This window comes from Callospermophilus lateralis, chromosome 6, assembly GCF_048772815.1.
Source record: "Callospermophilus lateralis isolate mCalLat2 chromosome 6, mCalLat2.hap1, whole genome shotgun sequence".
In the NCBI taxonomy this organism is placed as follows: domain Eukaryota; kingdom Metazoa; phylum Chordata; class Mammalia; order Rodentia; family Sciuridae; genus Callospermophilus; species Callospermophilus lateralis.
Window position 1 is genome coordinate 110,844,915 of NC_135310.1, and position 69,496 is coordinate 110,914,410.

The window sequence follows — 69,496 nt, forward strand, 5'->3', positions numbered from 1 at the left end:
TGAATAAACTCCATTGTGTATCTATACCACATTTTCTTTATCCGTTCATCTGTTGATGGGCACCTAGACTGGTTCCATAGTTTGGCCATTGTGAACTGTGCTACTATAAACATGGGTATGCATGTGTCACTGTAGTATGATGACATTATTTATTTTTAATTTTTTTTGGTGGTGCTGGAGATCAAACCCAGGGCCTTGTGCAAGCAGTCTACCAACTGAGCTAATATCAGCCCAGTATGATGATTTTAATTCTCTTCCTTTTTTTTTTTTTGTACCAGGGATTGAACCCAGGGGTGCTTTACCACTGAGCCACATCCACAGTGACCTACCTTATTCAATTTTTAAAATTTTTATTAGTTGTTGATGGACCTTTATTTCTTTATTTATATGCAGTGCTGAGAACCAAATCCAGTGCCTCACACATGCTAGACAAGTGCTCTATCACTGAGCCACAACCCCAGCCCCTCCAAGCCCCCTTTTTATATTATATTTAAAGACAGGCTGTCACTGAGTTTGCTTAGGGTCTTGATAAACTGCTGGTGCTGGCTTTGAACTCACGATCCTCCTGCCTCAGCCTCTTAAGCTGCTGGGATCACAGGCATGCGCCACTTTGCCCAGTGATTCTTTTTTTTATAGTTCTGGAGATTTAAGGGGTGTGGATGGGCGCTCTACCACCAAACTAGTAAGTCCCCAGCAGTTTTTACTCTTTATTTTGAATGAGGGTCTCCCTAAGTTGCCTTAGCTGGTCTTAAACTTGTGATCCTCCTGCCTCAGCATCTCCCTGTGGCCCACCTCCTGGCTGGGTTCATAGGTGTGCACCACTGCGTCTGGCTTGAGTTGGGTCTTCTGACTAGAGGGTGGGAAGGGGGCTGCTCAGGGAGGGCTCAGACATCTCTGGGGACATGGGGCTGCAGGGGGGATTCCACTCTGACATGCTCAGGAGGGCCTCCTCCAGTGTGGAGCTTATGGCTTTGTCTCCTGACTGCTGTCCTGTTTGTGGGACTCTGGGGACAATCAGAGGGGCTGGCATTGTCTCTCCTGCCTCTGAGACCCCTGAAGTCTGTCCCCTTTCCCTAGTGGAGAAACGGAGACTCCAGACGAGAAGCCCCTTGTCCTGGCTCCCACAGGGACCTGGAGCAGGCCCTCTGGCTGAACAGAGGGTGAAGTGAGGGTCCAGCCCATGCCACTGGGGCACAGCACAGATCAGACAGAGTTTTTCTTTCTGTTTTATTTTAAAGGAAAAAAAAAAAAAAAACAGTGCAAAAACCCATTTTCCAGTGTCAGCCATGCCCACCCCCACCCCCAGGTCACCCCGGCTCAGGGCCTGGCTCCTCCTCTAGCTCGGTACCCCTCCCCTCTCATGCATCCCTTAGGGGCTGGAGGTTCCATATCCCTGGGGGAATTAAGGGGAGGAGAGAACTGGGGGGGCAGCCCTGATCTGCCTGCCCCCCCAGGTCTCCAGCCATGGCACCAGGTACCCCTCTTGGCTCTCATTAACCCTTTCCTGTCCACACTACTGGGGGTACTGATCGGGGGAACTCCCTCCACACCCCTCTTTGCCCCGGGGCCGGCTCGGGGCTCTCCTCACTGAGGTTGGGGGACTCCCTCCCTCCCTCCATGGTGGGGGGAGAGTATGGAATTCCCAGGTTTAAATACCTTAATGAAAGCAGGGGATGGGGGAGGAAGGGGCTTTAGATCTAATAAATTATTAGCGTTTTAGTGTCCGTGGGGGCAGGGTGGGCAGGGCGGTCGGCCTCCAGGGCCCCCCCTCCCCTTACTGGTGAACTTCATTCTCTATGAGGCTGTCCTCACAAGACTGGAAATCTGTGTCCGTGAGGCCATCAGGTGGCATCAGCAGCTCCTCATCTTGGGACGAGGATGATGGGGGCTCGTCCCCCGAGCTCCCGGGAGCCCCGTCCCCGTCCCCGTCCCCCTCTGAGTCCTGCAGCACCTGAGCGATGTATTTCTGAGGGGAGGAGTAGGGGTTCGGGTGAACAGCTGCTCTCAAGGGCTGGGGGGGGCGGAATGAGAGTCATGGGGGCTGTGGGGACCAAGGGTCTGGAGATAGGGAGGGTGGGGCAGCCCTCCAGTGAAGCAAATCTCCCCCTCCCCAGTCCCTCCAGAGTCTAGAACAGGCTTCCCTCTCTGGAGGACTCATAGGACACCCAGTTTTGGGGTTGTCTCCATTAGAGGCTCCCCAGGTTTAGCCACGGAGCGGGACACTCACCGCAGATTTCGGGACAGCAACAGCAGTGGGGGGCCGTCCATTACTTCTGGGGTCCACAGCATCTGTCTCTGTGTGCTCAATCTTGAGGGTCCAGAATAAATTATGGATTGGAGGACATGTCTTGGTGCTTGGCACCCACCGCAGCCCCATATCCTCTCAACACTCCATTGACCCTGCCCCCGGCCTCCTCCCTTCCCCCTCTACCCCCCCCCCCAGCTTCTGCTCAGAGTCACGACCCCACACCTTGTAGTTGTGGGCACTGAGGTATTTGAAGTGTCCGAAGCAGACATGGCAGAGACAGATGACGATGGTGATGACCAGGACGACGAAGGTGAACATGGATGTGGGCGCTAGGAACCCTGGCATGGGTGGTGGGCAAAGAACGGGGCTGCTACCTGTCCTTCAGGCTCCTTCCCAGGGGCTCACTGCGCCCACTTCTGGTGCCTTCTGAATGTACTCCCCCACTTCCACGAGCTACAGTTTCACCGTGACCTCTCCCGGTCCCTTGCTGTGACCCCCAGCCTACAGCCCTCCTGTGCTACTCTGCCTTGACTCTGGGCAGCTCCCCTCTGCCCCCACCTCCCAGCTCCCTGAGGGGGGCGGGTGGCCCTCACCCGTGCGCATGGTGGAGAAGAAGAGCAGCCAGAAGAGGCAGAGGATGGGCGCAGCCACCACCTGGTTCACGGCCCCGGAGTGGATCTTCTTGTCCAGCTTGGCCGGCAGGTAGGCGTAGTAGAGATTGTACCTGTCTACCAGGTGCTTCAGCAGCATGTACATGAGCCCTGGGGGAAGCCACATGGCCCTGACCTCGGAACCAGCGCTACGGGACCCTTGTGGGTCTGTCACAGGTTGCCCTGGCTTCCCGAGGTGGCCTTTCACACCTCCGGTCCCTTCCCAGCCCTAGTATAGGATGGTGTGCCACACTCCTGGCAGAGCACAGAGCTTTAGCCTCCTCCACTCCTGGCCTTCATTCTCTGGCCCCTCACTAGAGACTCTCCTCTCAGGAATCCACTCATCTGGTCAGTAAGAATCCTCCTGAAACCCATCCTGCTTTTTCCTACTCCTGTCCCTCAACCAATGAGTACAAATGAAGCAACGCGTTCTATTTCCCTGGAGACAGAGGGAATGGTTCACGAGGACAAGGATGTTAGTTGGGAGTGTGGGGTTTCACTAGCCAGAGAGGGTGGTTAAGGGGTTAGGGATGTTATTGGGGGGAGGCAGAGGCTATTGGTGGGGAAAGAGAAGCTTTGCTAGACATCATCAAAAAGGAAGAGAGAACTGCCCAAGTCACACAGCTCTGCTACGGAGGGCAGCTCCGTGAGGAGTGAGGATCCCCACCCAAAGGTCTTTCTTGGGTTCCAAGGACTGTGAACAAGTGTAGATGCCTGTGTAGGAGTGTCTGTGTGTGACACGTCAGTGGGAATGTGATGTGTCCACGTATATCCAGTTGGACAAGGGCATCAGTATGGGCACATAGGGCCCTGTTGGGGTGACTCTGCTGGGGGACCCAGCACACCAGGTGGGTCCAGGTCCATTCCTGAGCTGAGATGCTCTCCCCCTCTTCCCCTAGGCCGGGCCCCAGACTGGGCCAGGGACCAGGCGGGAGGTCGGAGGGGCCGGTCTCCCACCGGGGCCCTGTCCACTCGGGGTGGCCTGCCTTACTAGAGTGGAGCGGGTGAGGCCCTGGGTTCCCCCGAGCAGGGCCCAGGTCCCGGCGCGGCGGTGCCTACCGAAGGGCACGATGATGGGGCAGGTGATACTGTAGGTCATGACCACCGTGAAGACGCACATCATCCAGGCGTAGGCTGCGCCAAACTGGAACTCGTAGGCCTGATGCTGGGGGGGACATGGGCAGGAGGGTGGCTCAGGGTGAGGGGGACAGGCTGCAGGAGGACAGGGCAGGTGGGAGAGGGAAGCCAGGAACTCTGGGGCTGGGAGTGAAGCCATGGGGAGCAGGGACCTGATGTTTGGGGAAAGGGAGGGCAAAGCAGGTGGAGAGAGGGACTTGACTGAGGCGAGTGGGGGGTCGTGATGGGGCCTAGAAAGGGGCCTTCCAGGGACCAGGGGCTGGAAGGTGGGGGGCAAAAGTCGGGAGGATTGGGGATGGGGTGCCTAGAGCCCTCTTGGGGAACTGGGGCAGAAGGACACTAGATCTAGGGAGCTAGACCTCTTCCAATTCCCAGAAAAAACACTCTACCTTCAGAACTCAGGGACCTCTAGGGTCATCTACATCAACCCTCAGCTACACATATGGGAAAACTGAGGCCCCGGATGGAAGGGGATGGCCCAGGGCGGTAGACCTGGGCTCCCCAAGTCCCAGAAACCCTCGCCCGACTGCTGCTCTTTCTGGATGGGCCACCAGGGGGCACTGTGCGGGCCGCGGCTGCCCCAGGCGGCCATACCCGCTTCACGTTGCGTCTCTCAGCAGCCGAGCGCGCCAGGCAGAGCCGGATCATGTACATGAGCAGGCCTGGGATGCGCAGCAGGTCCATGGCGTTACCGATAAAGGCTGAGGCAATGACGTAGTTCACGAAGAAGGCGCCGTTGTCCGGCAGGAACACACACCTGCGGGCACCGGGCGCTCCAGCACTGGACCCTTGGGGTCACCCAGTGGCTGCCTGCCCACTGCCAGCATGACAGCACACCAGCCTCACCCTCAACCTGCATCCTTCAGGTGGACACCCCCAGCTCAGCACCCCACAGCACCTGTGCCCCAGTCCCTCAGCAGTGTGAACCTCAGAGACAGATGCCTGAGTGTCAGCAGACATCCCCAAAGCAAGACCAGGTACTCTCAGAATGTAAATGGACGTAGCCTGAGAATGAGCCCACAGACTTCTCTAGAACTTGCCTTATAAAAACTCATGGAGAAAGTGCTCAAGACTGTCCCAAGCTACCAGAGTGTTCAGGGTCCCAGTGGGACCCTCAAAGACTCCCAAGGATGTGAGCTGCAGGAGCACCCAGAAAGTTCTCCCCTTACAGCTTAATCCAGAGTTATACCCAGAAGGTGAACCTCAGTCACCTCTACAGACAAGCTTCAGAGACCCTTCCCCAGGAATCTGCAGGGGAGGGAACCCAAGACCTTTGTCAATGCTTGAGACCCCTCAAGTGTGAGTCCAAGATCCATACAGGACTACGGCAAGCCCCTGGAGCTTTTGCACATAACTACAGCCATGCTTTTACCCCCAACATGCCCCCACAGGGATTCTCAGAGAAGACGCCCACAGAGGACTCTCCCGTCACACTGCAAACAAGATCCCGGAACTTCAGATGTTCCCAGAACTTATGCTGCATCAGCACCACGAAGTGTGAACCCCAAAGCTCCCAGAGACATGCCAAGCTGTGAGACCAAGAGCCTCCCATGGCCACTCAAAGGTGTGAGCTCCAGGGACCATCAGGGATACCCTGGGAATCCTTAAGTCGCTCCCAAAGTACGACCGAGATCCCACTACCGTTATCTCTCCGGCCGCCCAAGCAAAATTCAAGACTCCCATAGTCAGTCTGGAATGTGAGCTGAGATCCCATAGAAACTCCTAAGTGTGAGCCCAAAAGCTCTCTAAGCACCTTGAGGGTGAGCTCAGCCTCCAGACAGGTTCCCATCTCCACACCCCAGGCACCCTGTGGGCGCCTCTTTCAGAATGACCCTGCAGACCCATGGTGGTGTCAGCCCCTCTTCCCACGGGGGCTGGGGGGTGGCAGGGTCTTTCAGGCATGCCTGCCCCTGCCATCCGGTCTCACTCTCAGGGGCCCCCATCACTCACTCAAACCGAATAGCTGCCTCAGCCAGGAATTTCTTGTCGAAGAGCCAACGGAAGAAGAGGTCTAGGCTGGAGGGGAGGAGAGAAATGGGGTGGGGTGGGGGTGGGAACGGCACAGAATACCAAGGGAGGGGGTGTCCCCCCATGAGCCTCTGGAGAGGCCCCAGACACAGGACAGATATCTCAGGAGGCCTGGGGATGGCCAGGCTGTGGATGGTGTGCTCTTGCTTTGTAGAGCAGGAGCCTGAACTGTCTCCCTTCCAACCCCCGACCTGGCTCCCATCCCATCCTCTGAAACTCACCTGCTCAGTCCCAGAGAGGGCAGGAGCAGCACCATAAAGATGAGGAAGGTGTAGCACTTGTGCATGGTGGTCCTGTTTTCCCCGGAGCTGAAGGGCAAGCAGGGGTCAGAGGTCAGATAAGCCCTGCCTCTAAGACCAAGACAGTGTCCCTAGAGGGTCCCCAGAGAAGGGGGGCTCCCCAAGGTGAGGACACAGGGCTCCATCCATTCCCTGCCAGCATTGGGCTGGCAGGGCAGGCAGCCCGAATGGCAAAGGGCTACCCTTTCCCCAGTGGGGTCAGTGTACAACTAGAGGTCACTGCAGACAGTGTGTGACCTCACCGTGTCCAGTGGGCTTCAAAGAAGGCTGAGTAGTAGACGATGGTGGGGAGCAGAGCCGAGAAGCACCACAGCAGCAGGGTAGGGAAGAACTGGGTGATGATGGGGTTCTGCAAGGGACACGGGACAGGGGTCAGTTCAGTGGGCCCAGCTTGTTTTGTACACCTGCCTCCTCCCGCACTGAGTCCTGGGCCCACAGCTCTCCAGGCCCCATGTCAGAAGTCCAAAACACCTGGAGGGCCAGGCCATAAGCAGGTACAGTTCCAGGGTGAATGATACGCCTTTGATGAACACCTACTATGTGCCAGCACTGATGTACTTTGTAAATGTTAATCCTCACAACAATGACACTGGCCCATTTTATAGGATGGGTCAACTATGGGGAAAAGAGAGCAGATAACTGACCCAGCTAGCAAGCTGTGAAGTGGCGGGGATCTGCACAGTGGGGTCTGGGTCTTATCCATTACGCTGTTATCACTCAGTGATTTTCAAACTGTCTTCCTTCGGCTGATATTGTTGAGACAGGGTCTTTCTACATTGCCTAGGCAGCCTCAGACTCCTCGGCTCAAGCAATCCTCCTGCTTCAGCCCCCCAAGTAGCTGGAGCAGCAGGTAAGTGCCACAGTGCCTGGCAGACTGTCCTCCTTTGAATGTTGGATTCTAAAGCAGTGTGCTGTGTGCATGGAGGGGGGCCTGGGAAGGCTAGGCAGAAACGTCATCCACCCCACTGTTACCTACAAAGCCTGCTTTCCCACACGGGTTTCATGCTGATAAAGGGATCAGACTCTAAGTGAAGCCAAGGATCTAGTCTAACCCTCCCAATTCCCAGTTGAAAAGACAGAGGGATGAGCAAAAGGGACTTTTCCAAGGTCACATGGTTGATCAGGACTGGACTCTCTTCCCTGGGTGTCTCTCTAGGAGTTGTAAACCCAAGGGTGGTCTCCCCTGGGGGCATCTTGGAAGGGCCAAGCAGGGACAAACAGGACCAGAGCCAGGCTGGGCAGTGGGGAGGAGGCCTTCAGGGCCTGGCATCTATGGTCCTGAAGGGCTGGATGGGTGTGGGCCTCACGTTGAGGTACTCCACAGGCTTGGTGACGTTGAACTTGTCCATGGTGGTGATGATGATGGCCGGGGTGGTGAGGAAGAAGAGGAGGATGAAGAGGACGACATTGATGACCAGGCAGCGCAGCCACCAGATGAAGCCGCGGATGGAGAGGTGCTCCCTGGGAAGGCGAGGGAAGGATCACTCCAGGGACCCAGGACCCAACTGGTCCCCAGTGATGACGATTCCCTCCCCATCCTCCTCCTCCCCACTGCTGGCATCCCTTTTGCTCACCAGTAGATGTTCTGAGGGTCGGGGGCATAGGACACGGTCCAGTTAGAGATGTGCAGGGACTCACTGCAGGAGGAGGGCCGTGGCTCCCCACGACAGGTGCATCCCTGGCACTTACACACGTTGAAGTCCTTCAGGATGCTGGGGAACGGGCACCAATTACTGTGGCCCCCGCCGGGGATCCCACTGCCAATGTTGGCTGTGAGCACAGGGACCTGGGAGTCCCAGCGGGCTGTTTGGGGACAAGGGCCAGGTTGAGGGCAGGGTGGGGGGCTCACATGGCGGTGATGGTCTCATTGTGGAAGGTGACAAATGCCATGCCTAGAGGCTTCTCGTTCACCTTCTCCTTCTCTCGCTTGTAGTCCTCCTTCAGCTTCTGCTCCAGCTTTGTGTAGTACTCAATGGCCTCCACCTACCAGGGCGGGCAAGGGCCAGGGGCTCTGGTCATAGGGACGGGCTGGTACCCAGAGGCCATGTGCTTACTTCCTGCCAGTCCTGATCCTTGAATTGTTTTAAATTATTATTTTATTTTTGCGGGACTGGGGATTGAACCCACTCTACCACAGAGCTACATCCCAGCCCTTTTATTTTTTTAATATTTACTTTTTAGTTTTAGGTGGACACAATATCTTTATTTTACATTTATGTGGTGCTTAGGATCGAACCCAGTGCCTCATGCATGCTAGGCTAGTGTTCTACCACTGAGTCACAACCCCAGCCCAAATCCCACCCCTTTTTAAAAAATTTTTAAGACAAGGCTTCACTAAGTTGATGAGGCTGGTCTCAAACTTGAGATCCTCCTGCCTTAGCCTCCCTGTTGGGATTACAGGCATGCACCACTGTGCCCAGCATCCTTGAGGCTTTTTTACATGTGTGGAGTATCTTACAAGGTAAGTAGAATTAGCCCCATCTTACAAACAAGGAAATGGGCACAGAGCAGTTAAGGAAATTGCTCAAGGTCACTGTTGTTAATCAATACAACACAAGGCTATTTTTTTTTTTTTTTATGGTACTAAGGGTCAAACCCCAGGGTGCTCTACCACTGAGCTATATCCCAAGTCCTTTTTATTTTTATTTTCCATTTTGAGACAGAGTCTTGCCAAGTTGCCCAGGCTGGCCTTGAACTTGTGATTCTTCTGCCTCTGCACACTTCTGAAATTATAGGTGCGCACACAGCTTCTATCTGACCTTTTCTTTTTTTCTTTCTGATGTTTTTTAATCTGGGGTTTGAAAACCTGGTTACTATATGAACAGGACAAACCCAACAGTGGGAAATGGGGCTCTGAGGACTCCAGGGACAGGTGGGAACCCACTGGGGCAGGGGACCCAGTCTAGCCTCCTCCGGGGGTCTGTTTCCTTTTGGGTCTTACTGTGCCCCATGCCTGTTAATGCGTTCATTCCTGGGGCTGCAGGACAGGTTCCAGCCCGAAGTGCACTCATCTCTGCTACAACTTATCTCTCCCAGACCTGTGCAGTTCCTCCTGCGACCTGTCAGGGGTTGTGGGGGCCCAGCCACCAGCTCACATCATACCTGCTCGCAGCCACGCACCACGCAGCAGCAGAGGTGGCCGCAGGGCTTGGGGTTGATCATGGTGGGCACATTCTCCTTGCTCTGTAGGTTAGTGAAGTAGAGCTTTCCCCGCTCGGCCTTCTTCCTGTGGAACCCAAGTGCCTGTCACCCAGCATCCAGTGTGGCTGGGTCTGGCTTGGGAGGATGGGTAGGAAGCTCAGCTGGAGAGACCCATTCCCTAAGGACAGGAGCTGCCTGTTCTTGGATTTGTTTAGGATGCGTGGTCCAGACACGCCCCCACCCAGGCCTTGCTCTTTCCAGAGTTGAAATAATAGGTACTTTGGGGGTTGAATTAAATTCAAATGCCCTTGAAGCACCTGGAAGGGGACCTAGATTCTCATGTGGCAGTCAAGATGCTCTCCACAATGGGCGGGGGGCCCTTGGTGTCACCCTCCCCTGCCCCCAGCCCTGGTACCTCTCAGCATCAAGGAACATAAGACGAGCCACGTTGTAACAGGGGCGGGCCTCAAGAACTGTGCAGTTGGAGTAGGCCTCCCTGAAACAGAGTCCAGCTGTCATCCTCTGCAGTGACACCGGCCACCTGCCGGCCTGTTACTCAGGACTCCATTTCTTGCAGATACACATCCCCAATCCGAGCTCCCTTTTCACAGTCTACAGAAGTGACAGTTCCCCAGAAATAAGACTTTCCTCTTAGCCAGGGGTAGTGGTGCACATCTGTAATCCCAGTGACTTGGCAGCCTGAGGCAGCAACATTGTTAAGTTCAAAGCCAGCCTCAGCAACCTAGTGAGGCCCTAAGCAGCTCAGTCTCTAAATAAAAAAAAAATTTAAAAAAAAGGGGGTGGGGTGGGGATGTGGCTTAGTGGTTAAATGTTCCTGGGTTTGATCCCCTATACCAAAACCAAAACCAAAACCAAAAAAAAACCACTTTGCTGTTTTATTTTGTTTTGCAGTGCTGGGAATTGAACCCAGCTTTTTTTTTGCACAGTAGAGCTTGAACCCAATCCTTGTGCACAATAGACAAGTGTCTTACTACTGAGCTTCATCTCAGTCCTTTTGATTTCCTTTTATTTTGAGATAGGATCTTGCTAAGTTGCCTAGGCTGGCTTCCGCCTCCCATGTAGATGGGATTATAGGTACGTGCCACCATGCCTGGCAAGAATGAAACTTTGAAATTCCTCCTCATGCTCATCCAAGTGGGGTGGGGCACAGGTATGCATGGGAGCTGTGAAGGCAGTGTGTGTGATGAACCCAGATGTGGGAGGACACCCGGGCTAGGCCAAGGCTGGGGCTTGATTCTTATGCAAGGCTATGAACTTGAGGTTGAAAGAAACTGTTTCTGGTTAAGCTGTTTGCTTAATCCTGTTTGCAGAAGACAGATCTCATCCTGATCCAACACTCAGACTTGACTACCCCAACCAACGTACAGTCCTGTCTACAGATGACCTAGTCCCCAAACGAATTCCCTAACCTTGATTTGAGATTGACGAGAGAGACGTGTCTGACTCACCAACGCTCAGACACTCGGTGTCTGGCAGGGCTCCTTGAATGCTCCCTGATTGAGTGGTGGAGCAGTTCCTTTTTTTTTTGTGGTAATGTGGATTGAACCCCCAGGGCCTTCTGCATTCGAGGCAAGCACTCTACCAACTGAGCTATATCCCCAGCCCAGCAGTTCCTTTTTAAATCTGCTTGCATACTGCTCCTGGATCCTAACCCTTAACCTAGACTGAGTCCCTATCTTTTTATGTTTTATTAAAATTTTAATGAAGGACCCCCAAGTATTAAAGATCCATGAGATACAGTTCTAAAGCAACGAGATGGACTTGACAAACTCATGAGAATTTAGCAATTTAAATCTGGGATGGGGTCCTTGTAAATGAACCTTCCAGGAGCTGACAGAACTTTCCCGGATAATGTTGATGCTCACAACATTTTAAGTTTCCTCTTTGGAAGGGCATGTTCTCATTCTCCCTAGACTAATGGCAGATCCTCTAAACCAGCTGCACAGGCCTCTGATTTTGCACACGGGATGTTCCCTAGTCTGTTGAGACAGACTTCCAATCCAGATAGACCCCAGACCTGGACCACAAGACCTCACTGACCTTGATGACCACCCCAGAAGCTCAACGAAGACAAGAGCTGCCTCTTGTTTATCACTGTATACCCAGGCCTGTCCTAATCACTTGCATATAGAGGTGCTCAATAAACTGGGCTGACCAAATGGACCAATGATATGCCTATTCCACAGTATTCCTCCCACTGATCCCCAAAATTCCAATCAGGAGCTCTCTCACCCCTGCTGATAAGCTGATCACTAATTTTAATCACAGACTGTTCCCTAAAGAAAGCTAAAGAAAGCTCTAGATCAACCCATTAAACAAACAACCAGGACTGTAACTTCCCTAGTCACTCCCAACAGGTCTGGTTCTTCTTTCGTCTTCCTGGCCTGAAACCCCGAGTAGGTGCACCACACCGTGTGCTGAGTGAACAGGAGGCTACAAGCAGGTCCACTCCCTCACTGTGCTCAGGTTTCTGCCCTGATAGGGTCATCTGGTGCCCACCCCACTGGAAAGAGCAACACATACCGACCCCTGTCACTCTGCCTTTTTTCCTGCTTTGGATCTTAGCAACTCCCTGACTTGACATAGTGTCTGCTGCTAGCTCATTGTTCGTTATCTGCCTCCCCTGACTAAGAGGCAAGCAAGTGAGGGCGGGCCTTTCTTTCCTTGTTTCCTGGTGTAGCCTCTGCTCCTTCCCCAGAACAGGCACACAGTGCACCAGGTATTTGCATTAAGAGAACAGACATCAACACAATAGGTATCAGCTGACAGCTGATTCCAACTGGACAAGAATATGAAAATGTCACTGAATTCTGAGCACACACTATCCTCAGTCTGACCCAGATGGCCCCCCAATGCTGAACACAGATGGAACCTTGGATGAGACCCCAGATAGTTCCCTCATGCTGACCAAAGAAGATCTAATTTTTGGGAGCGGGCGGTACCAGGGATTGAACTCAGGGGCACTTGACCACTGAGCCACATCCCCAGCCCTATTTTGTATTTTATTTAGAGACAGGGTCTCACTGAGTTGCTTAGCACCTCTCCATTGCTGAGGCTGGCTTTGAACTTGCGATCCCTCTGCCTCAGTCTCCTAAGCCACTGGGATTAGGGGCATGCGCCATTGCGCCCAGCAAGGAAGATCTAATTTTGACAGGTGTTCTGTAAACTGTGTGAGGACAGGGTTTATTTCTAATATATCTATGCCTGTCACATAGAAGGCGTACAATAAGTGAATGTCACGTGAATGAGTATCCATTCAATAATGCTGACCTGAATCCAGGCCTAATCCTGTAACACTGGGTCCTGGAATCTGACCCTGACTCAATACTGACTCCTAACCCTGCCCAACCTCTGTCCCTGATTGGATCGAATGCTGGCCTGATCCAGGAAGGTGACTGAACTCTGATTCAGGCCAGATGACAGCAGATCCAATTCCAAGAATACACCCTGATTCTGACCACAGTTCATGTCCTGGTAAAGACCACCGATCATATTATCCTGACCACTGCTGATTCTCGACTCTGACCACACACTGAGACCCATCTCTGACCAGATCTTGGACTAGCTCCTGAGGCTGATCTCCACGGTGTGAACCCCGAGAGCCTGATGACTTTTCATTCATCTTTTGGAGTCCCAAAGCCCATAAGAGCAATTCATGACCACCAGCACTTCTAGCACTTGAGAAAGTTTAGTGAATGAACAGATGAGTGTATGACAGGTCCCCCAATTCTGTACCCAATTGTCCCTACATATTCACACAGATGGGCCATTAACTAAGACTCCCTTCTCCCATGAGCCGCCCCAAGGTACACTCCTGGCCATGGGAGGACAAGGTGAGTGCCCTCTTTGCCCCTCAGTGTCTCTGTCTTTCTCTCCAGTGTCTGGCCACCTGGTTGTCCTGGAGATGCCTCTCCTCAAGACAGAACTCCAGAGCTAAAAAAGCCCCACACCACACACAGCCCAGGGGAACCCATGAACTTCAGAATGCCATTGATAATTTTAAAGCAGCAGCACATTTTCAACGGACCCTGGGCCAACAACCTAGTCCAAGTTGGGAGGAGTTGTGAGATGGTGGAGGGAACCAATGTTGTACTCTGCAATATTTTATTTTATTTCTCTTGCTCTTTAGGTGGAGAGAGAGGATGCTGGGAATTGAACATGCTAATTGAACACCCCGGGACCTGAGCATGCTAAGCACACAATCCTCCAGCCCTCTCCTACTCTTAAAGGGGCCTATCACCCAGGCCGCATGCTATACTACCCTGGAATGAGAGACCATCTTTTCTGATCTGACCTCTACCCTGCTGCAGACCTCTGAGTTCCAGAGTATGGGGATGCTCTTAGGGACAAGAGAGGGTCTGCAGACCTAAGCCTGGGGAGGGGGCAGCTTACTCACTCAAAGTGCTTCTTGATCTTTTCTGACTCTGCGTATTTGGAGATTCCGTTGATGAAAAGAGTCCGCTTCACCTGGATGAGAGGGGGGGCAGGGTTTTTTTCTCCCCCCCCCACCCCCCCCCCTGAGGTCTCACCCAGAGGAGCCAGGGTGTGCAGGGAGGGGCTGGAGAGGGGCTTTGTTTTGAAAGGGTGAGCGGAGAGGACCAGATGGGGTGGGAAGAGATCTTAGGGGTACGACAGGCCCCAGGGAAAGCCAGAGTTGTGTTTCTAACGGAAACCAAGTGACAAAGACAAAAGAAGAGGCCACTCGCCTTGTTCTGTGAGAGGTTTTGGGGTGGGTGGGGTGCTACTCTCAGATGCTCAGAGCCTGAGGACGCAGGGGTGGCTGGCATGAAATAGGCACTCAGCACTGGTGTGGTGAGTGACCAGGTGGCAAAGGAACACGACTTCCATAATTCCAGCTGCAGCTCTTTCCCCAGGCCAGGCCCCGCATGGGTGTGCAGGGGCACAGCCATATTTCACCTTCCCAATAGCCTTGAGAAAGGTACTATCATCCCATTTCACAGGTGAGGACACTAAGGCTTTAGGGAGGGTACTCGACTTGCAGGATGGGGGTTCCTAAGCCAGATTTCAAACCCAAATGGCCTAACTCCACAGCCAACACCCCTGAAGGCTGAGCAGTCATGGCCTCAGAGCATGGATGAGGCTGGGGGTAGGGACGGTGGGCCGGAGGCTCTGCCTCACTCACCAGATCATCCTCCTTGTAGCGCATCTTGGAGGTGTGTCTGCGCATGCTGTAGACTGTGAGCAGCAGGTACAGGAAGGCGAAGGAGGTGTGCAGCCATAGCAGGTTGTTCCTGGTGGGGGGCAGAGGGGATCCCTGGGGGCCACTGGGCTGGGACACACTGAGATACGCCCAACCTCTTGCTGCGTGAAACCCCCATATGGAAGAGGCCCCTCCATTGCTACCAGTCTTTGGCACTGATCGCTCACAGGGTGGGTCCCATACCTCACAGCCCCTAGGCCCCAAAACTGTTCTACTCTAATGGAAGTGTCCTCAAGAGGTCATCGCTTCACGCCTGACCCACTGGCTTTATGGTACCCTTCAACTTGCCCTGGCCAGCCTTCCCTGGACTGATGGTTACCCACTGCTCCACAGGTGGTCATCCTTAGAGATCCCTAGCAGGTTCTGCCTCGGTTGTCTCCAACCATCTCTGTGGCTTCAGCCGCCTTCTCCACTGATGATGCTCCATCTCCCCCACCCCCTGCCCAGACTCTGGCTGCAGAGCCCAGACCATAACCAGTTTCCAGCCTCACCCTGATTTTAAGTTGGCAATGGTGGTTCTCCCAAAACTGTAGGCATTGTTCTCTGGAAGGGGGAAGAGAAAGAGGTTGATGATTGGGCCGGGCATGTGTCTCCTGTCCCTCTACTTCCACCCTGACCCTATGGGCCCTCACTGACCCAGCAGGTCCCCTGAGAAGTTGACAGGTAGCACGATGCCCACGGAGAGGACTCCCACGACAACCAGCAGCCCGATGATGTGCCGCTGGAAGGACAGGTAGTGCACCGCATCGCCCCCACACTTGTCCCGGATCTCGTCGTCCCTGCAGGCCGTGGGGGCGGGGCAGAGGACGGGGTCAGGACCAGCCTGCTCGTTCTCTCTCACCCCAAATCCACCCTAGCCCTGCTGACCTGGCAGCAGCATGGGGGTGAAAGGGGACCTCTTGGTCTGGGATTCCTGGGTAGGGGGAAGTGGGGTGGGAGAGAGAAGAGAGAAGGAATGCACAGAGAAGGGAAGGGACTCAGGGGCTAGAAGGAAAGGAGGAGTGGAAGAGGAAGAGAAGAAATGGAGTGAAAGGAAGAGGAAAATCTGAGGGGGAGGAAGCGTGGGGAGAAGGACCCGGAGTGGGCGTGGCGACAGAAAGGGGTAGAGGTGGGAGTGGGGCAGCAGTGGTGCCCTTGGGGTGCTGGCTGAGTTGGAAACACCCACACTTGGGAAGGGGCCTGGGGCCGGGGGCAGTGCTGACCTGCAGAGCCTCCTGCCTGCCCCAGCGCTCACTGCCTGCCTGCAGGCCTCTGGCTGGGGCTCCTGAGTTCTGCCTGCTGGACACTGGCTCCTGCCTGAGGCCCCTGCACGGAGGCTGAGGCAGGGGCTCCAAGGCGTGGCGGGGGCAGGGAGAGATGAGGGCAGGGCTGCCCCCCTCCCCGGGCAGGGTACCACAGAAAAGACTGGGATAAAGTGAGTATCCAGGAGAGTGCAGAGGCCAGGCACCCCCACTGCTCAGCCTCACGGCCTGGCCTCTGGGAGCAGGGACTGGAGTGCTGGGCTGGTCAGCAGTACTAGGGCCCGCAAAGCTTCTGGCCTCTGGATTTTGAAGGGAGATGTCAGGTTCTGACGTTTTTTTCTGTTTTTTTTCTTTTTTCTTTAGAGCTTGGAGACCATTCACTTACTTTATCCTGAAGATGGCTGTCAGCCAGGAACAGAAGCCCTGGGGGGACAGAAGGCTATCAGCTGGAGGCCCTAGCCCAGCAACCCCAACTCCCCTCCTCCTCAAGCCCCACGCACCCCACTCTCATAATCACCTCCAGGCTGTGGCTCACCTTGGCACAGCTCCCACACCCACCCACGCTCCTGGAGAAAAACCCCATGCCCCGGGAATGAGCCCAATCCCAGGGATGGGAGAGAGGAGAGGGAATGTCCCTGCCACCAGAGATGAAAAAGGCCCAAGGCCAAATCCGGTTTTCTGTGGGCCTTCATGTCCAGAGCTACAGAATCCTGTGAAACCCTGTGGTGTGTGGGCCAGGACGGGACGGGACAGTTTGAGATTAGTGGGGAGAGTAGTGGGGTCCACTAACCTCCAGCTAAGAGAAGTTTGCAACATGGCTGCCAAAATCAGAGGGGACAGCTAGGCTACCTGATTCCCTGCCTCTGTCTTCTAGTCTACTCTGGAGGGACCCAAACCCAGGGTCTCCCTCCTCTATCCCTAGGCCTGCTTTCAGGCAGAGGGTAGGGAGCTACAGGGGAGAGCTGGGCACAGAGAACTAGCACCAAACCTCCTACCAGGAGAAGCCCAGGACCTAGCGGACTGGGAAGAAGGCACCTTCAGTCTAGATGTACATCATGCTCCCTGGGCATTGCCAGGGTCTGGGGACCATCTGAACACCTCTGGCTAGCAGGGATGAAACCTTAGCCTTGCCACTTACCCACAGGAGTCCAATTCAAGAAGCTGACAGCCATCTTCCGCCGGGGCTGCTGCAGGAGCTGCCACCCCCAGACCCCCAGTCTAAGCTGAACTGGAAATGGCTAACCCAGTCTGAGGATTAGAGTTCAGCCCGGGACTCTCACCCTCAGGACGACAGAGGGCCAGGCAGGTAACACCTGCATGCTGGGTCTGATATGGAAGGGAGTGTGGGACTCCTGCGAACTGCCAGGACTGGAGGGGCCACTGCTACTCAGCCCTGACCCCAGCAGGTCAGCTAGCCTCTCGGTCAGGGCTGCCAACCTACAGTCTCTGAACAATCTTTCGGAGACCGTATGTTTTGCTACACAGGCCTGGAAGGCTTTTTATGATTTCTATAAACATGTCTAAGGAGGAAAGGTGGCCTTGGGATTAATCAGCAGCAGAGGTGAGCATAGAACTATTTTGACAAACAAAATCTGGGATTTACAGACGTTAGGCTTAGGCTGGTGAGAGACTGAGACACGGACAGGAGCCAGGAGCTCTGGGCTGGGGTGGCTGTTCTATGACTCTCAGTAAATTCACTTTTCTTGCTGAGAAGCAGCAGCGACCCTGACCTGTAGCATCGTGAGCTAGAGGTTGCTCAGCCCACATGCCCTGGTGCTGGGAGGGCTAAAATGTTTCGGGGAGGATACTCACGTTGTCCCTTTGGTCAAAGTCGACGGAGCTGGAGACAGAGGTGAGGCGTTCATACCGGTCATGACTATCCCCATGCATAGCTGAGGCCACGCTGAGGGGTGGGGGAGATGAGAGATCAGAGGCAGGGGTGAGCCCCAAGGGAGCGGCTGTGGGCACCCAGAGCTCTAGCGCTACAGGAAGCATAGAAAGCGCAGAGGCTGAAGCAGGAGTGGTCGCCCTCTACCCTGCCTCCCTCAGATGAGCCCATTCCCTTCAGGGGCACTGGTGCTGGGCAGCGGGGCACCACGGAGGAGGGTGTCCTCATCAAGGCCCAGGTGGAAGAGAAACAAGGTTACAGGGCTCTGCAGTTCCAGTGCTGACCAGCAGGGCAAAGGGACAGTGCCGGGAAGCTGGACTAGGACAGCTCATAGGGATGGGGGACTGGAAGATGTCTCTCAGGAGGGGCCTTAACCTCCCCGTTCCCTGTCCCAGCAGCTGCCACAGCTCCAACTCCAGTCCTATAGACAGAGACCACAATGAGAGACACAGGCCAGACTTGGGGGCTCCTTGGGCAGCCCCCTTCCAGGCCTCCAGAAGGGGTGAGCAGGGGACCCTGGAACATGAAGAACTAGCTGTTAGGGATGAGAAGCCAGTGGGGACACCCAATCTTGTCTCTGCATGACTGTGTTGGGGATTGGGCTGGGGATCTCCTGGAGGATGGTCCTTCCCCCTCCTGCCAGTGAAGGTCAAAGGCTGCGAAGGCAGAGACACCTAGGCAGGGACTTCTCTCAGGCAGGGACCCAGAGGGGGAGCTGAGGGGGGTAGGGAAGCAGAGACAAGCTGGGGAGCCCCCTGCTCTGCAAAGCATACCGCCCGCGTTAATCTGAAACATGAGCCTGCAGAGGAGAAAACTGCAAAAAGAAATCAGCAACTTGGCAGGAAGAGAAGAGAAGCATGAGAGAGGAAGAAAAAGGAAAGCTGGTTTAGTGAGGATGAGGGGCTGGCGCCCCACATACTATTCCTGTTCCACTCGGTCCCTCTCCTGCCGCCGAAGCCTGAGGACAGAGAACAGACAGGGTTAGCAGGGGCAGAGGAGAGTCCCTGGGGACTGGCAAGGGACTGAGGCCCAACTAAGGGTCCTTGTGCCCCCCATGCTGGCTCTGCGACTGGTCTCTCTTATCCCCCTCAACAAAGGGGGACAAGAGAGGGCTGGCTCTTTCCTATTCCTGAGCAACGTGGAATAAGGAGTGTGTGTGCAGAGGTGGAGGGAGGGTCTCACACCCTTACCTGTCTGCATCCGTCACCAGGGCCAGCCGCCCATAGTCCCAGGCCACTTTCCGGAGGATAGAGAATAAGAACAGCAGTGCCTGGGGGAAGAAGGGGGAGTCGGCTGGTGGAGACACTGCCCACTGCTGGACCGGCCAGGGAAGTGGGACAAAGGGGCCTGAATTCTTGGTTCAGAAGGGGATGCCCCTGTCTTGGGTGAATTCTCAGAAGCTAGACTGGGGCTGGAAGGTGGGCGTTCCTCCCCAGGGAAGCCTGAGGAGTCAGGGTCAGGTGGGAGAGTGGACGGAACTGGAGGTGTTTGCCAGGGATGGACAAGGCCTGGGTGCCCAGGGTCGGGAGTGGCCTGTGGGAACTCACAAGGAAACACATGAAGTCCAGAGCCAGCACGGTGGGGACGCCCCCAAAGGGCAGGCCCTGCAGGACAGTGCTGCGGATGCGGGCACTATAGCAGTAGTCCTTGGGGTTGCTGTTGTTGAGGGCCGTGGTGCCCAGTGTGGCCAGCAAGAAGGGCAGCATGGCTGCTACTGCCGCATGGTCCTCCTGGGCAGAGGGCAGAGCAGTCAGCTGGGTTGGCCCCCTATTCCCCTCAAGGCCCCAGCAGAATGGGCATGGGGAGGGGGCGGTGAGGACAGATCGCCAGGCTGCCTGGAAGGGTGGAAGCTCTGGCCTCCAGAGATAAGGGCCTGGTGAGGGGAGGGCTGAGTCACATGGATTTACCTTCACTGGCTCTCGAGCTGTGACCCTACCCCAGGCCTGGGGATCTCAGCCTAGATGTCAGGCCTGTTCTGGGGAGAGGGAATCCGCGAGGCTGTGTCTACTCCACCCCACCCCACACACTCTCTCCCAGTCTCTCATTTTCTCTGCCTCAGGTAAGGGCAGAGCAGAGCTGATGGAACATGGGGAAGGGTCTTAGGTCTAAGGATCCAAGGACAAGAGAAGGGATCTCCATGCCAGGGGAAGATGGCCCAGGAGCCAGCTGCCTCATCCTCATCTTCTCTATCTCTATTAGAACATGGTGAGAGGGCAGGGGATGTAGCTCGGTGGCCTTGGGTTCCATCCCCAGCACAGCAGAAAGAAAAGAAAAGAAAAATGGCATAATTATATCTGCTTAGAGTTTTAAACTCTGTTAATTGCCTCAATATAATTGGCCTCAAAACAAGATGTTTGGCCAGGCACAGTGGCACATGCCTGTAATCCCAGCTACTTGGAGGCAGGAAGATCATAAGTTTGAGGTCAGCCTGGGCAACTCATCAAGATCCTGTCTCAAAATGAAAAAAAAAAAAAAAAAAAAAAAAATAAGAAGGGCTGGGGATGTAGCTCAGTGGTAAACAGCTCTTAGATTAAATTCCCAGTACCAGAAAATAACACTAACAAAACCAAGATGTTTAGCCCTGTGTCCTCAGAGCAGGGGTCTGAGGATGAGATCACAGGAAGCCAGATAAAAAGCAAGACTTCTGGGTTTGTGTTACCTGCCTAACCCCAGCCACTCCTGCTTACCCTCTTCCTTTCCTCCTGCCATGGCACTAGATACCCCTGCACTATTCCCTCTCCAGCTTCTTTACCTTCCCAGATCTCTGCACAGGGGTCACCAGAACAGTATGAAGACTACAACTCCCAGAATGCCATGCTCCCACCCCCACAGCAGGGCAGGCTGGGAAAGCTATCCTCTCCAGCAAGCTTTTCCATTGGCAAGAGAGGGGAGAGTGGGCAGCGTTTGGCCTGTCCAAGCCCCTGCAACCAGGGTACTGCCCTCCTGCCCGTTTCCCTGCCAGGGCCCTCTGTTCTCTGGGAGGATGGGGTGGGCAGGAGGAAGGAAGGGGAGCCAGCTAGCCGCCTGGGCTCTGGAAGTGCTAGGGGACAGAGCTAAGCTGGGCTCTGGGGAGGTTCCCAGGGAGGAGACATGTAGCTGCAGCGGGGTGGCAGCAGCACCTGCTGCCCCACCCCATCCAACTGGGGGGCCCTTGGGGGCCCCTTTTGCTGACAACAGTGAAGCTCTGCCTAGGCGGGGGATGTCCCCAGGGAAGAAAGGAAACCTGACAGAGAGAACAACAAACCTAGAATGGGTGACTGCAACTTTGGAAGCAAGTGTTCCTCAGCCCCCTGGGGTGACTCAGGGTTTCTCCAACCCACCAGTCCTGGGTTTTTCCCTTCTCCTTCCTAACATTCCAACCAGAGGGCAAGAGGCAGGAGCTTTCAGACGGAGGAGGAGGAAGCTGGGTTGTTTACATGTTTCCTTGGTCCCAGGGAGTCTTTGCAAAGCATGGGTTAGGGAGGCTCAGGGAGTAACTGTCCTGCGTGTATACATGCCTCCCTCTTTTCTAGCCTAAGCTGACTTTAAAAATCACATTAACTTAGTACTTTTAGCAGGCACTAAAAGTACTAAGTTATTGAGTGTCCATTATTTCAAGAGTCATACATGGTTGCATTTAATCCTCAACAATCCTATGAATGCCATTGCCATTTTAAGATGAGGATGGAGGGTTTAGAGAAGTTAAGTAACTTTCCCAAGGTCTCATGGCTACTAAAATGATAGACCCAGGATTCAAACCTAGGTCAACTTCTTTCTTAAGCTAGAACACTTTTTTTTTTTATGTCGATGAACCTTTAATTATTTATATGCGGTACTGAGACTCGAACCCAGTGCCTCACACATGCTCTACCACTGAACCACAACCCCAGCCCCAGAATACTCCCCCCACCCACATGCTTAGAATGAAACTCTACAGATTGTTGAAGCTTCATAAATAAAATGCTCACTAAACACTCTCAGGCCAAAGAACACAAAGGCACTGTGGGAATGTGTGTTTAGATGAGCAAACATGTGCTCTTCTGTGTGCTTGAAAATGTGTGTGTGTGTGTATGTGCCCGCGCTCTAGGAGAGCTAAGGTGGCTGAGGTGACTGCAGTCCACAGAAAGAAGGGAGTTGCTGGGTTTAAGTGGAGGCATGAATGTGGGTGTGTCTGGGTGCCTGGGTACATAAACATAAAGTGCACAGACCCTGGGGCACCAGAGCAGGTTAAAGGCAGTCGTATGTTTCCCGGGGCTAGGGGTGTGGATGTGGGGGACTCTAACTCGTGCCCCACTTTTTCAACTCACCACTCCCAGGCACTCTAGAAATCTCAACAGCCCATTCCTACACCTCACTGGTTCTTTCTCCAAACCCCAAGGCCAGAATGCCATGGCCTCCACCCCATGCTGCAGAAAGATGGAACCTTCTGGGAGTTTCTACATTAAGTGGCTCCAACAGGGTAGGGAGCGTCCAGCTGAAATCACCAGTCCTTCTGCTGCCACCCTCTTTACTGTTACAAAGCACTCTCCCCTCCAAAACTTTATTGCGCCTCCCCTTGTACAAGAAGAAGATGGAGCAAACTTAGATCACTATCCCCATTTTTTAAAAATGTTTTTTAGTTGTCAATGGATCGGTTTTTTTAAAAAATTATTTTTTAGTTGTTGATGGACTTTAATTTTTTATTTATTTATATGTGGTGCTGAGAATCGAACCCAGTGCCTCACATATACTAAGCAAAGGCTCTACCACTGAGCCCCAGCCCCAGCCCTCACTCTCCCCATTTTGCAGGGGAGGAAAGGACCCAGGGAGGTAAAGAGACTAGAACAAGGTAACAGGGCAGGTAAGCGATGGAGTTGAGGCTGGTGGCTCTGCAGGTTGAGAGGGTTACTTCAAGTTCTATATTGTGGGGGCGGGGTTGCTGGACAGTTTTATCAAGGGCAGCTGCTCTCAAAGCCAGCACAAGGCCCAGTAGCTAAGAGGAGGGAAGAGACAGAGGTGGGCTATTTGGGGGGTGAAGGTGGCAGCGGGTAGTTCTTTCATTGACATGCCCCAGTCAGTTGTGTGCTGAAGTTTCTCTAGTCTGAAATGGAGGCTTTAGCTCGAAGTGGGCAGAGTGATGAAAGGTTGTATATTTAAGTTAAGGTTGTGACTTTACCATTAGGGAGTGTGTGTAGAAGTTAAATGTTTTTCCTTATGGAGTTACTATGGGGAGAGTTAACTTGGGGCTTGGGATCATAGGGAGGTGGAAGGTAAAGATGGAAGCCAGCTGTGATACTGTGTAACCTGGGCCTCAGTCTTCCAATCTGTAACACAGACATACTAACATCAGGGCCTCCCCTGCTGCTGCAGATTTCAGAGGGATAGGCAAAAATGTATCTATAAGTAAGAATAAATTAGTAACAATGCAAACCTGGCACTGTGGTCCATACCTGTAATCCCAATGGCTCAGGAGGCTGAGGCAGGAGAATTGCAAGTTCAAAGCCAGCCTCAGCAAAAAAAAAAGAAAAAAGAAAAAAAGCGAGGCACTAAACAACTCAGTGAGCCCCTGTCTCTAAATAAAATACAAAAAATAGAGCTGGGATGTGACTCGGTGGTCAAGTGCCCCTGAGTTCAATCCCAGATACCTTCCCCTCAAAAAATTGTAACAATGCATTTATCAAATGTTTCTTAACTTTTTGTGCCACTGTTCTAAGCAATTTGTAAATATAACTCATTTGTTCCCCATCACAACCTCAAGAGGTGACTGTGGTATACAGAGGGTATATAACTTGCCCACATTCAGCCAGTTTGTGGTGGGTCCAGAGATGGACCCAGGCAGCCTGGCTCAAATGTATGCTCTTAACTGCTGCCTCTGCAAATAGAGGAGCCCACTTCCACCAGGGAGCTGAGGGCTGGGGGCTGCCAGCCACAGCTCTGGAGAAATGCCATACTCTTTCTACCTGCTTGCCTTTCCTCTTTCTTGGGGTTCCTAGACCTTCCACTTGATCTTAGGTTTGTGAGTTCAGGTGCTGGGGGTGGAGATGGGAAGTAGAAATAAGTGACAGAAGCAATAGTCTGGTTAAAAGCAAAGACTCAAGACCTGGCTTCCCCCCCGCCCCCTTCTCTTCTTCCTTCTTTCTCTATTTGTTTCTTTCTTGGTACAGAAGTTGGGATGGTAGAACCCTGGCAATCTAATAATGAGTTACATCCCCAATCCTTTTTTTTTTTTTTTTTTTTTTTTTGAGACAGAGTCTCTCTAAGTTGCTGAGAGTCTCCTAAGTTGCTTCAAACTGGCCTTCTTCCTGCCTCATCCTCCCAAGTCACTGGAATTAAAGGCATATGCCACCACGCCTAGCTCCGACCTTTTATCTTGGGCAAATTACTTAATCATCCTGGGCCTCAGTTCCTTCATCTGTAAAATGGGAACAATAATCCAGTTGTGTGACTGTTTTAAGAATTAAGATGACTATGCAAAGCTCTTAATACAGTTCAAGACATATAACAGGCTCTAAAAATAGCCATTGTGATTAATAAGATGTGGAATATGATGGGTTGATTTAGTGGAGGAAAACTGGTAAAAATCAAAATAAAAAGAGAACACAGAATTTCTCTAAGGAGGAGGATGGCTTCTCCTTTAGACTTAAGAACTTAAACTGTTAAAGACTCTGCCACTGAATGGCAAAGAACGTCCCCAAACTCTGCAAACATTCCTATCCATTTGCAGCAGGCTGGGATGTGGGGGTATGGCAGGTGATGCTCTGCCAAGATGGGTCAGAAGTTCAGAGAAGAGAATACATTCATGATCAATTACTAGGTAGGGTGCCAAGCTCTTTACTTGTGTTATCTTGCTTGACAAACCATATAAGGAGGTGGTAATAACCATAATTTTTAATGGAAACATAGGTTCAGACTGGTTAAGTAACTTGTCAAGGTCACACAGCTTAATTATGGCAGTACTAGGATTTGAACCCAGGTCTCTATTATTCTGTTATACTTGGAGAGACTTTGTATGACTTCTAAAAGAGGGTACTCAGGTACCTACCACCTGTCTTCTGCTTTACAACATCTCCACCCACCTACCCACCCACCTACCCACAGGCCAAGACTGCATGGGGTAAATTGACAGCAGGCCCCAGCATGTGCCATCTGGGGCATGCCAGGGCCTGGACCCTCTGATGCCCTGGAGGACAATCATGCTGCCAGCACACTTCCACCTGGAGCCTGGCAGACACTCCCACTCCCCTCCTCACCTGTGCCTGGGAGGCAAGACTGTGAGCCCCTCCTCAGGAGGTGCTGGGCACAGCCTCATTCTTCCTGGGCTGCTGCAGACCCGAGGAGAGGCCAGATTGGTACCGGGAAGGCAGGCCCCAGCCTCCAGAGCAGTGGAGTGCTCAGGCTTGCCTGGAGCTGCCAGTTCTCTGCCCCAGGGACCCAGGCAGGTGGCAGCAGAGTCCCAAGGGCAGCCGGCCCCTCTGACCTCTCGTCGCCACTTCCCAAGCGTCCTTCCCTTTGCTTGGGAAACCCGCGGAAAGCTTTGGGACAGTCTGCCCTGGGCGGTTAAGACAGCCAGGAGGGACAAAGCGCACCCCCTCCCCCCAACAGGGCCTTTGCCCCACTCCCGGTTCCGCGTCTCAGTCTTTTCCCCACCGCACCCTCCAACGCAGGCCCGGGCGGCTCATGAATGAACTGCCCTGTGTGGGGCGCAAGGGGAGGACACGCTCCCCGGGCCAGTCGCCTCTCCGGCCCGCCGATCAGTCCCCAGAAGGGCTGGGGGCAGCAGCCGGCCTCGAGCCAGCACCCACGAACCCTGCCCTTGCCTGAGCCCGAACCCCTGCTCTGGGCCAGCCTCTTGTCTACACTGCCCCCGGAACAAGAGAAAAGATAAAAGAAACCGAGGACATCAGACTTGGCGACCCCGGAATCCAAAACTCGGGGGCGGGGGCGGCTGGTTCCCCACAGCGGCGGCGGGCTGGTGGGGCGCAGCTGGAACCCCGGCGGGGCGCGCAGGGGACGAGCACCTGGTCCGGGCAGATGGGATAAGAGTGGCACTAGGGGGCCGGGACAGGGGTCCCACCCCTTGGGATCTCCCAGGGCCTGGGGTCAGAAGGCGGTGCACATCTGGACCCCGGACAGGGGTCGGAGGATTCACCTTTGGCTAGAGATGGTGCGGGGTTTGGGGGCAGTGAGCACCACCACTGGGTCCCGCGGGCCCGGGCACCTCTGGGTCCCGCAGGAGGTTGAAGGGAGGGGACGCGCAGCTGAGTCCTGGTTTTTTCTTGGGTGGTGGTGGGATCTTCCAAGCAAAGAGAGGGGGCTGGGGAGGGTCGCGTACTCACCCCCAGGCGCAGACTCGGCTCCGGCTGGGAGCCCCGGGTTGGGGCGGGGCGGGGCTGGGGGAGGGGGAGGGGGAGTCGCTGGGCGGCTGGAGCTCTGGGCTCCTGCGGCGGCCGCGGCAGTGTATGGGGGAGGGGGAGCGGGAGGAGGGAGGGGAGGAGGGGGCGGGACCCCGCGGGTTCCACCCCCCACGCCAGTGCACGCAAGCTGCGCGCGCACTCGCAGATCGCTGCTCGCCCCGCGAGTCCGGCGCGCAGGCGCAGGGGGAGAGGCCGCGTGGGGGAAGGCGGTGCTTGGCCAGTGGGGCTCGCGGCGGGATATTCCGGGGCGGCGAGAGCGGTATGGAGGGGGAGCGAGAGGGGGTCAGGTTCCTAGCTGTGCTCCTCCTGTCTCCCTTTCTTCCCTGCAGCAGGGAAGGCTCGCTCCCCGGGGGTGGGTGACGGAGGATTTGTGGGCCCTTTGCGCATGGGGGTCAGTGGGAGGAGTTTCGACGGGGAGGGAGGCCTGAGACCTGGACCCTCCTCTGTCCCACTCTCCCTTTCTCCTTGGATTGCGGGGGTCCCTGCGGTTTCTGCGCCTCCCTCCCACGCACCCGGCCCGTGCTCACCGGCCTTCCCAGGGATGTGGAGCCCGCCTGGGAACGGGAGGGCTGCGGTCAAGCCTTGGCGAGGTGGTTTTGGAAGGTCACTCTGGCGCGGCTCTCCTGCAGTTATCTGCTCCTCCCTCCCCTTTCCAACTTCGGAATGGAGATGAGTTTGCTAGGCACTTGGATGGCCTGAGGAGTGAGTCCTGGCTTTCACTTCTGTTTGCCGAGTGTCTCCCCTGGTGCAGGGGGTTTCCTGGTTTCTCATTTCACCAGAGACTACAACTAGCCGTAATTAAGACTGGAAAGATGGAGAGAGGGAGAGACAGACTGATTTTCTGTATATACCCCCCCCCCCCCCAGATAGGATCACAAAGACCCGATGAGCACCAACTTTAATTTCGTTTTCCTGAAGGGAACAAAAAAGGAAGCATTGCTTTCCATAGTTGATAGTCACGTTGGGTTACTTGGGAAATGCTGGCGATGTGGGAAATACTTAAACCTTGCAACCACTGCTGGACAGAAGGATAAAGCCTATTTGGGAGCCACTTGTTCCTGTAGTTGGTCGATGTCTGTGCCGCCTAATGGCTTTTCAAAGGTTCTAGGGTAGCTTGTAAATTGCAACTGTGAGATTTGATTAATTGCAATGTTTTCCAAACTGTTGATTCCTATCGGTGAGTTAGAAATAAGTTTAGAAAATCTCGTCCATCGTTTTTAAAAAGATGAAGTAAAAATTATCCGAGGGTGTTGCATTTAGTAAGAATATTGCTTCTTGACACTTGTTTTCGGTATACACACGTGAGTGTATAGAGAGGTGTTGTACAATGTGTTTCCGTGTGTCACAGTTAGAAAAGTCTGAAAAGCATTGATCTCCTGTACCCTGTTTGCCCTCTTGTCTTCCTTAGCTTGAGTTTCTTGTCAGTTCAGATTGCCCAGGGGATGCAGTTAGTATACCAGGAATATACACTGAAGGACAGAGTGGTATCTTCCAAGAGGTTACTTCCTAGGAGAGAGAAAGTTCACTCTTAGTTCACTGGAAATACTGAAAAATGGATTTCGTTGAGGGTAGGAGATAGATTGGCTTTTTGGGGAAAGGGCAGTTTTTCAACTGTGACAAAAAGTTGGGTGGGGTGAAATTGCTTTTGTGAACTTTCTGGTGGCAGGAGTCTTTGTAGGCTTGGATTCTAAGAATTGTTTTGGGTAGGAGCAAGCAGTTTAGATGAAAAAGGATAGGCTGTGATTTTTTTTCATTTCCTTTTTTTTTTTTTTTTTTTTTAAAGGATTGTTCATTTTACCCTTAGACCTTTTTGGATATATATTTTGTGTGGAACTTTTTACATTTTTAACTTTATGGTAATAAAACTAGTGTGACCATTCTAGCTCTGTGTCTATAATCCCACCAGCTGGAGAGTTCAAAGCCAACTTCAGCAATGGCCAGGTGTAAGCAACTCAGTGAGACCCTGTCTTTAAATAAAATTACAAAATAGGGATGGTGGGGATATGGCTCAGTGGTCGAATTCCCCTGAGTTCCAACCCTGGTACCAAAAAACAAACAAAAACCCCCAAAACTAAAATGACCCATTGTTTGCATGGATCAATCAAATTCATGTTGGGGCCAAAGAACACTAGTAGTGGATACTTGAAAATGGAAATGAGGGGCATAGTTACCTGGTTTTGGACCTCCAAGATCACTGGAAGACATTTCTTAAATATTATTTTTAAAAATAATTAAAAAGTTATGAAGTTATGAATCTGAATATATGGTTGGTTGATTCCTGAGCTACTCCTACCTATCCCTAGTTAGGCTTATCACCTATTAAGGAGTATATGGACCATTAGGTGACTCTTTCTAGTTAGAAGATGGGAAGCATTTCAGCAAGCCTGATAAGAATTGAGTTAGGTGCATTGTAGAACCCATAAAGAAACAGTCTGTGTCTCAGGAGGGCTGCGAACATAGTAATTTAGAATCTCCTCAGCTCCTAGAATCTTAGAGGATGCAAAGGTCCTTTAAAACCTATTTTACTCCATCCTGTCCTCATTATTGTGATATTTGGATAGATTTTTTTTTCTTTTTTTTTGGGGTACTGAGGGTTGGACCCAGAGGCCCTTTACCTCTGAGCTATATTCCCAGCACTTTTTTTTTTTTTTTACTTTGAGGCAGGATCTCACTCGCTAAGTTGCTGAGGCTGGTTTTGAACTTGTGATCCTCCTGCCACAGCCTCCCAAGCTGCTGGGATTACAGGCACCACTGCACCTGGTTGTATTTTTCTATTGTTTGTGTTAGTTGGGTAATTCTTACAGCTTGGGGTGGAGGGGCTTGGGAGTGTCACTAAAAGTCAGGTTATGATTTAACCTTCCATTTCAGAGGCTGATGGTTGTTTGGGTTGTTGCTCACCCTGGTATGATTTTATAGGTATGTTAACAATGACAATCAGTGTGCAAGAGAGGACTGAGATTCAGGTCTCAGCTTTGTTGTTCTCTGGGTTAGGTAATATGCTGAATATTAAGAAAGATGCAGGTAGCTTATTATTCACTAGGGAAATATGGGAAAGAGTAGGAAAGTCCCTGTCAAATACTTAAAAATTATTTATGTCTTTATGAAGGAGAAGAAACACTTTTCCATGCCCACTCTAAGCTGTACTCCCCGCCCACACCCCTGTTCGTAGGCATAGAATCCAGGGGCACTTTATCACTGATCTTTCATACCCAGCCCATTTTATTTTGAGACAGCTCTGCTAAGTTGCTCACACTAGTCTCAAACTTTTTGATCCTCCTGCCTCAGCCTCCTGCGTGGCTGGAATTACAGGTGTGCGCCACTGTACCTGGTTCACCCTAAGCTAAAAACCATGGTGCTTCCCCAAGATCAAGGAGTGAGGCTGCTCTTCCTGTTTAGGGTCTGGGACACAAACTCTTATCCTGCAGACCTGGTCCTACTGGGTATTTCCCAGGGATTTCCCAATTGATCCCTTAAGGGAGTGAAGCAGAAGCACTTTCACTTCCCTGCCTCTTTGCTCTTCCTAATAACCTCTACTTGACAGAGTCAGGTTGACTTGGAGAATTGTTGCCCCTGCTCCTGCTGGGGATTGAGCCCAGGGGTACTGTACCACTGAGCTCTATCTCAGCTTTTTTAAAAATTTTTAATTTTGAGACAGGTCTGGCTGTGTTGTCTGGGCTGACCTCAAACTTATGAGCTTCCTGCCTCAGCCTCCCAAGTAGTTGGGATTACATGGGATTATGGGTTTGTGCTTCCATGCGCTTGCTAGACCTAGAAAAGTGATTCCTAGGCCACAGACTTAATGGGAGAGGAGGGGAAGCCTGGGTGAAGGGAGATGCTTTCCATCAGCAGCTTTTCCTCTTTGGTTTTAGGTACCCCCCAGTCCTATACACCTCAGGCTTTGCCTTTTCCTCACTGTCCTCTTCCTCTCCCGACATCTCCATAAATCTGGCTCTTTGCCACTGTCCAGTGTAGGTACTAACAGAGAATATGTGTGCAATTAAATAGACTTAACTTTGCCTTGTGCATTTTTTTCTGAGTTTGACTACACCAAGAGCAATACAAATTTATTTCTGAATTATATTTGTTCGCCCATCTGTGAGTCAGGGATGGGAGGGGGACAAAGGTAGACTAGATTAAATTTACACATTGAAAGACAACTTGAATGAGTGAGAATTGATAGATGTATCTAAGAACCACTGCTTTACTTTTGTAACAAGATGGGACACAAGTTAAACAAATACAAGACAGAAACCTTGGACCTGTTCATCCTTTGTGGATCAAGTTGAGAAATGTGACTTTTAATTTTTTTTTCTTTGCAGTTCTGGGGATTGAACCCAGACCTTTGTATAGGCCAGGCAAGTGTTTTACCACTAAGCCACATCCCTGGCCCGAGAAATGGGATTTTCTCAGTGGCATCTTTGGTAGAAATTGTCCCTTATGCTCTTTAAGGATGCTTTGCTCATTGGTAGTGGTGATTGACAGGTGAATCTGAATCAGCTGAAGTTTTGGTCCATGCTATACCTAGTGCTGGGTATAGCATGGATACTTACTGAAGAGGCAGCTTTAAAAAATAAAATAAAATAAAAAAACATTTATTTTTTAGTTGTAGGTGGACACAATACCTTTATTTTATTTTTATGTGTTGCTGAGAACCAAACCCAGTGCCCCACACATGCTAGGCAAGCACTCAACCACTGAGACACAGTCCCAGCCCTCAAGAGGCAGCTTTTTATTGTCTGATTTTTAAAGTTGTGTAGCAGTTTTTTTTTTTTTTTTTTTTTTTTTTTGTACCAGGGATTTGAGCCCTTTTTATTTTTTATTATGTGAAAAGCTCTCGTTAAGTTGTTTAGGCCCTTGCTAAATTGCTGAGGCTGACCTTGACTTTGTGATCTTCCTGCCTCAGCCTCCTGAGTCCAGGATTACAGGTGTGTGCTACCTTGCCCAGTTTGTGTGGTAGCTTTGACAAAGGAGTGCCCACCTTGTGTGTGTGTTGGATTTGTTTAGGTAAAGTCTGCTAGAGGTTAGGCAGCATCTTAGGAGTGCCGTTATTTTGCAGGGTGTGATAGAAACAGCCTTGGGTTCTGGTCTGGACTTTGTTGCCTTCTAACCTGGGATGAGTTAGCAAGTGTCACAGTGTTTCTGACTTTGTTTCTTCATCTGTAAAATGACACTTAACTGCCCTGAGCCCTCATATCTAGTCCAAGTCCTTAGTCTGTTCAACCTCACAAAACTGTTGCTTTCTGTGTTTGTGTTTTCATTGGGTGCTTAGGAATGAAATCATCAAAGAAAATGATCTTGGCAAGAATACTTTGGGAATTGCAGCATGTTACAGTTGTGTGAAGTTAAACACACATTCATCTTTCTGAAAGGGAATTTTTTGATAGACAAATAGAAATGAATCTCTAAGTATCAGTAGAAGTATTTATTAGTCCAGGATGATTGGGAGAACCCTGCCAAGATCAAAGTATCAAACCTGCATGATGGGTGAAGCATCTTGAGAGTTCCTCCTTTATTTATTTATTTTTTAATATTGGGAATTGAACCCAAGGATGCTGTACCACTGAGTTACATCCCCATCCCCAGCTTTTTTTTTTTTTTATACCCAAGGTCTTGCTAAGTTGCCAGGGCTGGCTTCAAACTTGGGATCCTCCTGCCTCAGCCTCCCAAGGCATTGGGATTACAGGCCTGTGCCAGAGCACCCGCCTGAGAGTTCCTTTATTTGATTCTTCAAAGCTGCCAGGCTGTTGCCTTTCCCTGCTTTGATGAAGAAGGACATTCACAAGCTCACACTAGCAGTTTGTTCTTTTTGTGGCTGGGCTTTGCATTTGATTTCTTAGTGTTTCTTTTCCCTTCTGTTACATACTAACAAAATCTTCTTTAAGCACTCATTTCTAATTATGCTGAACTTTTTGTTTTCTTCCTTTTCTATAGAGCCCATTCCCCTTGAAAAGCCTTTAAAATGTATGACCCATTCCAGGAACCTGAATATTGTCATTGTTGAGGTGGAGACAATGTATGGATAGATGTGCGCTGGTTACTAGGCTTGCTGCATTGTGGGTAGAGCTGCAGTACGATTGGCTGATCTTCAAAACTCAAGTAATGGTTATTTTCCAGCTTTCCACCAAACATTTGAGGTGTCAGTTCTTTTTGTTTGTTTTATAAACTCAGACTTTGTGTATGAGATCTACCTAAGAATGAGTCCCCCAAGCAGTCACTGGAAGCCTGGGTAAAGGGCGCAAGAAAACCTCCTCAAACCCCCAACATGGAAACTCTCTTGCGCTGGAGGTTGAATTGCAAATCAGTTCTGTCCATTTGACACACAGTTCTTCAGCTCTTGCTGTGTGCTGCACACTGACCAAGGCAGGTTCCGTCTCTGCTGCCTGGGTGATGAGCCAAGAAACAACTCATTTGTGTATCTGTGAAACCAAAGCCATCGTGCCCCTTGCACTCCCTCCCGCCACCATGCTTCTACAACCGAAGGGATCTTAAAGTTAAGCCAAGATGAAAAAATGAGCCTGGCTCTTGGATGGATGGCATTAAGCAATTTCTCTTCCCCCTTCTCTTTTAACAAAGAGGCTGTGATTTATACCCTGAAATGGAGGGTAGTGCTCCGTACTGACCGGGAAGTGGCATGAAAACCCCCTCTCTGGCACCACTGTCTTCCAAATACCTGGCTTCCTCTTTGAGAGTTTTGACTCTGAACGATGTTGGCTGTGAAAGCGTTATGTTTACAGTAGGTTTGAAGTGAACCAGGCCCTATGTCCTCGGGAGGGATATATGCTGGGAAATAACCACCAAGATCCATCAAAGTTGCTTTGAAGTCAGTTGCTGCCTCCATTGCTCATCCTGGGTCTGAGGCAGATCTTCCAGGGTGGGATGAGGCACGTTCCACAGTGGGCAGGGCAGGTGCCAGGCCAAGAGGTGGATCCAGGGGCCTGCAAACGAAGCACAGGCTCCTCCCAGGACTGGCACCTTCCTGCCACCAGCAGCATTCTGCAGTGTGTTCACCTGAGAGGTGCAAGTCCCCATGTGCAGATAGGTGCCTGCAGCGTGGGATTGTGGCCTGGAGCTGGGTGGGGTGGGGTTGGGCCTGGTTTTCTCCCAGCGGGCTCGCTTTACTCCATTCAGCAAATGCCTGTTGTGCTCCTGCTATTTATCTGGATCTGCTGGGGAAGATAGGGAGGAGATAATAGTTTTTTTTTTTTTTTTTTATGTTTTTTGGGGGTAAGGGGTATATAATATAGTAAGTGAAATGTTTGACTCTTGCGCTTTAAGGTCATAGTAATGCTTATGGATGTCCATTTGGTGACTAAGTTGTCTGGGTCAGGATGGAGGTCAATATCAAAATCACTAAAGAGGTAGTGAAAGTTGTCAGGTTTTTTTTTTTTTCCTTGTAAAAATGGAAGCGCTCCCTGGAGGCATGACTCTGTCACTCTTGTGTCCAAGGCAAGACTGTCATCACTGCCATCTGAGTCTGTGTGACTCCTGAATTCCTGTAGCCAGTTCAGATGCCGTGCTGTCAGGTCCTCTGTGGTTTGTGTGTTTTGGATAATAAGTAGCAAGGAATAGAATGTTAAGGGACATCAAAAAAAAAAAAAAAAAGGGTCCAAGTTTGGTTAGTGTCTGTGTTCGGGTAGTGCGTGCAGTCTCTGACAGTTCCAGCAGGTTACACAGTGTCCCCAGTGTGCAGGAGGGACAGCAGCTGGTGCTGCAGTTTTACACAGGCTTCTTGGAGATAGTGGGCTTGGGACCAGGTCAGAGGGGTGGGCAGAGAAGGGGCATAGGTTGTGGGGTGGCTTGAGAGTGAGGCAGGGAGAGGAGGTTTGGGCTTGTGCACTGACTGATGTAAGGAGTTAAGTGGGGTGCCTTGAGTGCTGGGGTTTGTGGTGAAACCCAAGCCAGGAGAGTTCTGGGAAGCCCCTAGATGCTCTGTCCCATGTTCCTGAGGAGCAATGCAGAGTGGAGAGGCAGGAGGAGGCTGGGTGTTGTGGTTCTTAGGGAGGGAAGGTGGGTGGCGCTGGGTTATCTTGAGGATTAGCCTGGGAGCCTCCTTTCTCCCAAGGAGCCAGACCAGGGGCCTGCCAGCGTCAGGCCAGAGGGTTCGGCAGCCAGGACCAGGAGGACTGCTCCCCTGTGTGTCTCCTACCCCTCCCACCCTAGTTTTAGTTGTTGCTCATGTGGAGTTCTTTTCACCACCTACACTCTACAGATTATCTTCAAGACTTAAATTGGATTAGAGTGAATGATTTTCACCTGGTGTTTGTCTACATTTTGATTGATTCGGCAGCACAGAGTTGGCTATGAGTAGAATGAGCATGTGATGTCAGTATTCTTTTTTTTTTTCTTTTTAGAAGTAGATGACAGTGGAGTGTATTTTGACATAAAACATGGAGTTAACTTCCCTTCTGTGGTTATATACCATGTGGAGTTTCACTGTTTGCATATTTTTATGTGAACATAGGAAAGTTCAGTCCATTCCACTGTCATTCCTAATCCCACCTCCCTTCCTTTCCCTTCTTTCCACTTTGTCTAATCCAGTGAACTTCTAACCCCCCCACCATTGTGTGTTAGTATCTACATATCAGAGAGAACATTCAGCCTTTGGGTTTTTGGAATTGGCTTATTTCACTTAGCATGATAGTCTCTAGTCCATCCATTTACTGGCAAATGCTATAATTTCATTCTTCTTTATGACTGAGTAATATTCCATTGTATATATATGCCACATTTTCTTTATTCATTCATGATGGCAATTTCTTGATGGAACAAGAGTGATTTAACAGTTGGAAAAATATTAATATTTAAATTACAATTGCCAGGTTTACTCCCTGATAAGTAAGATTATGGGTTCAGGAAACCAGCTATTTGGTTCAAATTTTTGCCTTGTCAGTACTAGCTTCGTGTCCTTGGTCAAGTTATTTAACCTCTGTGGGCCTCATTTCCTTGTGTGTAACACTGAGGCTAATAATAGTACTCATTTCCATAGAGTTTTTTTTTTTTTAAAGAGAGAGACAGAGGGGGAGAGAGAGAGAGAACTTTCAACATTTATTTTTTAGTTTTCGGCGGACACAACATCTTTGTTTGTATGTGGTGCTGAGGATCGAACCCGGGCCGCACGCATGCCAGGCGAGTGCGCTACCGCTTGAGCCACATCCCCAGCCCCCCATAGAGTTTTTGTGAGCCTTAAATCAGATGGCAATGTAAAGCACTTAGCTTGGTGCCCAACACTTTGTAACCAGCCAGTAAATGTTCATAAAGAAAGGAAACGGGCCAGATGACCCTGGAAGCCGCTCAACTCTGGAGCTCCTCATGTGCAAGGTGCTTGTGGTAGGAATGCCCTAGACCCAGGCCGCAGTCATTTCTGGTTCTGGTTCTGCCCTTGACAGTTTGTGGGCTCGATATAAGTCACTTAATGTCTCTGTGAGATGAGCTGCGACATCAGGAGGAGGAGGAGGAGGAGAGCAGGTATGGGGTGCCAGGCCCTGGGCCGAGGGCTCTGTGCAGTAGTCTGGCTCAGTCCTCCTGAGTGCAGGAATCGTCAGTGTCCCAGCGTTTCACGTGGGAAAAGCTCAGCACTTTAATTACTTGTCCAGGGTCATTCAGCTAGCAGACATGAACTTGGCCCTCTCTGTCTGTCGCCTGTGATTCCATGTGTCAGTTGTTAATAGTTTCATAGGCTAGCTGCCTGCCTTTGATTTAATTTTTGATCACAATTGTATTTGGCCAGTGCTTCATGGATTGTTTTAAGAAAAATACTTGGGAGTAAGCCTGTGATTTGAGGCTAACTTGTAGTTAACATGCATTTGTGGAATGTGTAGGCATTTCTGTGGTAGTTAAAGGGTCCTCCGCACCCACCTTTATTAAATAAAGTCTTATCTGAGGTGCTTTGAACTTGTGCAAAACAAAGCCGTGTGTAAACACTACAGTGTAGAGTCTGGCTCTGCCGAGCTCTTGAATGAGACCCTCTCAGCCAAGTGTTTGGGTGGAGGAACAGGCATATTCTGCAGCTGGAACCACAGCAGGCTGTAGGCTCTCTCGAGCACACCTGTGAGTGCTGTTGAGGTGTTGCAGAACGCTGGTGACTGCCATAATTGATTGTTAAGATTGAGGTCTGCAGACTGGAGTCACGAATCTTAGGCTGGTATTGGCTCTGTCACCTCCGCCTGCTTTCCCAAGCCCACTTTCAGCTCTAAGAAGGTGTCAGTGGTTTTTCCATGTTAGTGTTGTTGGGGAGACTGACCCAAATATAGACTTTGGTCAGTGACTTGGCAAGGGCGGTCTTTGGCTCTACTTTGTTGACCTTGAGCTATACAGGTGTTCTGACTTTCACATTTGGGGGAAAGGTGATGTAGTGACAAGCAGATGGGCAGCTGCTTAGACCACCCATTTTCTTTTTCTCTTTGTTTTGGTACCAGTAATTGAACTCAGGGGTGCTTAACTGAACACATCCGAGCCCTTTTATACACAGATAGACACACACACACACACACACACACACACACGCACACGCACACACTTGCCAGCTTTGAACTTGCAGTCCTCCTGCCTCAGCCTCCCAAGCCACTGGAATTACAAGCATGTGCCACTATGCCTGGCCAGTCTACTTTTTTTTAGGGGATTAAGGTCTGATATCAAAAGGTATTCAAGGGAAATAGTGTGTGTGCAGCTCCGTGGGGTTATTGGGCAGTAGTCACTAGCTAGGGCACGCTAGAGGACTCAAGTTCTCCTGCCTGTGGAAGTCACCGCGATGCAGGCATCCCTGTGTTGTGATGTTACTTACTGTGGAAGTGTTGAGGGCCAGTCCTGCTCTCTGACCCCAGAGTCAGAATGTGAATCAGCAGAATTTGGAGCTGGAGTTCTCCATCTAATCGTCTGTGTATCTTTTAACCACTAAGATTTATATTTAGTGACTAATAGTCTTGTGCTAGAAGTGCCATCTCCCACACAAGTCCCCAAAGAAAACTGGCTCTGAGTCAGGACTTTGACTTTGAAATCAATTTTTTCTTCCCCCTTTTCCATCAGGATTTGCTGTCTGGCGCCCATGGCTGTCTTTAGTGGGCTCTGGGGCCCCGTCACCAGTGCAAGCAGAGCCTTCAGCCAGCGCTGTTTCAGGTAACTTTCCGCATTAAGTTCTCAAAACTGTGCCTTTGAGTAAACCTCTCTTCAGGAGAGGAAACTAGATTGGGAGGAGAAATTCAGGGAAGTGTCTTGGGGTCAGGGAAAGCTAAAGGAAATCAGCTGAGCTGGAATTTGGCAGGATGGTGAATGGTGATGGTGGGTAAAGAGGTGAGTTCTGTCTGGCAGGTGACAGGGACTAGCATATGATGGAAGCTTGTTACTTTTCAGTCTCTGTGAGACTCTTACAGAGATTCTGACATCTCTGACCTGTCGTTCCCCTGGGGCATTAAAACCTTCTCTTTTAAGAATGGAAAATGTATTTAAATTACAAAATAATACTGCTTGTTATAAAAAAAAAAAAAATCAAGCATGTTAGAAGTGTGACTTCCTGCCCTCCTTCCAGACACTAAGCTAGGACAGCCCTACCCCATCAGTGTCCCCATGCCACAGGCATTTTCTGAGCACTGTGCCTGGGGCTGGTCATACAGAGTCAAATGAGAGTTGCTTCCTGCCATGAAAGAGCTCTCAAGTGGGCTACAGGAAGGAACTTGAAAACAAATAACTCCAAGAAAAATTGATGAGTATAATAATAGGGTACTTGGGAAGGCTTGAGCCTGGAGCTGCAGTGGAGGCTGGCGGGGAGGAAGGCAAGGAGGCAGTCTTCCCAGAAGGGAAGTGGGCACAGGTCCTGTCCAGGTCCTCAGGGAGGCTGGGAGGCAGTGTACTTAGAGTTTCCTGCCAGCTGCTGGGGCCCAGCGTAGGTGTGCAAGTGTTAGGATGTGACCTCAGAGGCGGGTAAGTTGGGATCAGGTTGTGAAAGTGGAGAACCATTGAACATTTCTATGCCGGGGAATTGCCTCAGTTTTGTCTTCCAAAGAGAGCCGTGGCCGGCAGAGTGGGGTGCGGCAGGAACCAGTGAGTACACCTGTGTCACAGTCGCAGGTTGCCTTGCTGCTCAACAAGGGACATCATCAGTGAGGATACAGAGAAAGGGCAGTGCTTAGGAAGTGGCGTCAGTAGGACATGCTGCTGGTGGATGTTTGATGGTGACAGAGGTGTATGGATGGGAGCTGGAGTTTATGGAGAAACCATTCCCTGGGTAGGAAATGCAGCAGCAGAACAGGGCTTGCAAGGGCCCCAGGAGGTCAGTGTGCATTGGCGGTAGGGCAGGTTCTAGGGAGCCTTGTGGAGTGGAACTATAGGACTGGAGATGGAGTTCACTAGTTGGCAGCAAGGAGAGTGGCTGAAACTGCCCAGGTATGTAGAATGAGAGAAGAGGCCCTAAGGTGACTACCAGCAGTGAACATGTGGAAAATAGAGATCTCACTGTAGAGATGGCTCTTTAAACACCATCTCGGCCTTTAATACACACTCTAAAAAACAGTCAAAAAAACCCAACCCTTTTTAGTATCAGAAGATTGTTACCTTGACTTAATTCCAGTTTCTGCAGTGTGTGAGCAGATTCCCTTAGCAAGCCTGCTCATTTCCATCTCCAGGTTCCCAGCAACACGTAGATGAGAGCATTTGGGAGCGAGTGTATCTGGGGAAGCAGGTTTTGCAGGATAGGCATTGGCTGTAGGCCTGGTCCATAAAGGATTCCTGAGTTCTCAGAGATCTTTTGGAAATCAGAGGCTTTAAGTTAGAGCTGCCATGAATGATGGTGTAATAGAAAAGTAGAGTTCTCTTTAAAATCCATTCAAATCAAGATCTTGCCACAGCAGCAGAAGCTCTTGATTGTAAGGGAATTTGGGTATACATAGTCCTGCCTGCCTGTCAAGGCTCCAGGGCTGACTGTGCTCTGTGTGTGTGTGTGTGTGTGTGTGTGTCTCTGACTGACATGAACTCTCTTGCCTTACGAGGCCATGCACCTTGGCCTAGACGGGAACAGGTCACAGCCTGTTTTTTCTTTCCCACCAGCACCACTGGAAGCCTCTGTGCAATTCAGAAGATGACCCGGGTGCGAGTGGTCGACAACAGCGCCCTGGGGAGCACCCCATACCATCGCCCCCCTCGGTGCATCCACGTCTATAACAAGAATGGGGTGGGCAAGGTGGGTGACCGGATACTGCTGGCCATCAGGGGACAGAAGAAAAAGGCGCTCATTGTGGGGCATCGCATGCCTGGCCCCCGAATGACCCCCAGGTTTGACTCTAACAATGTTGTCCTCATTGAGGACAATGGGAACCCTGTGGGGACCCGAATTAAGGTACCCATCCCCAGCAGCCTGCGCCAGAAGGAAGGAGAATATTCCAAGGTGCTGGCCATCGCTCAGAACTTTGTGTGAACAGAGCCCAGGCCTCTGGCCGCAGGGGGCATGTGGATAGAGCAGCTTCGAGAGCTGCACCTTGGCTGAGAGGAGCCGCCTGCCATGTGGCTGCTATGCGGGGTCACAGTGTTCCGTGAGACAATAAATGTTTTTATGTATGTGTTCTTCCTGTGCTTTCTGGGATGTGGGCATGGGGTAAATGACACTGAAGCAGTTGAAAGGTGGCCAACCCGTCTGGCCACGTGTGATGACAGTCTTTGCATGGAACAGGCTGGCTGCCGGGGATGGGTCCTTGCCTTTCTGGTTTGGATCCTACGATATGAGTTCATCCAGGATCGTCAGGCTCTGGGAAACTGGTATGAATCAAATGACAATTTATAATGTACCACGCAGTCTGTCACTTTCTAACTAAAAAAGGTTTTGTTCTGTTTTCCATCCACAGTATCCTCTCCCTGTTTTAGAGGACCTGAGGTATGGAATGGTCGTAAAGATTACTGGGTTTTGGAATTGAGCAGTGGAACAGTGGCAGCCTTTCTAAACTCGAGTATTTCTCAGAACACTCCTTTTTGCCCAGTGGCATAGGGCCTCCTCCCAGGACTGGTAGAGAAATGGACAGGTCCTTCTATTTTGAGATGACATAATCTTGGGCCTGTGCACATGATTCAGTGACAGTTTATCTTCTGATCACTTGTTGGCCTTGTTGGGAAGATTAGGAGCTCTCTTAGTGTCTTTAATGGAATCTTATCAGGTCATTTATAAATTCATTCATTTAAAATGCCTTGGGGGCTGGGCACAGTGGCACACAGCTCGGCTCGTGAGGCTGAGGCAGGGGATCCTAAGTTCAAAGTCAGCCTCAGTAAAAATGAGGCGTTAAGCAACTCAGTGAGGTTCTGTCTCTAAATAAAATACAAAATAGGGCTGGAGATGTGGCTCAGTGGTCGAGTGCTCCTGAATTCATTCCCTGGTATCAAAAAATAAAATACCTTGAGGTGCTTCTTAAATATTTCAATGGCCTCTGAGAGGCAGAGTAGTGTAATGGTAAAGAACACAGCTCTGTAGCCAGACTGCCTGGGTTTGAATCCCATCTGTACCACTTACAATTCATGACTTTGGGCAAATTATTTTACCTTTCTGCCTCAATTTCCTCACCTGTAAAATGGGGATATATTAAGGATATAATACTTGATAGGGTTGATGTGCCTGTAAGTGCTCAGAGCAGTACCTGGCAATAACAAGCACTAACTGTTCTCAGCGATTTCCTGTCCTCAGGGAGCTTACAGCTTTGCGGAGGAGACCAAGCCTACATGAATTAACTCCCCAGATGGATGCAAAACACCAAGCCTATCAAGGGCCTATGATAAAGGGTTAGATTCTCAGTGGGATTAGAGGCAGCTTCCCAAAGAAAGGGTTGCCTCAGCTAGAGTCTGAATAAGTGTTATGATGGAAGTCAAAATAGGGTTCCTAGAAGATTGGGAATGTGTAGACCAGAAATGGACAAGAGGAACCTTATTTTGTGTGTGTATGTTGGGGTGGGGGGGGCGGTTATTAGGGATTAAGCCCAGGGGTGCTCACCAGTGAGCTATATTTCCTAGTCCTTTTAAAAAATTTTTACTTTGTGATATGGGCTCACTAAGTTGCTGAAGGTAACCTTGAACTTGGCTATCCTTCTGCCTCAGCCTCCTGAGCCCAGTGAGGAATTATTCTTAGTGATGTACATGCTCTAAATCTAGATGAGTGTAGACCTTTGTAAATAATTAATGAACTGTACCCTAGTGAAAATAAACAGATACGCATTAGCTAGGTGAGAGGAGGGGAAAGGTTTCAGGCAGAGAGAAGAGCATGTGGGTGAACCCCGGGGCAGGGACTGGGGTAAGTACCACAGACTGGAGGAAAAACCAGTGTGGCAGGAGCAGCTGAGCACGAGGCTGTGGGTTAGTCACCTTGGTGTTGCTGTAACCACTGCCTGAGATCGTCCACACCTGAAGGTTCACTTTGGCTTCTAGCAGATCATGGAGGAGCCGGGGCCAAGCGGAGCCGCTCACCTCAAGGCCCAGAAGTGAAAGAAAAGGAAGAGATGAGGGGCCACTGTTCCCTTCAGGGTCATCCCCAGAGTGGCCAGAAGACCTCCCACTGGGCCCCGTCACTTTGTGTGTGTGTGTGTGTGTGTGTGGTGTTGGGGGTGGCATCCAGGCCTGCCCATGCTAGGGAGTGGCTCTACCACTGAGCCACATCCCAGCACATGGATGTACCTCTTCAAGTCTCCACCACCTCCAGTAGCCCCATGGGTTGGGGACTAAGCTTCTAACACATGGACCATTGGGAGACACTTAAGATCCAAACTAATAGGCCAGGAGAGGAGTGGAGCTCCTCTGGCTAGGGCCTCCTTGGCCTCAGGAAGGAGGCGCTATCCCAAGGGCCTGGGCTGCTCGGGGGGGAATTTCGCAAGCAGGGTGGGAGCATGGGAGGGGATAGCAGGTCAGGCCTTCTCTTCAGAGGGGCCGAGGGAGGCTAGAGTGGAAGAGCATGGCTTTGTGATAGACTGTGCCAGAGACTGAAGTGGACTAGGGTAGATTGGAGGCAAATGGACGCCTCTGGGAGAAACATTTTGCCGGACTTGGCTAAGGCTAGCTAACGAGATGGGGAGGCCAAGGGTGGGTCTGAGGTTTCTGGCTTCTACACCTGGGTGGTTAGTCATGCTGAGCACTCAGCTAGGGTGCCCAAGGGTTGGGGAGGGTGAGCAATAGCAGGCTGGCTAGGTGTGTGTACCTTTGGTACATTCAAGAGATGTCAAGCAGGTAGCTGTATTTAAAATATCTTGAACATTGGAATAAAAGTAAATTTTTAAAACGTCTGGGTACATGCATATTCTTGGTGCTCCTCACAGTCCTCGGGCTTTGCAGGCTTTGGTCCCATTTCTTGGGTGTACCCTGAGTTTCAGAGGTAACATGGTTTCTCAGGACCCCATTCCTAATAAGTGGTAAAGCTGGTTTCAAAGCCAGATCCTGTGACTTAAAATTCAGGGTCTGGCCACAGCATCACTGGGCGTCGTTTTTGTAGTTGGTAAGTCCTTGCCATCTTGCCTCGGTTCTGGCCAGCTGTGATCCTGCAGGCTGCTGTGCTGATTCTCCGGGTCCCACGGGTCCCTCTTGCAGCCCACTGCTGCCAGCTTTGCATCTTCCAGCTGAGGAACTCTCTGCTCCCCTCTGACTAAGCGTGACTCAGGGTGCTCTGGGGATTTGGGAACCTCAGGCCCCTCTCCATCTGGCCCTCCAGAAGGGCTGGCAGAGTCAGGGGCTGACAGGCTGCTGCAGTGGTGGCCGTGGCTGAGGAGGCTGGCGAGCATGGCCACCACGGGGTGTTTCTCTGGTGCTCAGTGGGCTCTCGACTTCTCTGCTGTCTGTGCCGTTCTCCAGAGGCTGTGGGAGGACGAGAGCCCCGGCCTGGCACACGGGAGCGGTGGAATTGTTACTCTCAGCCTGCTTTGGGGCTGGACCTTTCCTCGGGGACAGCTTGATCTCACTGTCCTGCTGCTTCTGGCCACTTGCTTCCTGGGGTCAGGCTCTCTTCCTTCTGCCCTCAGTTATGTCTTTGCAGGGTGCTGACTGCTCTGCTGCACCCCCTGCCCTCCTCCCCGCTGTTGAGCTCACCAGAGCCACCCAGATGACTCTGTCCTTGCTGTCCCCTTTGGTCTCCCATGGACCTCGGCACTCTTCCCAAGGTATTCTGCGCTGACCACTGGAAGGCTGCGGTTTCAACACCGCCGGGTGGCCAGGCCTGTGACGCAGGCTCTCGCGGCACTCAGCTCAGAATAGCCCAGCCTTGCTGCTTTTCCAGCTGCCCTATCACTTTGCAAACTGGGATCTAATTTGCTGTCCGCCTCCCCCACCCCAGTCTCTCAGCCAGTGCTGCTTTCTTTGCCCATGAAATATTTATAATCACAGATTATGTTTCCTCTATGAGTATAAACTTGCTTTTGTTTTTTCCCCTTCTGTGCCCTCAAGAAGCCGCCCCTGATGGGCCAATCTTTCTGGACTAATGGACTTCCCCGCAGTGTCTTTGCTGAAGTGTCTGACTCCACCCATGCTGTGACTCCTGCTAGGCCACTTCAGAAGAAATATGGTGGAAAGAACTCTAGATTGACAGCTGTGGTTGGGAGACCAGGGTTCTAGTTGGGACCTTGCTGCCATCTAGCTGTGTGACTTTGGGCAGGGCACAGCCTCAGGGGGAAGTGGGAGCTTACTGCATGATGGCTTGGGGCTTGGGAGGCCTGAGGAGACCACGGTGACACTGACCACAGCCCTCACCCTAGCCACCTTGAAGGGCGTGCCCTTGGCTGCAGATGGGGGCCTGGCCAAAGTGTGGCAGACGGTGCTCACTGTCAACACTCCTGAGATCTACCAACTGTGGCAGGGGGTGTCAGGCTGCGCCTTGAATGTCAGGAAGCTCCTTCCTGGAATCCCCACACCTAAGCTTGCTGTAGGGCAGGCAGCTGGCACCTTGCTCCCATGGGCAGGGTTAGGGGGACCCTCAGCAGGCAGCACGGCAGGGCACAGCTCAAGTAGGCAGGCTCCCCGCCGACTCGGCTTCCATCTCAGTCCCCTCCCTGTTCCCCTTTGCCTCTTGTTCTCTCAGGGTCCTCCTCAGAGGCCGAGAAAATTGCATGATACTGAAATCAAATGCTGAACTGAAATTCAACTCTCCCCTTGCAACTGCTGCATTCCTTTCCTCCTTCTAATTTTGTAATTCAATCTTTTTAAAAACATTGGGGGATTTTATTTTATTCTTTCCCACCTGGAGGGTGCTTATGGAAATTCAGTTCTCAGCATTTTAGATACTTTCTTGCTAAATTGTTTTGCCAAATATTAATAATTTTCCAAATTATTTCGGCATCAAGCTACTGGTTCCCAGATCTCCCAACAGTGATAACCTGTTGCCATTGGCTTGGTATTATGACAGGCTGTCCCCTAAGACGTACCAGAGTCATTTAAAAAAAATAAACTTATTATGATAATTTTATTATCAAAAGAGCTCTTGCACAATTGGGATATCCTTGAGTATTATGAAACCTTGATGGGTGAGTGATGTGAGGCCAAATATTTACATGTCAATATTTACATGCTGTCAATAGAGCAGCACTTGGTCATCCAGGACTGAGGATCCAGCAAGCAATCACAGCTGTCCTCCCTGCTGCCCACTCTGGGCTCCCTGTTAATTTGTACCTACTCTCAAGGGGCTGCCTGGCATAGGAGGAGCAGGGAAAGAGAGACCTTCTCTTCCAGGTGCTGGCCTTTTCGAGAGATACCACACCTGGCCTCTGGTGGATTTCCAGGGCTTGGGAGTAGGCTGAGCTGACACATCCAGGCTAATCCAGTGCTTTCCTGGTTGGCCATAGCTGATGCCCATAAAGGGACAGGCAAACACAGGCCAGGGAACAGCATTTGTGTGTCCACATAGCTCACTGGCACATGTCCTTAGCCAATTGCATTAATTCATTGGCTTTTGGCCAGTTCCAATCAAAGGGTTTCTGGTACAGAAGAATGAACCCCTTGCTTGAACTGAAGTTTGAGGGTGTTCTGTGGACCTTGTTTCTCCAGGATGGGTGCTCACAATTGAAATAGTTACATGCTTCTCCAGTTATTACCAACAGCCTTTGTTTAGACCTCCTGATCCCTTGTATTTAATGAAATTATTTTTGGATAGGTAACTGTTTACACAGAGCTAATCCATATATACATACTCATTTTCTTTTGTTTCATATAGGAATGAATTTTAGTCTTACTCATTCCCTTTATAAGATCATGTATTTGTGTGGTGTGTTTTTGTTTTATTTTGTATTTTTGGTACTGGGGATTGAACCCCAGGGTGTTCTACCACTGAACTACATCCCCAGCCCTTTAAAGATTTTAAGTTGTTAAGTTGCTAAGGCTGTCCTTGAACTTGAGATCCTCTTGCCTCAACCTCCAGAGTAACTGGGATTATAGACATGTGCCACTGGGCCTGGCTGCAATAATTCTTCCATATTTCTTATATTCCTAATATTATTTGAAATGTAAAATCTTGCTGGATACAGTGGAGTGTGTGTTAATCCCAACTGCTCGGGAGGCTGAGGCAGAAGGATTCCAAGTTCCAGGCCAGTCTGGAAAACTTAATAAGAGCCTGTCTCAAAACATAAAAAGGGGTGAGGATGTAGCTCAGAGGCAGAGTGTTTCTGGGTTCAATCTCCAGTGCTGGGGGTGGTAGTGGTGAAAAAATAAATATTGCCTTAAAAAAATGACTAGTGACTGATGCCTTAAAAAAGCGACTCATGACTAAACCAAGCCCACTTTGAAATGTGTTTCCACTGGCTATCCCCAAGCATAAACCTGGCTCTGGGCTGCCTGATGGGAATTGCTAATGGCAGGAACCAGAACAGCCTGAGTCCACTCACTCCTGACCCCGCCCAGCTTCTGGCACTGCCTGTCTCATTTCCTGTCCCTTCTCCCCAGGGACTAGGCCTGAGCTGTATTCTTCCCTTCAGTTTAGGACTGTGGCTCTATGATATCTTCAAACTTTGTATTCCCATCATCTGGCTCATAGTAGGCATACGGTTAAGTGTTGAATTAATAAATTATTCCTGTTCAAGCTTGTGGTGAGGTTTTTATGGTTATTTTTTTGTGGTGCTGGGAATGGAACCCAGGGCCTCACACATGCTAAGCAAGAACTCGAGAACCGAGTTACACTGCAGCCCAAGGTTAAGGCTTTAAGGGAACCTCCTGAAGTGCCTCCTAAGTAACGAGTGTTAGTCTAGAGTGCACTTGGAGTTTTCCTTTTGAGCTGGGAGTGTATAGGGCTCTTTCTCCCAAGGCCAAGGCCTTGTCAGAGTCAACCCATCTGTGGCTTAAAAAGTTTATTTCCAAACAAAGCTAAAGTGAACTCCCATCAGTTAGGTTTGGACCCTTCACTGACCACAGAGACTTGGGGGCTGAAGACTCCCCAGATTTAATTTATGAAAGTATCAGATTCGGGTGGGGAATGTGGGTTTTCTGATTCTCCTCCTGGGCCACAGCATTTTATTCCATTACAGCTTGAAAATCTGATGAACTTTCTGAAGAATAATTTTGCATGGGGCCATCATGATGCAGCCTGAAGGGACAGGAGGCAGCACAGCCTGCAAGGAGCTAGGGAATCCTGGCTGCCCCCGAGTGGCCTCCTGAGGCAGAGTGACCAGCGGTAATGAAGGGAGGGAGGGAGGCAGGGCTATGGTCTAACACCTCTTCTCTGAGTCTGTTCTTCACCCCAGGACTGAGAGCTTGGAAGCTCCCTTCCTGCTTTTTTCCCTCCTCCTGAGTAGTGGGTGCTTCTTCACTGGGACCCCATGATTTCTGAGCCCCGGCGGCAGGCTACCTCTGTGGAACACTGTCCCCTTCTTGGAGTGCTTTTGCCTTGGTGGTCTTCCTCCATGCCTGCTGCTAGGGCTTTTGCTAGCCTTGAATTTCTGTGACTCCAGGCCTGATGATAACTCTGGGTGAAGGTAGGGCTGATATTCCTGCTTTTAAGATGGGAGAGAGCTGAGGGTGCAGCTCAGTGGTGAGCACTTGCCTAGCAGGTGAGAGGCCCTGTATTCAAGCCCTACACTGTGAGGGGGTGTGGGGGGAGATGAAAAACTGAGTATGTAAGCAGGGACGCTAGGCCTAGTGTTCTTGTCTTCTGCTGTGGGGGGCTGCTGTGTCCAGTCCTTCCCCAGCAGAGCGCATCTCACACTAGGGTGGCATTAGACAAACCCCATCGGGATGGTAGCAGTCTGTCTTGGACATAGCTCTATCATCTGTCAGTCAATGTGGAAAAAAAATACTGAGCGCTCAAAGGTTAAAATTTGAACTCTCAAAAAAGAAAAGAGGGGCTGTGGCTCAGCAGTGGAGCACTTGCTCTGCAAGTGTGAGGCACTGGATTCGAGCCTCTGTACCAGATAAAAATAAATAAGAGCTATTGTGTCCATCTACAACTAAAAAAAATATTAAAATAAAAATTGAATCCTCAAGTTAGAAGTCTGTATATCAAAGTCTAGTGTGGGGTTGGTAAAAATTCAAAAAAAGAAATTTGGTAAAAAAATTTGCAGAGTGGTTACAAGGACCTGTGCTTAAGGATCTATACACATCTGCCATAGATCCTTACCCCATGGATTTGACCCATTCTGGCCAGATGCCCAGTGGTTCCTGCTCATGGGGTGTCTTCCCAAGCCAAGTCTATACTGATGACCCAGTTAAACAGGAGTTCACATTTTACGTGCAAAGAATCACCGTGTACTTTCTTGGGGAGAAGCTATGGTGTGGTGTGGTTTTTTGTTATTTTTGGTTTTGGTTTTTGTGGTACTGGGGATTTAACCCAGAAGCATCCTACCACTGAGCTATATCTGCAAGCCTCCTCCCTGCTTTTTTTGAGACAGGGTCATGTTATGGTGCCCAGAACTTGCAATCCTCCTGCCTCAGCCTTCAAAGCCTGGGATTACAGACATGTGCCACCATACCTGGGTTTAAATGGAATTCTTGGAAGCAGTAGTAATCCTCGGGCTTTGGCAGGGTACAGATAAGTCAGTAAGAGCAGAGGCACATGAGGGAAAGTGACTCTGTCACTACAACTTGACTTCAGTGTTCTTTAGTTCTCATTCTCAGGCTATCAGTTTCTTCTTTCTCTTTCTGCCACCCTCCCTCCTTCCCCCCTCTCTCTCTCTCTCTCTCTCTCTCTCTCAAAAGGGGTTGAACCCAGAGGTGCTCTACCATTGAGCAACATTTCCAGCCTTTTTTTTTTTTTTTTGTACTGGGGATTGAATCCAGGGGCGCTCCACCACTGAGCCACATCCCCAGCCCATTTTTTATACTTTATTTAGAGACAGGGTCTTGCTAAGTTGCTTAGGTCCTCACTGAGTTGCTGTGGCTGGCTTTGAACTTGTGATCCTCCTGCCTCAGCCTCCCTCGTAGCTGGGATCATAGGTGTGCACCACCACAGCTGGCTGGCTGTTGTTTCTTTTTGACAAGCCTTCTCTATTTTCCTCCCCTTGTTTTCCCTACCTTCTCCACCCACAAGGTTGTGGAATAAAATTTACTGATGGACTAAAGTTTAATTGTTTTTTTCCTCTCCATTTTTGGAAGGGAAAAAAAAGGCTGTGCAAGAGATAAGGCCCTCACCTGGAGACATTTGGCAACATCTGGAGACATTGTTGGTTGTCATTATGACATTGGCAGCTCTAGTAGGTAGAGACCAGGGATACTGCTGGCCATGCAATGTATAGAACGGTCTTCATAACAAAGCAGCTCTGGCCCCAAGTGTCAGTAGCACCGAGGGTGAGACTTGGTGGGACCTATAATGTGTAGAAGGGACAGTGAGTACCTGGGATTCAGTAAACTAACTGTTGGCTCATAAATAATGATGTAGAATGAGAGGATGAGACCTATGGAATTCTACGACTACTTGACCAGTCATGATTTGAGACCTAATGTTTGGAGCAGGTAATAGAAAATTCAGAAAGGCTGCAGCTTCCCGAAGGGTTGCCACATGGACCAATAGAGGAATGGAGTGATTGGCCCACAGAATGAGCCTGGGGACCTGATCCACATGAGCGCATGCACAAGCTCCTGGGCTGGGGGCCAAGGTTGAGCTTTGGCTTTGGCTTGGACTTGGCTGCTGACCCACGTGTTGGTTCACCCTGGCTGGTCACTGCTGGGAGCCTTGGTTTCTGCCATGCCCTTGTTCTCCGTGACTGTCCTAGTGATGGTGCTTGCAACCTTCCCACCTTACAAATCTGACAGCTGTGGAGTCACTTTTGAGTTTGTCCTGTTTTTCCCTTTCCATTTTGGGTCTTGGCAAAGTGTTGTACATTCTCCTACAGAAGTAATATTCCTCCTCCTCCCAGAATTTGGCCAGTCTGCTCCTTCTCCATCCCAGGGTTCCTACCCAGCCTGGGCATACTGCCAACTCATCATGACAATCTAGCCACCCACCAGAGGCAGCTCCTGGAGGAAGAAGCCATCTCTCTTTCAGCCTGGATCTGCATCACATGCTGGTAGAAGCAGAGAGGAAAAAACTGCTGCGTATGGCGGTGGCGCATACCTGCCATCCCAGTGATTTGGGAGGCTGAGGCAGGAGGATTGCAAATTGCAGGCCAGCCTTAGCTATTTAGCAAGGCCCCATGTAACTTGGTGAGATCCTGGCTCAAAAAATAAAAAGGACTGGAAATGTGACTCAGTGGTAGAGCACCCCTAGGTTAAATCCCAATAAGGAAAAAAAAAAAGTGGTTTATTGGGCCCATGTTGTGCTGGGTACTTTGGATTCTCTTCCAGTTGTCCTCACAGTGGTGCTTGTGTCACAGTGTGCCTGATTTATGAGTGAGAAAAACCAGGCTAAGAGGAGCTCAGGGACGCGTGGGAAAGTGCCAGGTTGGGATTTGAAACCAGGATCGCTTGATCTCATAGCTCCTGCCCTTTCTGCTGCACCGACCTGTAGTGGAAATACTTTTTGGTACTGTGCCCTCCTTAGGCTATTAAAGTTGTTTTCCGGAAGTAGCCATTGGATGACCACTGTGGACACCGCAGTGCTCCCAGTTGCCCATCAGGTCAGCTCCTTCAAGCCCAAGCCAAGAGCTGTGCTTCCTGGGGATCCTGGCCCCCTGCCTTGTTTAACAACACAGCTTCCTGCCACTCCACAACTTGGTCATCTGCTGTGGCCAAGGAAATGGGCCCTTATCTTCCCCTCTCTGCCCCTGGCCCACAGGGGCTTCCTGGGGCTGGAGTCTGGTCTTGGTTCACCATGGGGCTCTCAGCACCCAGCGCCTACTGGATTCCTAATGTTCCCTGAATGAACATTACCAGTGGAGGGTGTGGGTCCTTCCCCAACCCCATGGAAGGCTGCCTCTCTGCTTCACCAAACCTAGTTCCTCAGCCCCTGGAAAATCCAGGCCAAGGAAGTCCTGTGGAGACTCACTAGACAGTTCAGCTTGTTAGTCCCTTCATCATGGAGATGGGGTTTTGTCCCACTCCAAGACTTCTCATTCCCTCCTCCTTTCTCCTGCCCGGTCCACACAATTGCTGCTGTTCCAGCATAAGCCATAAAGGGCCCACTGATGTGTTTTTGGCTAGCAACATCCTTTCCTCCCCAGGGTGGTGGCCGGTCATTCCGAGGAACTTTGCTCAGACACCTCATCCCGCAAATACTGTTAACAACTGGCATTTATGGTATGAGGTTGGACACTTAATTTTCCTTGGAGAGTCCTTCCCACCCCTTCCATCCTGCTCTGCCTTGGTGGGGAAGGGAGGGCAATCTGTGTGGATCACTAGAGTGGGAGGTACCAGCAGGAGCTTGAAGGACAGGAGAGAGGAGAGGGAAGGTTTGGGGTATCTGTCACTACCCCCTTTTTTCCGGGAAGGGCTGGCCATATCCCTGTTTGCATCACAGCTGCTCTCCACTTTCTTCAAGGACTGGACCCTGGGCATCGTGATACTCAAATCATCCCAATTTGGCCCTGAGTGGCCCACCTGTTGCCTGCTCCAACCCTGCCCAGTGTGAACATTTAAGTGTGCACCCAGAAGGGCGAATGGGCTCCCGGCCCTGGAGAAGCTCCTGGGAAGGACCCAGCCCCGTGGACAGTTTCATTCTACTTCAGCAAGCATCGGGATGCCTGTGTGCTATGGCAGTCAACCCAGGAGAGCCAGAAAGACTTCCAGAGGAGATTCCAGAACCCGGAGGCTGAGACCTCAGCAAGGGTTAGTCAAGTGCCAGGTTCAAGTGGGAACACCCCTCCCTCCAGCCAAAGCCAGACATGTGACAACAAGTGAGGTATACTGAGACCTGCCCTCAGTTTGAGGTTCACAGAGGTGACAGGGAGCTGGGGATGGGGCAAGCTAGGTCAGGGAGGGCCATGTAGGCTGCACCGTGACAGGGACTTTTAACATTGTCACTCTCCTGCTTCAAACACCCCGGGGGAGTATTTATTTATTCATCTTTATTTTTGGTCCTGGAGATTAAAGCAGGTCACTTTACCACTGAACTTTTTAGCCCCAGCCCTTTTTATTTATTTTTTATTGAGTTGGGTTCTTGAGAAGTAGTTGCTAAAGCTGGCCTGGAACTTGAGATCTTCCTGCCTCAGCTTCCTGAGTCTCTGGAATTGTGCCACCACGCCTGGCCCAGATGAATATTTATAGATGGCTGTGTGGAGAACTCCTCTAAGGAGATGGAAGGGGGCCCAGGCAGGAGACAGGGAATTCAGTAAGCTCAAATGGTGATGAGAAGCCAGCAGTGATGGCACTTGCTTGTAGACCCAGATACTCAAGAGGCTGAGGTAGGTGGATCGCTTGAGTCTAGGAGTTTAAGGCCTAGGTAACAGAATGAGATCATGTCTCTTAAAAAAAAAAAAGTTAATGAGATCATTAAGGTGGGGTAAGGCAGGGATGGAAGATAGGGGTCAAGAGAGATTTGGCAGAAGACATTGAGTAGGTTGAAATAGCTTGACATAGAGAAGTATCCAAAAATTGAAGTTAGCACAACTAAATATTTTGGGATAAGCTGTTGAGGGATGGGATTTGTATGCAGAGGAACTCCAAAGGGAAGAATAATGGGTAGGGGGGCTGCAGGCTGTGCCCGTGAGGGAGCTTGACCACTCAGCAGGTGATTGGTGGGGACGTGGGCTAAGAGCACCCCAGGGGAGATGTCCACAGCTTTCTTTGTGCATCTGGGCAGGCCACCACGTTCTGTGGGGAGGTCTGGTTGGAAGGCTGTGTGATCTGAGTCAGGGGGCTGTTGCTCTTTGCATTCTGGAGCAGCCTCTCTCTGGGACATGGCTATGGCCTTGAAATAAAATGCATCCATGTGTCCCTGCACTTTCAACCTACTGGGCCACCCAACTCATACATCCCCAAAGTGGGATGGGCAAGATTTAAACAGAGTTGGAAAGAGGTGAGGCCCCTGGGTCTTCTGGCTCAGTGGGTGAGGTGGGATCCTCTCAGGGTCCAGGATCCTGGGAGGAGAGGGAAGGGAGGAAGCGGGTCTTGTCTGCCTGTTGAGTTGCACAGTTTGGGAGTTGACCAGAAATGCAAAACCTCAGGCCACAGGACAGAACAGAGTGAGAGATTTCAGAGGCATCAGGACACAGGTGGTATTTCAAATCATGAGGTCACCCAAGGAGGGGGGAGGGAGGGAGGGACGAGCTTTGTAGCCCAGGGCACAGACAACAGGGAGGTTCAAGAGGTGGGCGGTGGAGGAGGAAGCTGGGCCAGGGATCAAGAAGAAATGGTCAGGTCGGGAGGAGAACTGGGGAAGTGAGGTTTGAGGAGAACGTGGTCAAACTCATCAGACAAAGTGATGCCACAGAGGGATATGAAGCAGCCACAAGCTGTCACCAGTGGAACTTGGGGCCAAGGGCAGCCTGCAACGGGGTGGGGAGGAGATGGGTTAGGAGATGATCTCTGGAGGTGCCCATAACTTCTTCAAGGAGCTTGGCTGAGAAGGGTAGGAGAGATGAGCTGTAGTGAAAGGGGACGTAAGGACTTTTTTTGTGAACACATGGGCTCTTCCCCTGCTGTGAGAGGCTTCTGGTGAGAAGACGTTAGCACGGTAAGTACTAAGAGGGCACCAAGCTCAGTAAGAAAGGAGGCGCTGGGATGGGGTTTCATTCCAAGGACCCTCTCAGGGTGCTCTGACCCAGTGGAGCTGACACTCCCGGAGGAAAGTAAAGCAAGACTGCCAGATTGAGGACCAGGGTCCTGGGTGAGGGTGGGCAGGGACCCCAGGAGGGATAGGATCTGACTTATACGGGAGGATACATTGATGGGGACAGTGGATAACCATTTGACACCATCCCTGGATTCTGTATCTCTGATCATCCAGTGATCACCTAATGGTGGCTGTGTTAGTCAGCTTTTTGTTGCTGTGACCAAAGTAACTGACACCCACACTTGGACAATAAAGGTTTATTTAGGTTCATGGTGTCAGAGGTTTCACTCCTCAGCTGGCCAATGCCAGGGCATACACTTCATGGCAGAAGGACATGGCAGAGTAAAATTATTCACCCCGTGACATCTGGGAAGCAGAGGGACAGGTGGGAGAAGGGGCCAGGGGCAAGACAGAGTCCCCAGGGCTGTGCTTCCATGATGTCCCACCTGTCTACAGTTTCTACCACTTCCCAGTGGCCCATTAAGCTATCAATGGATTAATCCACTGATGCGGTCAGAACCTCATGATCAAATCACTTTCCCAAAGCCCCATCTCTGAACATTGCTGCACTGGGGACCAAATCTTGGACACATGAGTTTTGGCGGGAGATATTCCAAAGCCAAATCATAATAGTGTCTTTGTGTCCTTTCAGATGCTGGGTGTTGCCAAGGGTTAGGGCAATACTGATCACATTTAGAACGCTCCCGACCTGACTCCTGTTCTAAGCATTTCATGTGCCCAGTATCATCACGTCTTCCCAGTGGCCCCCTTTGAGCTTCTGTTGACTCCACTGGGTTTTGCTCTGTGTGACAGATGTGGGGACCAAACCTCAGAGAAGTGGGGTCACTTGCCTAAGGTCTTAGGCTGGGAAAAGGTGGGGCCTAAGTGCTCTGCAGTCATAGGGAGATGCTGCTGGAGGGGAGGCCGTGGAGACAAGAAGTCGACAGAAGGAGCCCCAGGAAGAGAGACGCCAGGAACCTGAGCATGTGAATGGGCATCTCACCCTCGGAGCCTGGCTGGGGCGTGTGTGAGCTGGCTGCTCCGAGAGGCAAGCCTGCCTGCGTGGGAGGGTGTTGAAAGCCTGGGGCGGGGAAGGCTGTGTGCTGGGAGTGAGGGGGCAGCGTGGGAAAGGTGAGGACAAGGACCCAGAAGGGTTATCATGCCCCCCACCATTTCGTGTCTACCTGAGGAGGACTGTCCAGCAGGGCTTGGTGGCCATGTGGATGTGAGGAAGGAGGGGAGGTGGCTGGGGACATCCTGGTTGTGGTCTGCAGGAGAGGGGATATGCCCCTTCTCTATTACAGGGTTTGCTGCCCAGGACAGAGTCACTCTGCTCTCCACTATCTCTGGGTTTTGAATACACTTCTGTCCCTCGGTGCCACACGAGGTTGTACTTATTAAATTACATGTCTAGTGACTCTAGAAAATGTGTCATTTGGGAGAGCAGGAAATATCTTTTTGCATTTCTAGTGTTTAGTGCAATGTCAGCACTTGAGAATATTGCTTGAACTTAGCTGTATAGCTTTTGTCCTGTGAGTTCCTTAAGGGATAGAAGTGTTCAGCGTGGGGCTGGGGCTGTGGCTCAGTGGAAAAGCCCTCGCTTAGCACATGGAAGGCCCTGGGTTTGACCCCCAGCACCACATATAAATAAATAAACTAAATATATTGTGTCCAACTACAACTAAAAAATAAATATTAAAAAAAAAGAAGTGTCCAGCATGGGCTAAGCCCAGTGATGCCCACCTGTAATCCCAGCAGTTTGGGAGGCTGAGGCAGGAAGATCATGAGTTCAAAGGTAGCCTCAGCAACTTAGTGAGACCCTGTCTCTAAATAAAATACAAAAAAGGGTTGGGGGTGTGGTTCAGTGGGTAAGCACCCCTTGGTTCAATTACTGGTGAAAAAAGAGAAGTCTTGGCTCGGAGCAATGATCAAATTTGAAATTTGTTGCAGCACCCTGGAGACTCCTCAGGGGAGGGCCAGGGCTAGTGCCTCTCTGAAAATCACCCATTCATTCACTCACGCACCAGGACATACAGTCACGTGCCTTCTCACCAGCACGCCTGAGCATGCAGCGCGCGCGCGCGCGCGCGCACACACACACACACACACACACACACACACACTTCTGTCAAAGCTGCTCCCCAGGCCTGGGCAAGGCAGGCCTGGCCTGCAGCCTCCCGGTGACAATGGTGTTGCACAACTTCGAGGGCCAGGGCCAGGAATCTGTTTAGTGTCATTGTTCTTAATTTGTCCACGACAGACTTAGGCTCAGAACTCAAGGGGGCTGCTGATGCCCTTGAGAAAGTCCCCTTGCCTAAAGCACTTGGCTGGGAGGGACAGACTGCTGGCGTGCCTAGGCTGGGCGTGGAGCACAACGGGTTTCACTTACTCTCCACCTGGGCAGGTATTACCTGCCTCCCTTTGTAATGAGGTTCAGGTGTTAATTAGTTGCCCCAAACCACCTGGTGAGGGGCGGAGCCAGGCTCTGGTATAGGGACTGACCCCCAAGGTCCTCTTTTTCAGCACTAGATGGAGCCGGGGCTGGCAAAGTGAGGGAGAGAGGGGCTTCGTGCTTCCGCTGGTTCTTTTGAGCCTGAAACGTGGCGCTGCTGGGACATAAAGGTACAAAAGCTGATGAAAGTCAGCACTTCTCAGCTCTTCTGGGGCACTTTGAAAGCCTGGAGCTCAGTAAGGAGAGGGACGCTCTCCCCAGTGTGTGCATGGAGGTAACTTTGGGTGCAATTTTAGAAGTAGGAGCCCCCAAGGCCTCCAGTGACCCCCAGGTGTAGAACCCCCTTGAGAGTTAGCAAGGGGTTTATTAGCAAGGTCACGGATGATGTCATCTGTATGAGACAAGGTAAATAATCAGGTAAATAAGCCAAGCCCACCATGGCACAGGATACCGCATAGCAGTCCTGAGCAGGCGCCATGCGAGTAGAGATGGATGTAGGTCTCAAAAGACGTGTGGCTGAGTGGGAGAAGGCACGTGGAAGGGTAAGGCACACATCACTCACGTCAAATAAAGTAAAAGCACTCAACCATATTACTTATTTCCTACAGATGTAGAAAATTCTATGTAAATGCACACAAAAGCCCCGGAACGACACTCAAGACTGCCAATAGCAGAGGTTCCTTTGGTGGAGGGAGGAGGTCCCAGTCCAGGGGAGACAGCCCTATCTATAGTACTTAATTCTTTATTTATTTATTTTTTAATTTTTATTGTTGGTTGTTCAAAACATTACATAGTTCTTGATATATCATATTTCACACTTTGATTCAAGTGGGATATGAACTCCCATTTTTACCCCGTATACAGATTGCAGAATCACATCAGCTACACATCCATTGATTTACATATTGCCATACTAGTGTCTGTTGTATTCTGCTGCCTTTCCTATCCTCTACTATCCCCCCTCCCCCCTTTAATTCTTAAATAAGGAGAATGCATCCTTTTATTATTTCTATACTTAAAACTAACTTTGCAAAATAGAGCACACACTGGGCCATCTTTAGGGGACAATTTGCTTCCATAGCCGTGTCACTGGGAGACTGTGGTGCTGAACTTCCTGTAATCCCAGTGACTCGGAAGACTGAAGCAGAAAGATGGCAAGTTCAAGAGTTCAAGGCTAGCCTGGGCAACTTACTGAGACCCTGTCCCCAAATAAAGAATGAAAAGTACTGTGGATGTAGCTCAGTGGTAAAGCAACACACACACACACACACACACACACACACACTCACACAAATGTATATGGCATGCACTCTGGGTATATGGGAAGAGGAGAGACAAGAAGAGGGATTTTGAAGGAGGTGGTATAGGATAGGAGAAAATCTTCCTGTTATACAAGCCTAGATTCCAATTCTGACCTTGACAAGGACCTGCCAATAACCTTGGGCAAGTCTCTTAACCTTCTGAGCCTCAGCCCACTTGTTTGTGAAATGGAGATGGTTATGCCTGCCTTCCAGGGCTCTTGTGAGGATGTGGGGTAAGATAAAGATCTAGCACACAGTAGGTACTTAATGCATCATAGGTTTTATTGTTCTTTCAACTTTTAGCCAAAAAAAAAATATTCAAGCTCTCATGAAGTGACAATTGGGTTAAGGACTTTGGGACTATCTGGCTACATCTGAGAAGACTTCCTGGAGGAGGAGAAGTTGGAACTACTCATTCTTTATGGAAAGTGAGGCCATAGTAAGTGAGATAGGCTGTGTGCAGAGGCCAGAGAGGGAGTGCCTGGGTGGCTCACTTCCATGTGAAGAGACTGGGAGAGTCTCATTACCTGCCCCCATACACAGCTGGGATCACAGAGCTAATCACTTGGAAAGAGCTGGACCGAGGAAGAGCAATGAGAAAATGCAGAGAACCAGGGTAGTCCCGCGGGAGGGGAAAGGGCCAAATGTGCTTTGTAGTCAGAAAGTCTGCTGAAGAGGGGAATGCTGGGAGTTAATGGCCAGCCGCTCCCTTGATGAGTGCAGGCCCTGGGGAGGGTGCAGGGCCTGAGGTCTTACAATCACAAGATGCTCATGACATCTTGGCCAGCAGCTCTTCATCTCCCTAGGGTCCAAGCTGAGAGGATTTGGACCAGCCCTCACTCAGGAAGGGATGGCCCGCTGAGCAGTCCTGGGAGACTGGGGAGAATCAAGGGGGTGGAGACCTGTGTCAAATGAAGTCAGCACATACCCTGCCACCCGGCAGTTCCGCCCTCTCTCTTTTCAGGCAGGGTCCTAGGGATCCTGTGAGGATGCTCATAGTGGCATCTCTGTAGGAGTGTGAGAGGGACCCTAGGTGCCCCTTAAGTGTGGAGTGCCCACCAGGGACTAAACCTGTCCACATCAATATGGATGGGTTTTAAAAATATGGTGCTAAGTGAAAATAAGAAATATGTAAGGTACCAAGTATGAAACTAAAAAAGTACATGTACTGGATTTGCAAGAGCACATGCAAATGGTTGGCTACGGGCAGCAGGTGAGGGAGTGGGATAAAAGTGAGATAAATACAGCTGGGTGTGGTGGTGTCCACACCTGTAATCCCAGCCACTCAGAAGGCTGAGGCAGGAGGATTCCAAGTTCAAGGCCGACCTGGGCAACTTAGAGACCTTGTGTCAAAATAAAAAATATGAAGGGTTAATGATACAGCTTAATTGTAGAACATCTCTGGGTTCCATCCCTAGTACCAAAAGGAGAGAGGAAGAGAAAGAGAGGAAGAGAAATATAAAGGGTGGGTGATGAAACCCAGTCCTTCTGCCATGGGAAGGGAGGCCGAGGGCAAACCCATATTTCTGTGCACATTACGCCATCTAGTGGACATGAGATGAAGGCTCCCAGCTGCCCGGTCCCAGGTGGTGTGCAAAGTTAGCTTGTGGACATCAAGGTAGGAGCTCCTAGCCTGGGCCCCTGGAGCAGAGGTGAGGTGTGACAGCTGACCAGGGTCAACTGGGGCTCAGCAATCTGCTGTAGTCTGGCTTTGGGGACAGCAGCCATCTCTGGTGCAGGGTGGGGAGGGTCCTGACAGGCTTGCCTGCCCCTACTCCCCAGAGGGCCTGCTAACTTTAGGGGCCACTCCTCACCACCCCTTGTGGCAGGCAGGCAGGTGGTTCCTGGGTCTCAGAAGCCCAAATGGAGCATCTGGCAGGACCTTTGTGAAAGCAAAAGGACAGAGAAGAGTTGGGGATGGAGATGCTCAGAGTTCTGAGAGCGCAAAGACTGACCCGGAGGTAACACAGAGGAGAGTCGGCAAGCAAGGACCCTGCAGCAGACTGCCATGGACTAGTCCCTCATGCCTCAGTGTCCCTTCCTTGGAATGCAGCAGTGCCTTTCTTATGAGGATGTTGTGAATGGAAGGAAAGCACATACCACAGGCCCCTTCCAGGTGAGGTCTACCTGTGTGCTGGCTGCTCCCTGAGGGCTTCCCCACCCCTGTGAAGCCGACTCTCTGCCAGAGCGTGGGGGCTGTGGGCTCTGGGGAGGGTGACGGGCCTGGGACTGTGGAGCCTAGAGAGGAAGCCCTGGGCCGCCGGGTGCAGTGGCTCACGCCTGTAATCCCAGAGGCTCACAGGCTGAGGCAGGAGGATCCTGAGTTCAAAGCCAGCCTCAGCAACTTAGTGAGGCTCTAAGCAACTCAGTGAGACCCTGCCTCTAAATCAAATACAAAAAAAGGGCTGGGAGTGTGGCTCAGTGGTTAAGCGCCTCTGAGTTCAAATCCCCAGTACTAAAAAGAAAGAAAGCCCTCTGCTGTTGGGGTCACTGGCAGCACTTTCTGGGGTTCCTGGCTGGGAATGGACTCTAGCTATGGGTGCCGACCAGGCTGGGAGACGGGCAGAGTGAGTCGGGGGGGGGACATCCCATTCTCGGAGTCTGTACAATGCTCCCCTAGCTTCAGCCTGGGCTTCCCTGCTCCCCCATCTCCTCCCCAGCCAGGCTGATGGGGAGTGTGTGAGGGGATGAAGGAACCCCTGTCTGGGGCAACTGTCTGTCCTGGGTCCCTCTAGGTTTGAGGAGCCCTGCCTGTTCCACCTCTGTGACTCTCTGCACCCCCTGATCACGTTTCTCCATCTCCCTTCCCTCCCCCCCACCAGCCTCTGTCTCCCCACTTAGTTCAGCCCCCCCCCACCCCAATCTCAGGCTCCTGCACCAGAGTCATTTTTCTTTCTTTTTATTTTTTGGTGCTGGGGATCGAACCCAGTGCCTCATGCTCCGCCACTTGAGCCACCGCCCTGGCCAAGCCCCCTGCTCTTCCTGAGCACACTGAGCCCTTTCTTCCCCTCCTGGCCTCTGCACCTGCTGTTTTCTACCTAGAACACGCTTCCCTCTCATCCTCCACCTCCAGTGTCACCTCCTGGAGAGGTCCTCTGGGACCACCGGCTCTAAATCTCCTGCCTTGTCCTGCTCTCTCTTGCCTGGTTATTTTCTTCTAGGGCTTGTCCCAGTAGGAATTTTTTCCTGCTTTTTGACTTGGTTGTGAGCTCCATGAAGCTGGGATTCTTACCTGGGGATCATGGGAGATGAATTGACTTGATAAGTTTCAATCTTGACCTCTCCAATTACCAGTGGCACCTGCTTGTCTGGGAGACCCTGTCAGGGGAAGGGCTTGTACCTCATCCATGCTGTGTTCTTGGCACCGAGCCCTGGGCCTGGCCCATAGGGGCCCCACGGGCTCTCCCCGAGGCCTGCCTGCCCTTCCTTGTCTCGGCCTCCTTTTCCCTGCAGTCTCTTGTGGTCTTCTGACAGTTTCTAGTGTCTGTCACACGGAGCCTGGCATCTCCCAGGGTGGGGGTGGCAGGTCCCAGGTCTCTGCCACCAATTTTGCTTCCAAGTCCAAGGCAGGATTTTAAAGGGGGGCTTGGGGTACATTCCTGCTATAGTATTGGAGGCCTCTGCCCTGTCCTCAGACTGGGTGATAGGACAATGACCTAGAATGGTCTGCTCAACCTGAGAGACTCGCGGAGAGTCAGGAGGGCCCAGGGAGGCGCTTGGGCTGGAGTGACCCAGGCTGCGTGAGGTCTGCAATCTAACGAAGCCTCCTTTGGTTCAGAGGAAAAAATGCTCTCGGAACGTGGACTGCTCCTTCTCAAGCCAACCAGAGGTCAGGCAAAGGGGGCAGTGTGGCGGCTCCATGTTGCCCTCTGCCTCAGACACAGCCCCTGGGGACCCGTCTGCTGGTGGACAGAGGTAGCCCCAGGCCGTGGTGTCTAGCTGAATCACGATGCTGGAGCGAGGGAGGCTGATGCTATTGGGGGATGTGGGTGGGGGTGAGAGAGTGGCCAGGCAGGGACACATCCAGGGGCCCCTACCCTCCTCCCACCCACTGAGCACGAGGCTGGGAGGACTCGCTCCCCACCAGGAGGGGAGACCCCACTTTCGAGACTCTACCAATAAAACTTCAAAATAAGTCATTTTGGAGACTCTGTGAAGGGTTGAGGACATCTTATTTTTCCAACAAGGACAAGAGGATAATTTAAAAGTTAAATTTCTTCTAGTAGATCCTTAAAAGTGACATTTTTTAATACCAAAAAAAAAAAAAAAAAAGAGGAGAAAAAGACTGGATGGTTCTTCCCTAGGAAGCTGACAGCATTTTCACTGACATTTTGAGCTGTGGACAGGGCGGTGGGGACAGGGTCAGAGACCAGCTTGGGGGAACTGAGTCAGGGGTTTGGATGTGTGTGTCTCTGTGTGTGCACAAAAATGATGTCCAGGGAAAGGGGTACTCCCTACCCCAAATGTTCCCTGATGGCTTCACTTCCTTATCTCACCTGGGCTTCCTGTGGATCCACTCCCCTGGACAGGGCTCCCCAGGAGCCAGGACAAGAACTGCCTGTACCTCCCAGGAAGGTGTTTGTACAGGTGAAACCTGGTGGGGATAAGCACTGGGCGGCCATGTGGGGAAGGAGAGGGAGGAGGGGGTCTGCTCTGGCTGAGCCTGAGCTGCGTGAGGGCCCTGGGCCTGGGGCTTTTTCCCTGGTTAACTCACTGAATTTTCAACAACACGGAGAGCTGCTTCTTAGTATCCCCACATGACAGGTGAGAAAACAGACCCAGAGAGTCACAGTAATTTGTTGAGGTCACACGGCAGTGATGGAATCAGTATTTCCATCCAGTCTGTCTGAAGGCCAGGCCAGAGGGTCCATTTCTCTATCAGGCCAGGGCCCAAAAATGGCAAAAAAACACCTTGGTTGGGAAGCTGTGGATCTAGCTCAGTTGGTAGAGTGCTTGCCTCACATGTGTAAGGCCCTGGGTTCAATCCCCAGCACCATACACACACACACACACACACACACACACACACAAATGTCCTGGTTGGCACAGGGCTGACCAGTCTTGCTTTTGGTGTCCAGACACCATGACTGACTGTTCCAGGCCCTAACCTCACTATTAAATTCTCAATGGACCTTTGTTTTATTTATTTATATGCAGTACCGAGAATCAAACCCAGCACCTCACACATGCTAGCCAATCGCTCTATCACTGAGCTACAACCCCAGCCCCCTAAACTCACTTTAAAAAAAATTATTTTTTTAGTTGTAGTTGGACACAATACCTTTATTTTATTTTATTTATTTATTTTTAGGTGGTGCTGAGCATCGAACCCAGGGCCTTGCACATGGGAGGCAAGTGCTCGCTCTACTGCTGAGCCACCCCAGCTCCTCCTTAACTCACTTTTAAAAAAATTTTGTAAAAATTTGTGGTAAAACACATGCAAAATTTGTTGTTATAACAATTATATCTTTAAAATTTTATTTATTTATTTCCTTACTTATTTTTGTAGTGCTGGGAATTGAACCCAGGGTGCTCTACCACCACGTTACACCCCCAACCCTTTTTATTTATTTATTTATTTTTGAGACACAGTCCTCCTAAGTCACTGACCTTGAACTCGATCCTCCTGCCTCAGCCTCCCAGTCACTGGGATTACAGGCGTGCACCACAGCACTCGGCTCCTTATACCCACTTTAAAGTGTACGGTCCAGTGCCACTGGGCATGTTCACGATGTGTGCCACTGTCATTGCTCCCTGGTTTCATGACCCATTGAGTAGTCACTCCCATTCTCCTCTCTCCATCCTGCCAACTCCCAGTCTGCATCCTGGCTCTATGGATTTGCCTATTCTGTTCACTTTATGTAAACATGTCTGGCACGATGTTCCCGAGGTTCACCCAGGTGGGTAGTCTGAGGATTGGCACTGCACTCCTTTTAATGGATGTGTAATATTCCATTGTGTGGATGGACCATATTTTGTTTAGTTATTCATCTGTTGGTGGGCATCTGGGTTATTTCCACTGTGAATAGTGTTCCTATGAACATTCTTGTACAAGTTTTTGTCTGAACACCAGTTTTCAATTTTTTTTTTTTTTTTTTGGTATATACTGGGAGTAGAATCATGAGATCATATGGTGACTCTATGTTTAACTTCCTGAGGAGCCATTAAGCTATTTTCCACAGCAGCTGCATCATTTGTGTTCCCTCTAGCTGTGGACAAGGGACCCAATGTCCTAACATCCTTGTCTATGCCTGTTATTTTCCATTTTTCAAATATATTTTGTACTATAGCCATGCTAGTGGGTGTGACATGGTATCTTATTGTGGGTTCAATTTGCATTTCCATAGTGACTAATTCCTTGGTCATCTTTGCCCTTAACTCTGGGAGGCCGCATGCAGGTGCCCTGACCTCTGGACGCCTCAGTTTCCTCCTCCCTAAATCAGGATGCTCTGATTAGGGTTGGTGAGGATTCAATGCACAGATCACGAGAAGGACTTGGCATCTGAGCCGCGCACAGAGCAGGAGATCTTGGGACCAACTCTGCAGCCCAGGCCCACCCGTGCCAGCTACTGGGGAGACGGGCTGCTCGGGGACCCTCCTGCCTCTGACCAGGAGACTCCACAGTGTAGGTTACAGCTGCTCCTCTATGTCTGGGGGTCCCCCACCTCTGCCATGACCACCCTGGACCACACAGGAGCCTGGGTCTTTCAGAGGCTGGGCTGACATTCTGGGGTATGTGGATGGCCTCACACCCCTTTTTCATTCCCCATTTCCACAAGTCCTCCCTGGCCAGCCTGGTGCGTCCCTGCTGGTCTCTCTTTCTTGGTGACTGCCCTCAGCTGCAGTGGAAAGTCCTGGGAGTTTGATCTTCCCAGGGCCGTCTTTAGCCAGTGGGTGAGGCCTTGTGAAGTCCAAGCTTTCTTGCTTGGGGTGGGGACAACCCTGAGGCATAACCCAGCTCCAGGGTCCCCCGCAGGACCAGACAGAGCCTTCCTCTGTAGGACTGGGCCTCCAATACCTTTGCTGGCCTCTTCCTCCCAGTCCTGCTTCCCAGCACCCCATCTAGTCCCCGGGAACAGTCCCCAATCACCAAGCCTTGATTCCTCATCCCAGGATCTTCTGGGGACCTGACCCCAAGACCCAGAGCAGGTGCTGTGTGTCATGCCTTGTGCCGAATGCTGATCCGGACTAAGAAGAACACCATGAGCTACCCGCCCCCCCCCCCACCTCCAGAGCACCCCATGGCTTGGTTGAGGCTGATCCTGAGAGCTGCACTAATGCTGGTAGCCAATGTTGCACACCTACTATGTGCAGGGCCCTAGGCTGACGCTTCCCATACATTTACTTCCTTTGAAACTTGAACCTTGATGTTGTGGTCATTTCAACTTTACAGAAGAGAAAAAAGGGGCCCAAAGATGTCAACTAATACTCAGCACTGGGGAGCAGCAGTGGCCACCAGACACCCGTCCCCCTACTCCTGTGCCGTGTGCCTCTTGCAGAGAAGGGGGAGGGGGCTTCTCCTGTTCTCATTCAAGGGAAGAGAGAGATTCCCCAGGGCCGTGCTGGGCTTGGTTAACTTCCTGTGTATGATTTAAATGAAGAAGGAGATGAGGAGGAGGAGGAGGAGGAGGAGGAGGAGGAGGAGGAGGAGGAGGAGGAGGAGGGGGAGGAGGAGGGGGAGGAAGGGAGAGGGAGAGGAGGAAGAGGAGGAGGGGAAGAAGAAGAGAGATAAGAGAGACTGGTGCAGACGCTGCCCAGATGCCTGGACTGCCCGCCCAGATGAGGACCCAGGTGAGGTGTTATGGTTTAATCAGGGTCTCAGCTGCTGCCTGGCCTGCCCTCCTCCCCAGCAGAGCTCCCAGGCCAAGTGGGTGCTTGTCCTTGGGCCTCAACCAGGGAAGGAGGCATGGTCAATGGCCTGATCTCCTTTGTGATAGAGCCCCCCACTGCCCTGTCAACACCCATCAAACCCCAGGAAAATCAGAAGCACTGCTCAGGAAAAGCCAGGTGGCCGCTGAGCGTGTACCTGGGAGGGTGGTTGAGGGCACAGGCTCAGAGACCTCCGCAGGCTAGATTCCAGCTCTGCTGGTTGCAAACTGAGTGACTTTGGGATAGTTGCTTACCTTCTCTGTGCCTCAGTGAAACCATCTGCACAGTGTGGACAGCGACAGCATCGGTCTCTCAGGAGAGTTGTGAGAATTAAATAATATACATGAAGCAGGAGAGCAGCGCCGTGTCCAGAGCAGGAAATTTACAAACGTTGAATCTGGGTGATGCTAGGACTCCTGATGTCCCCAACAGCCCCCTACAGAGTCCCTGGATCTGGGCGCTCTCCCAGATGAACCACTCTGTGTTCCTGAGGGCAAGATAAAGTCTCTGCCTCTGTCTGTCCCAGCCCTCCCCTTCCTGGCTTGCATCTTGTCCAAACAAGGTTCCTGGTGCTCCCTTGGCTTGAAGCTCGGCAGTGGGACTAGGGGCTGGGGGGAGGGGAGGTCTTAGGGACACCACCCTGGACTCTGAGCCAGGAAACTGTCCACTAGCCTGTGGTCCTCATGGCAGATGGGTGGCAACAGGCACAGTGTCCTGGACCCGTGAGGAACCTGGCTCTGTGCTACGTGGCTGTGACCTTGGCCACCTCCCTCCCGGCCTGGAATCTTTTATGAGCACTTGTAAATGTTGTATGATGTGATCTTCCAACTCCCTGGTGACTCTAGTCCTCATTAAACATGGAGGGGAGCCGGCAGGGGTGAGGAACCATGACCAACAGCAGCAGGGCCTGGTGCAGGGGAGCGGGCTAGGGCTGGCCGGGCGTTCCCTGTGCCCACGCAGGTGCCCGGATGGTGAGCAGCCAGCACCACGCATAGTGGGGCCGGGACCAGAGCTGTTCCCAGGCAGTTCCAGGGCGATGCTGGAGCTCAGTGATGAGGGCCAGGTCTGAGGCTCCATCTCTGGTGCTGGAATCATGTCTGGGTCCCTTGGTATACCTGTGGCCCTCGGGGGATGGCTGGGGAGAAGCAGGGAGACCCTGGACACACACATGGTGGGGGGCCATGTCTCCTCCTTTAGACTGGGGGCTTCCTGAGGTTAGAGGTTCCTCTCCTCACAAGGGGGATTTTCTTACGGGGGATTATTTTCTTTTGAAAAATTTTATTATGGAAACAGTTAAATATACACATAAGTAGAGAATCAAGAATTCCCGGACTCAGCAGCTATTAATTCTACGATCATTCTGATTTCATATCCCACTCTCGGCCTCACCCCCAGATTATTTTGAAGTGTGCCCAAGACACAATACCCCTTCACAGATGTTTCAGAATCGTGTCTAAAGAACTCTCTCTAAAGGAAAAAAAAAAAAAAAAAAAACAACCAAGCCCCAAACCAAACGAACAAACAAACCAACCAAAAAACAACAAATCCTCTTAATTCTAGGGACTTTTGTAAGGGCAACAGCTTGGTCCCATTTCCTGAGGCTCTGGGTTGGAGGTCCCTTGCTCTTCCATTCCAGCCTCAAGGGGAGCCTGAGCCGCGTGCAGCTCCGTGTGCCCCCGTGGACGTCAGCCACGCCTGGGCTGTGGAGGGCAGTGGGAGAAGGGAGCCCCGAGGTGGACCCATCTCAGAGCCTCACAGATGGGGCTCCTGGCTGCACGGAGCCTTGCTGGGGGCCCTGGAGGCGGGGGTCCGCCCTCGGGGGGAGTGCTGATCTTCCCAGGGTCACAGGCCTCTGGCCTTCCAGTGTTTTTTGGTGTGACTCTCCTCTTCCTCTCTCCCCACACCCCTCTTTGTTCCTCCTAATATTTGATCCTTCCTGTTTATGTGGATCCTGCAAGTGGGGACGGCTGTTTTGTAAACATGTTATTATATTTTTCACTTTGGTGACTGTCATGTGTTACGGGTCTCCCCCTCTCAGCCCCATTGCTTCAGACCGCTGGGTCCTACCCCATGGCGGGCACCCACATATTTTCTTGCCCACCCTCCGCCATGTCAAGGTGCCCTGACGATCGCGGGGTGGGGTCGTGAGTGGAGTCACTGGGTCACGGGGCACTTGTATTCTTAACCTGATGGAGCATGACCCACCCCAGGCTGTTGTGACTGCCCGGCCTACCCCGCCTCCCACAGGGCAGACGGCTCCTGGGTCCCCATGTCCCCACGGATACTGGCCTTAACCCAGCGTGTGTGTCTTTGCCCCTCTGCCTGGGGTGGGGGGGGTCTCTGGTGCTCTTTGGCATTTCTTCTCGTGTCTGAGGTTTTGCCCTCCATCTCTCGTGTCCGCTGTGGGGCAGGGCTGCTGTCCTCTTGTTGCTCTGTGAATGTTCTTTTTGTCATCCAGCCTAGATGTGACCCCTGGTGGATTTTGACATGCCAAGCTTTCGCCATCACTCTGTCATCTTCGGGCACTTTGAAATCTGACTCTTCTCCCTCTGAGGGCTCCTTCAAGAGCCGATGGCACAGGGAGGCCCTTCTCGGTGCCTCTGCCCTTTTGGTAAATGCCAGGCACCAGTGACAAGGTACAGCCTGCACCAGGAACTTGCTCTTAGCATGGGGCCCAGGCGTGGGGGAGGGAGGACAGGCTGGGGCAGGGTGGCAATGCCCCGGGGACCCTGTGCCTATGCTCCGGGTCCTTGGCCAGCACGGTCAGGTCTCCCTAATCCACACCCACAAAGGTTAGGCTGGATTGTGGTGTCAGGTTTGTGGCCTGAAATTTGATGAAGACTCTGTCTCTCCCCAGAACCTTGAAGGTCAGTGTGGGAAAGCAACATGTCCATAGACCAGGGTGACGGCTCAGCCATCTGGCAAGACTGCCATTGCTGGTCAGGGTGTCCTGGAAGAGGTACCTTCCGTGCCCCTGAGCTTTGGAGGTGGTACAAGTGTCCCCTGGGCCTCAGCAAGGCCCTGTGTGGGAGCAGGAGAGGAGCGTCCCATCCCCAGGTCCAGGAGGCATGTTGCCCGGCCTTGCCTCTCAGAGGTGAAGGGATCTTTGCCCCTGGCTTCCCTTTCTGAGCAGGGTCAGGGCCCCTCACAGGTAAAGGAGCTGGTGGGAGGCTGAGTGGACCTGCCTCTGTCCTCACTCTCAGTGACCTTGGGCAAGTTCCTTCTCCCCTCTGACCTGGACCCTTTCATCTGAACGAAGCAGACATTCTCCCAGGACCTTCCAGAATCCCCAGGAAGATGCCAGCCTCCCAGCCGTGATCCCTTCCCTCTTCTCAGTCCATCACACAGTTCAAGGACAGGGTGACAAGGACAATGGCTGCCCCATGCTTTACCCCAAGAGTCTCATCCAGTTCTCAAAGTCTGTGAGCCGGGTACTATTATTAGCTCCATTTGGCAGAGGACATCAAGGGGCTCAGAGAGGACTAGCCACTTGCTCAAATCACCCAGCTTATATAAATGGCAAGACTGGTATCTAACCCTGGCTGTTTCCTAATCTCCTTGTCCTGTGCCACATGAGTCTCCCTTTCCTTAAATTCCAACTGCCCTGTTAGCACTCTTTGACCAAACCCTCTCCCAACTTCTCAATTCCAAATCTCAGCCCACGTGGGCACCTCCACCTTCCCGGGTTCACTCTTACTTTCAACCCTTTGCCAGTGTGCATGATCCCCTTCCTTCCCTGCCATGTCCAGCCCATGACCCCGGAGGGCAAGAGGGCTGGGTGCCCTGCTGTGGCCACACCACCTTTCCTCCTAGAGCCACGTCAGTCCCCACCGGAGCATCTTGTTTCCCTGGACCTCCCTGGAGTGTACCCAGAGATGCCATCGGGGCTGAGTGCCCACGTGAAGCCCCAGGAACTCTTGAGCTTCCCCAGTAAGCCCCTACCTGCAGTGAACACTGATTCTGAGAAGAGATTTGAATGGGGGCTCCTCACACCCCAGAGAATTACCCTCTTCCTGAGGCTGAGCAGGGTCAGTCATGTAGCAGGTCACCCTCTAGGGCCCAGCAGGCCTGGGGCCCTGGGCCCTGGCAGCTGGCCTGGCGCGTGCCTGACGTGGCCAGACTGAAGGCCGACGTGCCGGTCCTGCAGGACGCCGCTGGGTTATCAGAGGGGAGTGAAGGGGCTGAGCCACCCTGTCCCTGGAACGTGCAGAGACTCATGACCCTGAGTGTGTGTGCGTGCCTGTGTGTGCATCTGCCTATGCCACCGAGCTAGCCCAGGACACTGTGGACCTGACCCAAGGAGGAGGGGGGTATTCCACAGTCCACCCGTGACTCCTGTGCATTTAGCAGACTTGGGGCTGTGCTGGGACCCTGAAGGCCTCTGATCCGTTTTCACTGATTAGTTTTATAATTGGGGCCCGAATCACAATTTCTTCCTCCTGGGTTAATCCCGTCTTCCACATGAAACCCACGTTGGTGGGGGCTGGGAGTGGGTGTGTAAAGGGAACCCTGGGCTGGAGTTGGGCTGCCAGGCAGGGTCCTGGTTCTGCTGCTCTTCCAGCCGCAA

The 69,496-nt window shown here is 51.5% G+C and overlaps 2 protein-coding genes across 4 annotated transcripts; one reads left to right on the top strand and one right to left on the bottom strand.

The window, feature by feature from the left end:
* Window positions 1–1,273: 1,273 nt before the first annotated feature.
* On the bottom strand, window positions 1,274–26,864 carry Tmem63b (transmembrane protein 63B). 3 transcript variants are annotated; one of them, XM_076858642.1, is made up of 24 exons: window positions 26,774–26,864; window positions 19,422–19,604; window positions 19,065–19,144; window positions 18,794–18,832; window positions 17,799–17,889; window positions 16,372–16,409; window positions 15,382–15,524; window positions 15,237–15,288; window positions 14,668–14,776; window positions 13,921–13,991; window positions 9,919–9,999; window positions 9,465–9,588; window positions 8,212–8,345; window positions 7,937–8,074; window positions 7,670–7,823; window positions 6,605–6,711; window positions 6,285–6,371; window positions 5,986–6,051; window positions 4,630–4,792; window positions 3,958–4,063; window positions 2,842–3,009; window positions 2,471–2,586; window positions 2,228–2,308; window positions 1,274–1,966 (listed from the first exon to the last, which is right to left on the bottom strand). In XM_076858642.1, exons 2-24 carry the CDS (start codon window positions 19,578–19,580, stop codon window positions 1,775–1,777), a joined length of 2,499 nt encoding a protein of 832 aa, XP_076714757.1. In that variant the 5' UTR covers window positions 19,581–19,604; window positions 26,774–26,864; the 3' UTR covers window positions 1,274–1,774. The 3 variants fall into 3 exon arrangements, with proteins under 3 accessions (XP_076714757.1, XP_076714756.1, XP_076714758.1); XM_076858641.1 differs by lacking the exon at window positions 26,774–26,864 and adding an exon at window positions 26,169–26,289; XM_076858643.1 differs by lacking the exons at window positions 18,794–18,832; window positions 26,774–26,864 and adding an exon at window positions 26,169–26,289.
* Window positions 26,399–39,788, top strand: Mrpl14 (mitochondrial ribosomal protein L14). The gene is made up of 3 exons (XM_076858644.1): window positions 26,399–26,505; window positions 37,269–37,358; window positions 39,282–39,788. The coding sequence occupies exons 2-3, from the start codon at window positions 37,288–37,290 to the stop codon at window positions 39,646–39,648; spliced, it is 438 nt and encodes a 145-aa protein (XP_076714759.1). The 5' UTR covers window positions 26,399–26,505; window positions 37,269–37,287; the 3' UTR covers window positions 39,649–39,788.
* Window positions 39,789–69,496: the final 29,708 nt, after the last annotated feature.

What these genes read in the sequence shown, in the direction of transcription:
- Mrpl14 (XM_076858644.1), top strand. Translation starts at nt 37,288, where the DNA reads ATGGCTGTCTTTAGTGGGCTCTGGGGCCCCGTCACCAGTGCAAGCAGA. An exon ending in TTCAGCCAGCGCTGTTTCAG is followed by an intron (nt 37,359 to 39,281) that starts GTAACTTTCCGC and finishes CTTTCCCACCAG; the next exon opens with CACCACTGGAAGCCTCTGTG.
- Tmem63b (XM_076858642.1), bottom strand. Translation starts at nt 19,580, where the DNA reads ATGCTGCCCTTCTTGCTGGCCACACTGGGCACCACGGCCCTCAACAAC. An exon ending in GACCCTCAGAACATCTACTG is followed by an intron (nt 7,824 to 7,936) that starts GTGAGCAAAAGG and finishes TCGCCTTCCCAG; the next exon opens with GGAGCACCTCTCCATCCGCG. An exon ending in GAGGCAGCTATTCGGTTTGA is followed by an intron (nt 4,793 to 5,985) that starts GTGAGTGATGGG and finishes CGGTGCCCGCAG; the next exon opens with GTGTGTGTTCCTGCCGGACA.